This window comes from Dasypus novemcinctus, chromosome 18, assembly GCF_030445035.2.
Source record: "Dasypus novemcinctus isolate mDasNov1 chromosome 18, mDasNov1.1.hap2, whole genome shotgun sequence".
Taxonomy (NCBI): domain Eukaryota; kingdom Metazoa; phylum Chordata; class Mammalia; order Cingulata; family Dasypodidae; genus Dasypus; species Dasypus novemcinctus.
The window spans coordinates 66,042,528-66,114,616 of NC_080690.1; the positions used below are offsets into that span (position 1 = coordinate 66,042,528).

Sequence of the window (72,089 nt, forward strand, 5' to 3'; positions counted from 1 at the left end):
TCTGGCAGGGAAAAGGCTGAGGAGCCCTGCACTAGCCTATACAGATAACTGCAGAGAACTTTGGCTGGCATAGACTGAAAATCAGAATTCTCCCAGAAGTCTGCTCTCATCTCGGACCTGCACTGCATAGATTGCTGCCCATACCTGCAGCTCCATCCCCACCCCAGGTAGGGGAGAAAGGGATGTGAAGCTCCATCTGTCTTTCTGGGCAACTATAGTCTAGGCCTGCACATGGATTATTCCACATAGCTGTGACTTTGTCCCTACCCCTGGCAAAGGAGAAAGTTGGAAGAAGCATCGTTGGTCCCTGGTACAAGGAGAGCAGCTTGAGCCTCCACAGCTTACAGCACCAACTACATGCTTGGCTCCTACTGCACAACCAGCAAGAGAGAAACAATAGGAAGCCCTAAACTAAAGAGAAAAACTGCACCCAGAATAAATACTCTAGTAAGCCAGATGCCAAGACACCTACCAAAAATTACAATCCACACCAAGAAACAGGAAGCTATGACCAGTTAAAGGAACAAGATAAGCCTCCAGATGACATAAATGAGTTGAGGCAACTAATTCCAGATGTTCAAACAAATCTCCTTAATAAATTCAATAAGATGGTTAAAGAGATTAAGGATATTAAGAAGACATTGGATGAGCACAAAGAAGAATTTGAATGCATACATAGAAAAATAGCAGATCTTATGGGAATAAAAGGTGCAATCAATGAAATTAAGGAAACATTGGAATCATATAATAGTAGGTTTGAGAAGGCAGAAGAAAGGATTGGTGAGCCTGAAGAAATGGCCTCTGAAAGTGAACATACAAAAGAAGAGATGAAGAAAAGAATGGAAAAAATTGAACAAGGTCTCCGGGAACTAAATGACAGCAAAAGGCATGCTGGGACATGTCATGGGTGTCCCAGGAGGAGAAGATAGGGGAAAGGGAGCAGAAGGAATATATAAAGAAATAATAGAAAAATTCCCAAGTCTACTGAAGGACATAGATATCCCTGTCATAAAGCTCAATGTACACTCATCTGTAAAAATCCAAATAGACCAACTCCAAGACACATACTCATCAGAATGTCAACGGCAAGAGAAAAGCAATGCATAACATATAAGGGATACCCAATAAGATTAAGTGCTGAGCTCTCACCAGAAACCATGGAGGCAAGAAGACAGTGGTCTGATATATTTAAGATAATACAAGAGAAAAACTTCCAACCAAGAATCTCATATCCAGCATGACTGTCTTTCAAAAATGAGGGTGAAATTAGAATATTCACAGATAAAGAGAAACTGAGAGAATTTCTAAGCAATAGATCAGATTTTAAGGAAATACTAAAGGCTGTGCTAGAGCCTGAAAAGAAAAAACAGGAGATAGAGACCAGGAAGAGAGTCTAGAAATGAAGATTATATCAATAAAATTAACTAAAAGTGTCAAAAGAGTGGTGAAAATAAAATATGATAGGTAAAACTCAAATAGGAATGAACTTAACCAAAGATGTAAAGCACTTTTATACAGGAAACTGCAACTCAGTGTTAAAACAAATCAAAAAAGCCCTAAATAACTGGAAGAACATTCCATGCTGATGGTTTGGAAGACTAAATATCATTAAGATGTCAATTCTACTCAGATTGATGTACAGATTTAATGCAATCCCATTAAAAATTCCCACCAGGATTAAGGGGGAAAGTGGGAACACAATCATTAAATTTCTTTGGAAGGGTAAGGAGTCTTGAATAGCCAGAAACATCATAAAAAGGAAAAGTGAACCCTCATCTCCAGACTTTAAACCATAATACCTACCTATAGTGGTAAAAACAACACGGTACTGGCCTAAAGACAGACACAATAGACCAATGGAACCAAATGTATGGTTCAGAAACAGACCCTCACGGGTATGGTCAAGTGATTTTTCGCTAGTCTGTCAAACTCACACAGCTCAGGCAGAACAATCCATTCAACAAATGGTGTTGAAAGAATTGGACATGCATAGCTGAAAGGAGGAAAAAGAACCCCTATCTCACACCTTATCCAAAAATTAACTCAAAATGGATCAAAAAACTAAAAATAAAAGCAAGAACCATGAAACTTCTAGAAGAAATTATTGGAAAATATCTTCAAGACCTGGTGGTAGGTGGTGGATTCTTAAAGGAGATAAGAGGAGGACTGAGTGGACTACTGATGCTTAATGTATGTAGAAGTTTTAATTAGCTTTACTATAAAATTGTGGAAATGTATAGAGTGGATGGTGGCACATAGTGAGTGAGTAACAGTTTATAAATGGGAACGTGACTGAAAATGGGAGTCTAGTTATGTAAATGCCAACTGACAGAATGCTTGAGAATAATCTAGAAACTTGATAGCAAGTATACAAAGAGGTGGGTGAGAATTGTGGTTGATGGTACAGAGCAAGAGTGTCCGTTGTGAGTTACAACAAATGTATATCACTACTGCAGGGTGTTGGGAATGTGAAGAAGCATGGGAAAAATACAGCTGGGGTGACCTATGGATTGTGGTTAGTAGTAATAATATAACATTCTTGCATCTATGCAAAAGATGTACTGTGTTGATACTGAGGCAGTATGGAAAAAGTGAGCCAAATGTATGCTATGGGCATGGCAATAATCAGATATTATTTTATCTGTAGCAAATGACACACCCCATTGTGGTGTGTTGATGGAGGGGTATTGTTTGGGAATTCTGCACATGTGATAATTGTTTTATAAGTTTACAACTTCTGTCATAATAAATATATTTAAAAAATAATAATGGGGGGTGTGGGGAAAACACCAAGTGTAAGGTAAGAATATGACTAGTAGTAAGATTTTGACAGTGTTCTATCATAGTTTGCAACAAATGTCTCATGACAATACAAGGTGTTGGTGGAGGGTTGATGTATGAGACCCCTGTATGATGATATACATGTTTGCTTTGTAAGTTCACAACTTTAACTATACACTTAATTGTAAATGTATGTTCACATATAAATAATATAAAAGTAATAATAATTGGATTGGTTAGGGGAAAAATACTTTGTTTAGTAGTAATATTTTGACAATGTTCTTTAATCATTACCTAAAAAGTTTAAAACAATGCAAGTTATTGGTGGTAGGGTGCGATGTTATATATGTTTGTTTGATGTTATATGTTTGTTTTCTAAGTTCACAACTATTTTTTATTGATTTTGTAAAAATATTACATTAAAAAAATATGAGGTCCCATTCGACCCCACCACCCCCACCGCACCCCTCCCCCCCCCCCCAGCAACACTCACTCCCATCATCATGACACATCCATTGCATTTGGTAAGTACATCTCTGGGTATCTCTGCACCTCATGGTCATTGGTCCACATCATGGTCCACACTCTTCCCCATTCCATCCAGTGAGCCCTGGGAGGATTTACAATGTCCGGTGATTGCCCCTGAAGCACCATCCAGGGCAACTCCAAGTCCCAAAGGCGCCTCCACATCTCATCTCTTCCTGCCATTCCCCATACCCATCAGCCACCATGTCCACTTTTCCCACTCCATTGCCACCTTTTCTCTGAGGTCCTTGGAGTGGTTGTGTCCGTTGCACCTCTATGTCAAGAAGAGGCTCAGATTCCACATGGTTACTGGATGCAATCCTCCTGCTTTCAGTTGTAGGCACTCTAGGCTCCATGGCGTGGTGGTTGCCCTTCTTCAACTCCATCTTAGCTGAGTGAGGTGAGTCCAATAATTCAGATTGTAGGAGCTGGAGTCTGTTGAGGCTCAGGGCCTGGCTATCATATTGTCAGTAAAAAGATTCAATCCCCTAAATATATCTTAAACCCCAATACCAACTACAATTCCAGTAAAGTAGCATGATAGTCTTATGAAAAGAGATCCCCTCTGGGTTCAGTTTCATCACGCAGAAACACCAGCTCCATAGAAGGGCCATCTGACATGGCAGTGAACCCTATCTGCCATGACCGTAGAACCCGTGGATCCCTTTAGCCCTCAAAGGAACCAATACCTGGGGACTGTATCTACTTTATCTGTCTCTTAGACTCTGCTCAGTTGTGCATAAGGGAAATCCTTCTGACAGCCTCCAGACTCTTTTTTTTTTAGAGACTCATAGCCATATAAACTCATTTCTCCTTTCTATTTCCCCCTTACATTAGATCAAACAGCATTTTAAAGTCATATTATTCTATGTAGACAGGGATATTCTACTGATCCGCATCGAACCTTCAATTCAAGGTCATTTTCCAGTTGCATTATCAGTTGTTAGTTGATAGTGATCCCTCAGTGCCAGGGAGGCTCATCCCCAGGTGTCATGTCCCACGCTGGGGGGAAGGCATTGCATTTAGATGCTGAGTTAGGCTTCGAGACTGGCCACATTTGAGTAACATGAAGGCTGTCAGGAGGAAATTCCCAGGCACAGTGCTGCTCTAGGCCTTGTTCTTATTTCAGGCCTATAGGCTCACAAGCATAGTCATTAGTATCAGGGGCTTACTCTTGGACCTTCATTCCTTCTCGGACCTTGCCACTGCACTTGGGGGACTGCCGCTGCTCCCCTAGGGACCACGGCACAACACCCCCGGCCAGGGACCCAGTACCCCCCCAGCTTTAGTTTTTAATTGTTGCCCCTATGAGTATATCCAAACATTACCATGCACCCTGGACATATGCCCTGTATAGCTCCCTGTCAGCCATATATCCCCTGTCAATAGTATCCCATACCAGTATTTCTCTGCTGCCATTGTTGGACCACTCTGGGATCCAGAACTTCCTGAATATTGAAGCCCCAATATCATGTCAGGATCTCTTACTAGCAAAATGGAATATAGCGATGGGTTTAAAGGTTAGATATAGAATACGTGTTGACTTGGAAAAATTCTACATCCTATCTTTTTCTTTTCCTTTTTTTTTTCCCCTAATTATTGAACTTCTCTTCACAAGAGCCCTAGACCACAGCAATTCATGTATGCAATATACAGCACTCCCACACATCCACTACAAAACCTTTTCCCTTCCACAGCGATACTCTTACAACCTATTCACAACATATTTACTTAAAGTGATGTACATAGTCTGAGACAATAGCTTTCAAACCAGGTGACATCTGTGCTTACATTGTGGTGCATACTTTAGGACATGCAGTTTTCTAACATTTTTAGTTATCCTGTGTTTTACATTATGGTTTACATTGTCATTCTGTCGTCCCCTATATGTTTATGATGTAATATTACATATTTTATATCCATCCTTGCATATTCTCACGAAACTCCTCTCTTACCCCACATTTACGTTGGTTTCACACATTTAACATCCATTTTCCCATCCCCTTGGTGCCCACAGTGACAGCCAACCTCCGTTTCCCGAGGAGCCACGTCCAGAGATACTTGCAACAGTGTTCAGGTCCTAAATTGCTCAGCTGCCCCAATGCCCTGGGAGCCACCCTTTCTCTAGAGAGATACAGTTCCCTCTATTTGATGGCATTAGTCCTCCCCAGGATGTGAGTCCACCCCCACTCTCACTACTTGGGTCTCTACCCAATGGTATCACCCACTCTGGCAAAATGAGCATTCAGACATTCCCCAGGAGCCCGTCCCGCATCGGACCATCCCTTCCGAGCATCCTAAACAGGTAACCCTCTTAATTATATTTTGATACGATTTTTTCAGCATTTTACTCTCAACCAACACCTGACACTCTCCTGTGTTCGTATGCTACCCGTCCCTCCCCCCACTTTTTGGGCAATATTACTCATCTGCCCATCCCCAGCCCCCCTCAAACCCGCAACGCCCCCCCAAAGGCAGCCCCTTGCCCCCATTTTATCTCTTCTTTGTGTTCATACTTACCGCCAGCTCATCATAAATTCCACCCCTGCAGACGTCGGCTCACATCCTTCCTCCACCCCCTGATTTCCTGTAAGCCTATCGTTCAGTCTCTAGTTCTCTGAGGCAGCTTGTTTATTTCATATCATTGAGGTCATGTAGTATTTGTCCTTCAATGCTTGGGTTGCTTCACTCAACATAAGGTTCTCAAGATTCATCCATGTTATCACATGTGTTTGTAGTGTATTTGTTCTTACAGCCGCGTAGTATTCCTTTGTGTGTATATACCACATTTTATTGATCCACTCATCTGTTGATGGGCATTTGGGTTGATTCCAACTTTTGGCGATAGTGAACAATGCTGCTATGAACATTGGTGTACATATATCGGTTTGTGTCCTTGTTTTCAGTTCTGCTGGGTATATACCCAGCAGTGGTATTGCTGGATCATATGGCAAATCTATGGTTAGCTTTTTAAGAAACTGCCAAACTGTCCTCCAGAATGGTTGGATCCTTCTGCATTCCCACCAGCAGTGGATGAGTGTTCCCATTTCTTCACATCCTCTCCAGCATTTGTATTCTTCTGTTTTTTTTATAGCTGCCAGTCTTATGGGAGTAAGATGGTATCTCATTGTAGTTTTGATTTGCATTTCCCTGATAGCTAGAGATTTGGAGCATTTTTTCATGTGCTTTTTAGCCATTTGTATTTCTTGTTTGGAGAAGTGTCTGTTTAAATCTTTTTCCCATTTTTTAAATGGGTTGTTTATCTTTTTATTTTCAAGATATATGAGTTCTTTATATATGCAAGTTATAAGTTTCTTATCAGATATATGGTTGCCAAATATTTTCTCCCATTGTGTAGGCTCCCTTTTTACTTTCTTAACAAACTCCTTTGAGGTGCAGAAGGCTTTAATTTTGAGGAAGTCCCATTTATCTATTAGTTCTTTTGCTGCTCGTGCTTTTGGTGTGATATTCATGAAGCCATTTCCTATTACTAGGTCCTGTAGATGTTTCCCTACACTGCTTTCCAAGGTTTTTATGGTCTTGGCTCTTATATTTAGGTCTTTGATCCATCTTGAGTTGATCTTTGTATAAGGTGTGAGATGGTAATCCTCTTTCATTCTTCTACATATGGATATCCAGTTCTCCAGACACCATTTGTTGAATAGGCCACTCTCTCCCAGTTGAGAGGGTTTGGTGGCTTTATTGAATATTATATGGCTATATATGTGAGGTTCTATATCAGAGCTTTCAATTCGATTCCATTGGTCTGTGTGTCTCTCCTTGTGCCAATACCATGCTGTTTTAACTACTGTAGCTTTGTAGTATGTTTTGAAGTCAGGTAGTGTGATTCCTCCAATTTCATTTTTCTTTTTCAGTATGTCTTTGGCTATTCGGGGTCTCTTTCCTTTCCAAATAAATTTCATAGTTAGTTTTTCTAGTTCCTTAAAGAAGGCTGTGTTGATTTTTATTGGGATTGCATTGAATGTGTAGATCAGTTTTGGTAGGATAGACATCTTGGTAATATTCAGTCTCCTATCCATGAACAAGGAATATTCTTCCATTTATTTAGGCCTTCTTTAATTTCCTTGAACAGTCTTGTATAGTTCTCGGTGTATAAGTTTTTTACTTCTTTAGTTAAATTTATTCCTAAGTATTTGATTTTTTTATTTTCTATTGTGAATGGTATTTGTTTCTTGATTTCCTCCTGATCTTGCTCATTATTGGTGTACAGAAATGCTACTGATTTTTGCGCATTGATCTTATAACCTGAAACTTTACTAAACTCATTTATGAGTTCCAGAAGCTTTGTTGTAGATCTCTCAGGGTTTTCTATGTATAGGACCATGTCATCTGCAAATAATGAAATTTTGACTTCTTCCTTTCCAATTTGAATGCCTTTTATATCTGGTTCTTGCCTCAGTGCTCGAGCAAGTACTTCTAAGACAATGTTAAATAGGAGTGGAGACAATGGGCATCCTTGTCTTGTTCCTGAGTTTAGAGGAAAGGATTTTAGGCTTTCTCCATTATAAACAATGTTGGCTGTAGGTTTTTCATATATACTCTTTATCATGTTCAAATAATTTCCTTGTATTCCAATCTTTTGGAGTGTTTTTATTAAGAAAGGGTGCTGTATTTTGTCAAATGCTTTTTCTGCATCTATAGATATAATCATGTGATTTTTTTCCTTCAATCTGTTTATATGGTGTATTACATTGATTGATTTTCTTATGTTGAACCACCCTTGCATACCTGGAATAAATCCCACTTGGTCGTGGTGTATAATTCGTTTAATGTGTTGTTGAATACGATTAGCAAGTATTTTGTTGAGTATTTTTGCATCTAGGTTCATTAGAGAAATTGGTCTGTAATTTTCCTTTCTTGTGATGTCTTTGTTTGGCTTTGGTACTAGGGTAATGTTGGCGTCATAGAAGGAGTTCGGCAATGTTCCATCTGTTTCGATTTTTTGGAATAGTTTCAGCAGGATTGGTGTTAGTTCTTTCCGGAATGTTTTGTAGAATTCACCTGTGAAGCCGTCTGGCCCTGGGCTCCTCTTAGTTGGGAGATTTTTAATGACTGATTCTATCTCTCTGCTTGTGATTGGTTTGTTAAGATCATCAATTTCTTCTTTCATCAATAAGGGGTTGCTTACGTGTTTCTAGGAATTTGTCCGTTTCCTCTGAATTGTCATTTTTGTTGGAATATAGTTTTTCAAAGTATCCTCTTATGATAGTCTTTATTTCTGTGGGGTCAGTGGTGATATCGCCTTTCTCATTTCTTATTTTGTGTATTTGCATCTTCTCTCTTTTTTTCTTTGTTAGTCTCGCTAAAGGTTTGTCAATTTTGTTGATCTTCTCAAAAAACCAGCTCTTGGTCTTGTTTATCTTTTCAAGTGCTTTCTTATTTTCTATTTCATTTAGTTCTGCTCTTATCTTTGTTATTTCCTTCCTTCTTCTTCCTGTTGGGTCACTTTGTTGTTGTTTTTCTAATTCCTTCAAATGTGCAGTTAATTCTTCAATTTTTGCTCTTTCTTCTTTTTTGATATATGAATTTATGGCTATAAATTTCCCTCTCAGTACTGCTTTTGCTGTATCCCATAAATTTTGGTATGTTGTGTTATCGTTATCATTTGTTTCAAGGTAGTCATTGATTTCTTTTGAGATTTCCTCTTTGACCGACTGTTTTTCTAAGAGTGTGCTGTTTAATTTCCAAATCGTGGTGTGAAACCTGGGCCTCTGTCCCTTGCAAGTTTCCAGCTTGACTCCACTGTGGTCAGAGATATTGTTTTGTATGATTTCAATTTTTCTGAATTCATTCAGCCTTTCTTTGTGGCCTAGCATATGGTCTATCTTGGAGAATGATCCATGTGCACTTGAGAAGAATGTATATCCTGCTGTGTTTGGGTGTAATGATCTATATATGTCTATTAGTTCCAGCTCCTCTAATATACTGTTCAAATGTTTTGTTTCTTTAGTGATTCACTTTTGAGATGTTCTGTCCAAGGTAGATAGTGGTGTATTAAAATCCCCCATTATGATTGTAGATGCATCTATTGTTTCACTTAGTTTTTCCAGCGTTTGTCTCACGTACTTAGAGGCACCCTTGTTAGGAGCATAAATATTTATGATTGTTCAATCTTCTTGACAAATTTTCCCTTTCACTAAAATGTAGTATCCTTCTCGTCTCTCACAATTGTTTCACATTTAAAGTCTATTTTGTCTGATATTAATATAGCTACTCCTGCCTTTTTTTGGTTATTGTTTGCTTGTATGATTGTTTTCTAGCCATTCACTTTCAATCTCCATGCGTCTCTGGGTCTAAGATGTGTCTCTTGTAGACAGCATACAGATGGGTCATATTTCCTTATCCAATGTCCCAGTCTGAATCTTTTGATAGGTGAGTTTAATCTGTTGACATTCAGTGTTATTACTTTCAAGGAATTATTTGTGTTAGCCATATTTTGATTGGATTTGTGTTTGTCATATTTTGTTTGTATTTTTCCCCCCGTCTAGTTTGTCTTCTTTTGTTGCTCTTATACTCTCCTCCAACTCTGCCTGTCCTGTTTTTTCCTTTCTTCCTGCAGAACTCCCTTTAGAACTTCTTGAAGGGGAGGTTTCTTGTTGGTATACTCTTTCAGTTTCTGTTTGTCTGCGAATATTTTGAACTCTCCATCATGTTTGAATGTTAGTTTAGCTGGATATAGTATTCTTGGTTGGAAATATTTTTCCTTTAGTACCTTGACTATATCATACCACTGCCTCCTTGCCTCCATGGTTTCAGAAGAGAAATCAGCACTTAATCTTATGGAGCTTCCCTTGTATGTGATGGTTTTCTTTTCTCTTGCTGCTTTTAGGATTTTCTCTTTGTGTTGAGAATTGGATAATTTGACGAGTATATGTCTTGGGGTGGGCCTGTTGGGGTTTATGACTAGTGGAGTGCGCTGTGCTTCTTGGATATGTACGTCTGTCTCTTTCAGTAGATTTGGGAAGTTTTCAGCCATTATTTCCTGAAACACTCCTTCTGACCCCTTTCCCTTTTCTTCTCCTTCTGGAATACCTACAATACGTATATTTGAGCATTTTGCATTGTCATTCAGGTCCCTAAATCCTAGCTGGATTTTTTCTATCTTTTTATCGACCCCTTCTACTATCTGTTTGATTTCTGATGTACTGTCTTCCACATCACTAATTCTCTGCTCTGCCTCTTCTAGTCTGTTGATATTTGCTGCAAGTGTATTTTTGATTTCTTGAACTGTGGTGTTCATTCCCATCATGTCTGTTATTTTTTGTGTATGTCTGCAATTTCCCCTCCCAGTGTTGTCTTCATGTTGTTAACCTCTTTCATTACTTCATCAAATTTGTTAGTGATAAATGTTGTGAGATCTTTCATTGCTTGTATGAAGTTCTGCTCCCCTTCCTGAGTTTTAGTTTGTTGATTGGATTCAGCCATGGTTTCCTGATTACTGATTTGGCTTGTCGATTTTTGTTGCTTTCTGGTCATCCTTTTATCTTGACGGGTTTAATCAGTTCCTTAGCTTCTTTGTCTAGTCTTGGAGATTAATTAGCTGTTATTTTTGTGTAAGTGTTATATCTTCTTTTTGTCACTTTGTTCTTCTTATTCTACTTTCTTGTTGCTGGTTAAGTTCACTTTAAAGGAAAGTATTAGTACCAGGGAAAGGCAATTGTGTAAGCAAGGAAAAAGTGTAGAATAGTATTGGTGATATATGTTAATAAAGCAAGAATATGAGATCTGGGAGGATGGAGGTTAGATTCATGTAGATTGTGTAGAGTTATAGCTGTAGGTAGAGTACCTTTTATGAGGTAGATGACTGAATATGGGAGGAATATGGTATGAGCTACAAAACTATTGTTTTCATGAGAGAGGGAAAAAGAAAAGAAAGGTAATAGTTTCAAGAGTGGATACCAGACAGAAAACAGAACAAAGGTATTAGAAATTAAGAGTTAGACACTTTGTGGATCAAAGAATGGGAGGTGGGGGGTGGAATATAGGAGAGACAGTAGATGATAGTGGATATCAAGATGCAGGGGAAGGGGGATAGTGTAGGTAGCCTAAATCAGTTCACACAGAAATGAGGCAGTGGAGGATGGGCAAACCCAGCAAATGTGAGGTGTTCCCTGTAGCACCTATTGTATACTTGAATTATAATAAAATAAGTGGAAAATGAGGGAGAAGAGGGAGAGAGAAAACCGAAAAAGAAAAACTAATTATAATAAAGAAAAAAAGAAAGATGAGAAGAAAGGAAGAAAGAAAAAGAGGGTGGGCAAACAGTGGGGAACAGGTAGAGGGAAGAGAAATACAGGTCTACACGTGCCACAATTGCAACACTATCTAAACCAACAACGAAAAAAACCCCTAAATAACTGTATAAAAAAAGGACTTTGGGGGACACGCTAGGAGAAAAGACTAGGGGATAATGCAATATTAGCAATCAGGGCATCAAAAAGAGTAAAAAATAAGATAAAGTGAAAATAAAAACAAAACAATATGAACCAATAAAGATAAAACGCAAACGTTAAGGTCCAGGGCACTCAAGGACCCCAGGTAGACCCCAGGGCGTGATGGATTCAGGGGTGGAAAGTCTGAGACACTGAAGACTCAAGAGGTGTGAGTCTGGGGTGTGGACCACCAGAGTCCAGGGGACCCAGACCTGGCAACCTCAAATCTGGTCAACAGGAAGCTCAGGGATCCCCGTAGCTGGGTGCCAGCCCTGTGGGGGAAGCCAGGTCCGCAAACTCTATATTTAATGTCTGATCCCTGCAATTCACCTACTCCTCAGGGTTTCAGCCTTTGGACAGCTCCCTCCCTGTGCTCCCACACAACGGCCACTTGAGGGCGCCTCTACACCACAGCCAGTTTAATGACCCAGATCCTAAGCCCCACCCGGTGGGCTGGGCTTCAGCTGGAAACGCGGAAAACAGACTCCAAGACCGGAAGTCCCAAACTTCGCAAAATATTCCCCAATCGGCTTCCAGACGTGTCCCCCTCCCTCACTGCACCCTACAACAATCTCCCAATTGTGTCCCCTTATTGCCAAAAATCCAATTCCGTTGCAGATCGGCAGCCGGACCTGTGGGGATGGAGCTCCAGGCGGAAGCGCTACCCCCCCTGTCCGGGGACCAAAACGTCCTCCGCTTCACAACAAAACACCGTCTGTCTCCCCAAATCGATCTGCAAAGGAGTCCTGTCCCATCAACCCCCCACCAGCCAGCCCAGTACCCGTGAATTCCTCAGCACTGCAGAGCCTCCAAAATAAGGAAAAAAAAAAACCCTGGCCGCCGCGGCTCCCCGAGCTGCAGCAGCGCCCAACACCGCGGCTCCGCCCACCCAAGGAGAGAACTTTCCGTGCCCAGCTGGGACCTCCGTTTATATATTATAGACGTATCCTCTCTGTTACCTTCCCACCAAATCGTCGTCCAGACACCTTCCAACCAGCAAAAATCCCCGAAACAGCGCGGTCCCAAAGAGCCTTCAACACTGCCCAGCCGCCCCCTGCAGAGACATTACCAGGCAAGCTCACTCAGCCACCATCTTGCCCCCTCTCCTAAGTTCACAACTATTAAACATTTTTTGTTTATGTATGAGTGATACATTCCAAAAAAAAAAAAAGTCAAAAAAAATTTGTTTAAAGCATGAGAGTTGTGGCAGGACAGGGGAAGGGCGGCACTGACGGCTACTCTCCCCCCAGGAGCTGTTGGATATCGTGAACTGCAACGTGCTGTCTGTGGCACAGGTGAGCTGGGCTCGGAGGGACTGGGCTGGGGGGACATGGTGCCACCACTCCGGTGCTTCGGGACACCCAGCACTGAGTCTCGCATGACTGGTGCCCGGGGTTGTTCCCCGAAGGAAAGCATGGGTAGGAGAGACACGGAGGATGAGGGTGCGAGCATCTAGGGAGCAGGCAAGAGGATGGAAAGAGAGCCGCGGCCTCACCACTTCTCTCCAGATGACCCACTTCTGGAGAAGGATGGCTTTCTTCCCCCTTGATGCTCTCAGAATATTCTCTTTATCTTTGGCATTTGACATTCTGAGTAGTTTGTGTCTTGGAGTAGTCTATTCCATTTATTCTAATTGGAGTATGCTGAGCTTCTTGGATATGTAAAATTCATTTCTTTCATGAGAGTTGGGAAATTTTCAGCCATTACTTCCTCAAATACTCTTTTCTCCCCTTTTCCCTTAACTTCTCCTTCTGGAACTCCCATGACATATATATTCTTGCAAATCATGTTTGTATGAACTTCATTGATTAGTTGTCTCAAATCCTGTGTCTCATCTGGGGCTTTGACATATTCCTTTGCTTGGGCCATTTCTTCCATTTTCTTGGTATGGCTTGTAATTTTTCCCCCTGATGTCTAGGCATCTGATATGATAGTGAGTTTAGTCTAATGCTAAATTTCTCTCTCATGTAGTGATTTGGTGACAGGAGGCTGTGTGTTACAGCCATTCTTTGATTCTTGGTTTAACTTGTTCTAACTCTTTAGGATTACCCATATTTAGTTGCTCTATTCTGGGCCATGAACCCAGTAATGGTATGAGACCTGTTTCCAGGGGCCTGAGACACAAGGGAGGTTGTAAAAGCCAGAGAAAGTCTTTCTTATTTTTTTCTTTTAGTACCTTCACATGCAGTTCCTTGGCCTTTCAGCAGATGAAGGTCTTCAACCACCCTCTCAGTTCAAATGTTGCCTGCAATGTTTTCACTGCAACACTGACAACAACAAAGTGCAGAGGATCCTGCCTGGAGGCTACACAGAGCCTCCCAAATCAAGCTTTCTCAGAGGCTCTTCTCCAAACTTTGCTGGCAGCCCTCTCCCTTTTCCCAGGTAGAAAATAATTCCATTCTCTTCTGCATCCTCAACAACCAGTTCTTGTCAGTAGAGAGGGTGCTTGAGAGGGTTGGAGCTCTTTAGTCACCACTGTCTCCCAGGACAACAATGGCATGGCCACACCTGGCCGGGAAGGCTCCTGGAACCTAGCAGACCAAAGTTGTTGGCCAAAACCTGAAATCAGCCTTAGGCTCTGTCCCTCTCCCCCTTTTCTTGTGAGATAGATCCCTGCCAGATCTGGCCCCTGGCCAGAAGCCTGAGAATTCAAAGTTTGCTGCTCTGAGGGTGGGGGGAAGAGTACTGACAGCTGCAGCTGCTGCTGCAGCTTTTACTCAGACATTTCCTTTTGAGGTTCTATTCCTGTGCCCCTCTCACTTCTGGGTGGTGTTCAGCTTTCTCGTGGTGTCTCAACCATAGAACATTTTTTCCAGGTGGTTTCTGCCTGACCTTTTGTTGCATGAAAGACAGGAGTATTGAACCACAGAAGAAACCCATAACCAGCACTCCAGAGACATGGATGAACAATTTTATTATGCGTGGACCCAGAGGAGAATCGATCTCCATATTATGAGCCCCATTTTTCAGTTTTCATAGGTTTATATAGAATTTCAGATGAGATAAGAATAACTTTTGCTCATTGGCTAAGGCGTTGATAGGCAAAATTTTGCAAGTGGGGTTACAGAAGCAGAGTGCAGGTGCGAGGTTGAGGGCTGATTTACAAAGTGGGGAGGGGAGTCACTAATTTGATATCTTCCTACTAGATCATGTTTTCACAGGCTGATTTACAGAAACAGGGGGCAGGAGTTATTTATTTGATATTCCCCTGAAAGGCCATGCCCTCACAGGCCAATCCACTCCACAGAGCAGGGGCAGGAGTGACTTGTTAGATATTTTTGCAAGGTAATGCTTTTTATTTCTTAACAATTCCCCCCTTAATGCCCCTATAATTTTTATAGGGCATTACTCAAATTTAGTGGCAAAGCAACTTACGGTAGTAAAGCATTCTACAAGACACAAGTGCACTATTAATATTAGTGCCCTTTCAGTTACACTCCAGTCTCTGGGAGCTGTAGCTGCCAGTCCAGTCCCAATTAGCAAGCTGAGCAGCCCAAAGAGGAGTAGGAACCAAAGGGAACAGGAGCCCATCTAGTCAGGTGATGGCAATTCTTGGTGGCTCCGGGCAATTCGGATTTGCTGTCAATGGACAGTCAGGTATGGGGTGAGTTGTCCAGTTGTTTTCTTTCTCATTGGAGTGTGCCCATTTAACTCTAGTATGATGAATCCAAGGGCCAATACCTGAAACTTTGAGAGCAGTAGGGGTTACAAGGATAAAAGTATGTGAGACCATCCAGGTAGGTTGGAGGGTTTGTTTTTGTTTTGTTTTGTTTTTTCAGTTTTTTTCTCTCAAATTAAGTTTCCAGGCAAGTGTGGTATACTGAGTGGCCTAATAGGATGGGATTCCAAGACAGGGCAGTTTTGTGTATTTGGGCTAGGGTTTTTCCCAACTGCTGGAGTGTAGAATCCTGACCAGTTTTTCCTAGGAGCCTGAGATTTCCCTTGAAGGTTTGAATAATTGGGGGTGGTTGTTGAAACAGAACTTCAAAAGGTGAAAAGCCTGAGGGTCTGGGGGGTGCAGTCTGACTTCAAGGAGGGCTAATTGGAGTAGATTTACTCACAGGAGGCCAGTTTTTTAATTTTTTAAACAGACCTTGGCCTGGGTGGTTTTGAGGGCTTGATTCATGTGTTTTACTTTCCCTGAGCTTTGGGGCCTATATGCTGTGTGGAGCTTTTACTTAATTCCTAACATTTTGCTAGTCCTTGGATGATGGTTGACATGAGAGCTGGGCCATTGTTGCTGCTTAAGGATAAAGGTACCCCATGCCAAGGAACTATTATTCAGAGCAAAGTTTTAGTTGCTTTTTTGTTTTTCAGTGTGGATGGGAAAGGCCTTGACCCAGCCCAAGGAGGTGAACATTACTACTAAGTACTTATATTTTTTATTTGATTTTATTTCTGTAAATTTCATTGTAAAGTTTTTAAAAGGGCCAGATCCTATGTGTTGGATGCTGGCTGGGCCTGGGCACCTTGGGAGGGGTGGTTTTTAGAACAGGTTTGGCAGTGGCTGCTAACGGTGCTGCAGAGTGAGGTCATCTGGGCAACATAGTAATATTTTCAAGCAGGGCTCCTAAAGCAGTCTTTCCCAGGTGGGTGAACTGGTGGTATTGTTGAACCAGGGGGTAGGGAGCCCCCTTTTGGGGTGAGGACTTGGCTATCTGGGAGTAGCCAGTTTCCCTCTGGGGTCTAGTGCACTCCTTCTCTCTTTGCCCACTTCTGTTCCTCCTGGGTATGGTTTAGTTTTCAATGTGTTGTTTTAAAAGGGACAGGTGATGCACTGGCAGCAGGGCTTGCAGTTTGAGGACTTTTTTTTTTTGGCTACATGTCAAGCCATTTTATCACCTAGTGTATTATTTATTTTCCTTTTTTTTTTTTTTTAAGATTTATTTATTTATTTAATTTCCCCCCCTCCCCTGGTTGTCTGTTCTTGGTGTCTATTCGTTGCATCTTGTTTCTTCGTCTGCTTTTGTTTCTTTGTCCGCTTCTGTTGTCGTCAGCGGCACAGGAAGTGTGGGCGGCACCATTCCTGGGCAGGCTGCTCTTTCTTTTCACACTGGGCGGCTTTCCTCATGGGCGCACTCCTTGCGTGTGGGGCTCCCCCACACGGGGGACACCCTTGCGTGGCACAGCACTCCTTGCGCGCATCAGCACTGCGCATGGCCAGCTCCACACGGGTCGAGGAGGCCCGGGGTTTGAACCGCGGACCTCTTGACAATGGATGACATCAACCCAGCTTGACTTCCAGACTGCCTCCAATAGTTGACTGATTTCTTTTTTCTCTCTCTCTCTCCTTCCCAACCCCCCCCCAGTTGTCTGCTCTCTGTGTCCATTCACTGTGTGTTCTTCTGTGTCCACTTTGTATTCATGTCAGTGGCACCCAGAATCTGAGTCTCATTTTATTGTGTCATCTTGCTGTGTCAGCTCTCCATGTGTGGGGCGCCATTCCTAGTCAGGCTGCACTTTTTTCACACTGGGCAGCTCTCCTTATAGGGTGCACTCCTTGTGTGTGGTGCTACCCTATGCAGGGGAACCCCCTGCATGGCACAGCACTCCTTGCATGCATCAACACTATGTGTGGGCCAGCTCATCACACTAGTCAGGAGGCCCTGAGTTTGAACCTTGAACCTCCCTTGTGGTAGGCAGACTCCCTATCCGTTTGGACCAAATCCACTTCCCAGAATTTATTTTTTATTTTTTATTTCTTTTCCCCCTGCATTAGGAGTCCCCTCTCCTTATAAATTGCCCCATGGATATGTACAGTAGTGAATGCATACTTAGAGACAGTATAAATGTTTACTGTTTCCTCAGTGGCCAATTGTAGGGTCTGAAGTAGTGCCCAAATTTTTGCATGCTGTGCAGAGTACCTTTTAAGTAGGGGAGCTGCTTTATTACTTATTTAGCTGTGGTGGCTGCATATTTAGTAAGCCTCCTTTCATTTCTGATAAAACTGCTGCTGTTTGTGAATAGGGTTTGATCTGGGCAAGGAAGTGGCCCATCCTGGAGGCTGGGATGGCTGGTATATACTTTTTTTGTCATTTCTGCACAGTTGTGTTCAGTAGTTCCTCTTTCAGTTGGCATGAAAGTGGCAGGATTTAGGAAAAGAGATGGGAGAGTTTTGAAGCTCTTCAGGAGCTGAGTTCAAGTTAATCAGGTCCTGTTTTTTTCTTTTGAGTCTTGGGATTCTTCCGTCAGAGTCTTAGTCAGTGACCTGAGGATATCGGGAATGAAAGACAAAGAAAGATTGGGTTCAGGGGATCTGAGAGCATTGATTTCTCAAGCTCATTAGACAACTTTATTGAGTTGAGGGTCTTGTATATATACCCTAACTTATGTGACATTCATCAGGAAATCAAGTTACCTATTACCCTTACCTCATTCTATATTAATTAGTGATTGATGAACACCAACAAACTTTACTGGAACTATTATTATAAAAATCAGTAACTATAATCATAAATCTTGTTACTCAGGTCGTTCTGTTCTATATGTTATTATTCTGCCTGCAGGTGTGTTTTCCCTGCCAAGATTGTGATTCGCACCAATAATCACAAGGGACAGTTTGACTCAGCGGTCAAGGAAGTAACTTGCTTCCATGGAAACAACATACCTTTGTTTCCCACATTTCCCCCTTTTTGTTTTAGTCAGGGTGATTGTGCCTGTCTTAGGTTGCCCCCCAGGGGGTCTTACCCATCATTGACTACCAGCCAAGCTCACTGACTACAGGGTACTATTGTAGTGTTTTAGCAAGTACTAAGTTATTAGCCTGTCCCATTGTGTCCACATGGTGCAATCTCTGGCAAACACCTTTACCCAGGCAAGCGACAACCATGAGCAACAGGATTAATACACATATCCCTATTCCTAAGGTAGATAAGAAATGCTGAGACTTCCACCAATCAACAGGATTAAACTTATTTAAATGTGAAATCAAATCTTTAAAGATGTCCTTATCATTATCTACGTATATCTATTATGAGACATTTCTAAAATCTTTTTCTGCAATTCTTCAATTTCTAATGACATATTTTCTTTCTGTCCTAACAAATGATTTCTGATCTTATTCCATTGAAACATAGAAATGTTATAATCCAGAGGAGTTGCGGCGGCTTGCTCGGTCGGTAGAGGTGGGGTCTGGCTGCGGACGAGGGGTCGGTCCAGCTCTGGACGAGGGGTCGGTCCCGCTTGGGACGAGGGGTCGGTCCCACTTGGGACGAGGGGTCGGTCCGGCAGCAGACGAGGGATCGGTCTCACAAGGGGTTGCGCGGTTCGGCTGACGGGGTCGCCCGGCGAAGCCGGCGACGAAGGGGCCGCCCGGAGAAGCAGGCGACGAAGGGGTCGCCCAGAGAAGCAGGCGATGAACTGGGGACAAGGGAGGCCAGGCCCTTGTCGGGGGCTCTCAGGACTGGAGGGCGCACGGCAGAAGAACTACCGCGGAGACAAGGTAAACACGCAAGTCCACTTTATTGAGGGAAAGGCAACAGTTTTATAGGGGCTGGGGAAGGCTGATTGGTCGAAGCCACGCCCTGTTCTGATTGGTTGCTGGCGAAAGGTCAGTGGGCGGTACTGGACGGGGGAGGGGTGGTGGTTAGGGATTGGCTGTCGCTGTTGCTGGGGGAAGGGGCAGGATTTAGGGATTGGTGGCTGCTGTTGCTGGGGTGGAGGGCAGACTGGATTTTTCCGCCCACGCCTGGCTGTTGCTGCTGTCGGGGGAGGGGAAAAGGGCGGGCTGGATTTTTCCGCCCACGCCTGGCTGTTGCTGCTGTCGGGGGAGGGGAAAAGGGCGGGCTGGATTTTTCCGCCCACACCTGGCTGTTGTTGCTGTCGGGGGAGGGGAAAAGGGCAGACTGGAATTTTCTGCCCTGCGCCTGCGCAGGGAGAAGGAAGGCATCGTGTGGCGCCATCCGGGAGGAGGGGCGGCCGCGGAAGCATGGCTGCCGAGAAGGGGAGACCCGAGGGCACTCTGCGCCCATGCCGAGCTTCCTTCAGGGGTGGCGGTGAGTTCGACCAGCCACCCTATTATGGGGGCAGCGGCTTGGCCTACCGCGGCCGCTCCCCCGCCAGGCCAGCAAACCACGCTTCAGCCCGAGTGGTGACCGCATTTCCCCCTTCTTTTCAAATAAGGACCAGGATGGCAGCAGCAACAAGTAGCTGAGGCCCAAGAGGCAGTAAGCAATGAGGGAAGCGGGGCTGAAGAGGGAGGTGAGTATGATGGGGATACAAATGTACAATTTGGGGGGCGGTATCTTGCCGTTGCAAGCAAGGGTGGCCAATGTCCAATTCCCGTTGATCTCGGTGGCTATAAGGTCTATCTGTTGTTAAAAGTCCAGGATGATAGCGCATTACAGGTGGTTGATCTCTTCTTGGTGGCGAAGAGCGGCAGAGGCAGACTGTGTGATGGTCTGGAGGATCACAGTGGTGAGGACAAGTTGCGTCAGGGCACCAGCGACGGTGGTGGCGGCAGCGTCGGGAGTGGTGGAGACGTAGGCGAGGACAAGAAGGCCAAGGTCTTCACGGGTGCGAGAGAGGCCGATGTTAATGGGGCGGGCCGACATGGGGCGGCCCAATCTGCAACGCAATGGGGGTTCAAGCAAAAAAAGGAGGGGGGCGGGGGACGAGAAAGGACGCTTTGGAGGCTGAGAAGAGGAGTGAGGTCGAGACAGGAGGAAGCTCCGCAGAAGTATGGGGAGGCAAAAGCAGAAACGTTATTAGATGCTAGAAAGCAGGCCGCAGGCCGGGGAAAGCGGGTTGCGGGCCGTTTTGCGGGCCTGGTGCTGCTTGAGAGCGATGGCGGCATGGGGGGCCGCGGTTACAGAAGACTTGGGGCTGTTTTAGAGAGATCTTACACCGGTGAGTGTCTAGGAGACCGGCGAGAGCCCGAACTTGTGGGGCTTGCTTAGCAGATAGGATGTTACCCATTGCTAATGGCCTTTTGGAGCCGATAAGAAAAGGGGCCCTTACCTTGAGAGCGCGGCGATGGGAGCCGAGGTGCGCGGTGAGACGAGGGGTCGGAGCCGGTGGGGCTCCGACGGTGGTCGCGGGCCAAGAGAAGGCCCCGACGAGGGGAGGGCGGGACGACGAGCAGTGGAGCAAGGCAAAGGGGAGCAAGCGTGAAGGGGAGGAGGCAGAGGTGAAGGCAGGGGTGGAGGTGCTCAGGCACGTGCTCCTGAGAGTTTTATTGGCGCCTCTTAATCATAGCGGGTCGGTATAAGCCCCCGACATGGAAGGAGAAAGCCATCCAGCGATTCTCCCAGACCGCCGTGGATCATATGAGGTCGCCAAGGTTCAGGAGCAGCAATGCAGAGCGAAAAGATAGGGGTGAGAAGAGAGGAGAGCGTAGGGCTATGGTAGGGTTACTTCAGACGTGCAAGCGCGCGCTCCCGAGAAATCCAAGGCTCCTCTTAATCATAGCGGGTCGGTATAAGCCCCCGACATGGAAGGAGAAAGCCATCCAGCGATTCTCCCAGACCGCCGTGGATCATATGAGGTAGCCAAGGCTCAGGTAGCAGCAATGTTGCACGAGAGAAGTCCCAAGGTGAGAAGAGAGGAGGGGGTAGGGCTGTGGTAGGATTACTTCAGATGTGCAAGCGCACGCTCCCAAGAAATCCAAGGCTCCTCTTAATCATAGCGGGTCGGTATAAGCCCCCGACATGGAAGGAGAAAGCCATCCAGCAATTCTCCCAGACCGCCGTGGATCATATGAGGTAGCCAAGGCTCAGGTAGCAGCAATGTTGCACGAGAGAAGTCCCAAGGTGAGAAGAGAGGAGGGGGGGGCGCCAGGTTATGGAGTGAGGCTGTGGTGGGGTTGCCTTGCCCCACGTTGGGCGCCAACTGCGGCGGCTTGCTCGGTCGGTAGAGGTGGGGTCTGGCTGCGGACGAGGGGTCGGTCCAGCTCTGGACGAGGGGTCGGTCCCGCTTGGGACGAGGGGTCGGTCCCACTTGGGACGAGGGGTCGGTCCGGCAGCAGACGAGGGATCGGTCTCACAAGGGGTTGCGCGGTTCGGCTGACGGGGTCGCCCGGCGAAGCCGGCGACGAAGGGGCCGCCCGGAGAAGCAGGCGACGAAGGGGTCGCCCAGAGAAGCAGGCGATGAACTGGGGACAAGGGAGGCCAGGCCCTTGTCGGGGGCTCTCAGGACTGGAGGGCGCACGGCAGAAGAACTACCGCGGAGACAAGGTAAACACGCAAGTCCACTTTATTGAGGGAAAGGCAACAGTTTTATAGGGGCTGGGGAAGGCTGATTGGTCGAAGCCACGCCCTGTTCTGATTGGTTGCTGGCGAAAGGTCAGTGGGCGGTACTGGACGGGGGAGGGGTGGTGGTTAGGGATTGGCTGTCGCTGTTGCTGGGGGAAGGGGCAGGATTTAGGGATTGGTGGCTGCTGTTGCTGGGGTGGAGGGCAGACTGGATTTTTCCGCCCACGCCTGGCTGTTGCTGCTGTCGGGGGAGGGGAAAAGGGCGGGCTGGATTTTTCCGCCCACGCCTGGCTGTTGCTGCTGTCGGGGGAGGGGAAAAGGGCGGGCTGGATTTTTCCGCCCACACCTGGCTGTTGTTGCTGTCGGGGGAGGGGAAAAGGGCAGACTGGAATTTTCTGCCCTGCGCCTGCGCAGGGAGAAGGAAGGCATCGTGTGGCGCCATCCGGGAGGAGGGGCGGCCGCGGAAGCATGGCTGCCGAGAAGGGGAGACCCGAGGGCACTCTGCGCCCATGCCGAGCTTCCTTCAGGGGTGGCGGTGAGTTCGACCAGCCACCCTATTATGGGGGCAGCGGCTTGGCCTACCGCGGCCGCTCCCCCGCCAGGCCAGCAAACCACGCTTCAGCCCGAGTGGTGACCGCAAGGAGTAATACAAAAATTACTTTCATTCCAATCACATTTCAATCCTCTTAACAAATTCAAATTATAAACTTGGTCTCCTAAGTGTAAAACAGCAGATTCCAAATCACTAACTCTGTCATTAAGTCCTTCATCAATGTGCTCCTGACTATGCCATAAGTCACTTGCATTCTTGTGCCAATCATGCACATATTGCTGTGTTTGCACCATCTCATGCAATGCAACAGCAGCAGTGGTGGCAGCAGTGATGACACCAATGAGGCCAAGAATGCCAGCTATGAGAAGTCCCAAAAATCTCTTAGATCACTTCAACTGTCCTTGAGCCAGGTGGAAAAGAAGATGACTTTCAGGAGATGACTGCCACATCCAATTCATTTTCACCGGGATCCACACTCCTCGTCTTCGGCGAGCCATGGTGATAATATCTCCATTCTGTAAAATATTCTCAGACAAGCAAGTATACAAAGCCCCATCCTTATAAAATAAAGCATTTTCAGTAATGGTAGCCTTCCCTACCACAAACACATATGGATCTCTGACACATGATTGAAAATGATGAATTTGATCTAATTGTAAATATTGTCCATCCACACTTTTGTTACCTTTCCATTCAGAAGTAGATGCCACTCCTAAGAAGACTTTCCATATTTGTTTTTGATCATGGACTCCAGTGCTATTGCACCATGGAAAAGGAACCCATTTCCCTATATTTTTCCAATCATTATTATTTTTGGTAAAAATTATTTTCTCATCCAAATCAAGGGATTCATGAAAGGGATACTGCATATTACTAATTTGTTGTCCCATGCTATTTATACCATACCAAATAAATCTGCCCTTATATTTGTTGGGATTCCCCATAGGGGCACTTTCCCAAACTATTCCATAGGAATCATTAAAAATGACAGATCCTCTTCCCATATGGCATTCATACCATCTTTGCATATCACCAGCATTCCTCTTAGGACAACTATAACTTGGATACTTATATTCTTGGTACTGATAGGATGGGAATAAAGTTACCAAAGATTTAGTATTATTATGGCTAAAATTGATCATATTTCTATTTTTCACAGCCATACATGGTGGGCGATTGCCAATGCAAAGAGGTCAGAAATCAAATGGAAGAAGGAGATTATAAATCCTTTGTCCTTCTTCTTGTGACTTAAGTGGTAGTCTATCATCCACGGGTCCAGGAAATATATGAGTTTTATTCAAATAAACAGGAAAGGAAGGATCTTTCCAGGTTAACACTTGAAGTAATGGGGGATTAGGGATATAAGCCCAATATGTGTAATTAGCATTACCATTGCCAGTTTCACTCACTATCAGTAGGATCCATATGTGTAGAAGACTCCACTTCTTCAGTCCTAGGTTTAATCCTTTTTGCCGGAAGCCAGATTTCTTCTCCATTTTCTGAAATGATAAGAGCATAACCTCACCCCCATACTTTAACCCTGCCTTTTTTTTTTTTTTTCCATTCATTACTTAAAACATCTTTCCAAAATACTGGTTGATTCTCAGATTCTGCAATTTCTGTGGATGTTTGAGAATGTTCAAAATGACATTCAGCTGGTGTCATAGAATCATAAACGTTAAGAAAATTTAAGGTAAGTAAAGCTTTAGCCAATTGATCTTTAGACGATATCATACCATCATCTCCCCCTTTTTGTTTTAAAAGCATAGTCTTCAGAGTGTGATGGCATCTTTCAACAATAGTTTGACCTGTAGGATTATAGGGAATGCCAGTAACATGTTCAATAGCATATTTCCCACAAAAGGAAGCAAAGGATTTACTAATGTAAGAGGGTCCATTATCAGTTTTAATTTTTAGAGGGCATCCCATCACAGCAAAAGCAGACCAGAGATGTAAGTGAAATGATGAAACCATTCCCCACTTTGAGCAGTAGCCCACATGAAATGAGAACAAGTGTCAAAACAAACATGAACATATTGTAGCTTACCAAAGGATGAAATGTGAGTAACATCCATCTGCCATAATTGATTAGGAGTCAGGCCTCTGGGATTAGTTCCAGCCTGAAAAGGCACCGGCTGTTAGTGGTCCACAGGTAGGACAAGTATGAATAATTTCCTGCGCTTGTAGTCTTGTTAGCTTTTGATATTTATTTCACAGGCCTTTAGCATTGATGTGAGTTAAAGCATGGTAATCATGAGCACTTTGTAAACACCCCACTAATAAATCAGCTTGAGCATTACTTGCTGTCATAGGACCAGGCAAAGATGTATGAGAACGTATATGTGTAATGTAAATAGGATGCTGTCTTAATCTAATGAGATGTTGCAAATCAGCAAAAAGTTGAGATAATTCATCAGTAACAAAGATATGAGCCGTTTCAATATGCTTAACAGTAAGGCATACATATTCAGAATCAGAGACAATATTCAAAGATTCCTTAAATATTATTAACACCTTAATGATGGCAGCAAGTTCAGTACACTGAGCAGACGTGCATGGAGTTTGCCAAGCCAGTTCTTTTCGAGAAGTAACGTATGCTGCTTTTTTAATTACTCTTACTATCAGTAAATACTGTACAAGATAGTTGGGCTATCCACATAGCCCTGAAAAGCACTGCAAAAGTTTATTGTTGGGTTTTTTACAGATAGAGAAATGTAGCTGGCTTGATTTTTCTAACAAGACACTAAAGAAAGTCTTAACAAGTTTTAAAACAAAGTGATAGCAACACAGCTGGACATTAACTTTTTGCAACAAACTAGCAGTGTTTGGGATTGCTGCATACTACAGTGCTGTTACTTTAATCTATGATAAGAAGTTGTTTCTGTGACACACACTCTTATAATAATTAAAACCATAATTAACTACATTGTACTTTTCTTTTTAATATTATGCTGAAATATTGGTAACTTTATACACTTTTAAGCACTTATAGAAACCTTTTACTCATACAACCTTAATTAACAGAGGGTTAAAGGAAAGAAAAAACTTGTTAATTTTATAACACCTTAAAACACCTTTTATTTAACTTATAATTTTTCTTTCAAGGTAAAAGTACGTATTTTTTATAATTAGTTTGGAATGAAAGGCTACTTTTCAGGATTTGATTTTGAGAAAGCAGTTTTGAACATTATGTTCCTTTAAAAGAGATAAAACTTTTCCTTTTTGGAACACCGAGGAAATGATGAGGTTAAAGCACAAGAAGCTATTTTGATAAAGCAGACTTTTTTTGTATACTGATTATTGAGGATAAAAACTTTTACCAAAACAGATTAATGATTTGAGAGGCTTTGAGAAAGAACAAAATTTTAACTTTGCATTAGTATACTACTTGATATTAAAGCTTTTAAAATTTTATAGATAGACCCATTAAATTTTATTTAACTTTAATTATAAAAATTTCTTTTCTACAAACCTTCTGAACTTTTAGTATTCACTCAGGTTTTGTTCCATATTTTACTCTTTCTTAATAACCAATCATTTTATCTTAGGACAAAATCATTTCCTGTTTCCTTAATAATAAAATACATTTCATATAGCCCATATACGAAGTTATCAAGCAAATTTCTTATAACATAATACCGTTAACACTTAGCAAGCTTGTTAAAATAATAAACTTTTCTTTACTTTAAATACTTAGTAGCATGCAATATCAGAAACAGTTTCCTAGAAGCAAGTTGTCAAAGGAGGCTGGCTGCAGCCAAGCTTTTCTGTTATAAAATTACCTTTTATTATTATTAATTCAGGTTTGTTTAATAATGACCTTTTGGAATTAGCCACTTAAGCACTTTAATTTAAACAATGCTTCATAAGACTTTTCATAATTATTTATAACCATATAGACTATAATTATATTATTTTAAGACAAATTTTACTTTTACAGAACACTTTTTTTTTTACTTAAAGTTACCACAATACTTTCTTTTTTTTTTTTATTTAAATTTTTTTATTTTTTATTGACTTTGTAATAATATTACATTAAAAATATATATGTGAGGTCCCATTCAACCCCACCCCCCCACCCCCCCTCTCCCCCCCCCCAACAACACTCATTCCCATCATCATGACATATCCATTGGATTTGGTAAGTACATCTTTGGGCACCTCTGCACCTCATATACATTGGTTCACATCATGGCCCATACTCTCCTCTATTCCATCAAGTAGGCCCTGTGAGGATTTACAATGTCCGGTGATTACCTCTGAAGCACCATCCAGGGCAGCTCCATGTCCCGAAGACGCCTCCACCTCTCATCTCTTCCTGCCTTTCCCCATACCCTTTGTCCATTATGTCCCCTTTTCCCAATCCAATGCCACCTCTTCTATGTGGACACTGGATTGGTTGTGTCCATTGCACCTTTATGTCAAGAGGAGGCTCAGATTCCACCTGGATGCTGGATGCAATCCTCCCATTTTCAGTTGTAATCACTCTAGGCTCCATGGTGTGGTGGTTGTCCTTCTTCACCTCCATCTTAGCTGAGTGTGGTAAGTCCAATAAATCATATTGTAGGTGCAGGAGTCTGTTGAGGCTCAGGACCTGGCTATCACATTGTCAGTCCAGAGATTCAAATCCCCTAAATATATCTTAAACCCCAACATTAACTGCACCTCCAGCACATTAGCATGGAAGTCTTATGAAGGGAGATCCCATCTGAGTCCAGATTCATCACACATAAACACCATTTCCAAATAGGGGCCATCTGCCCTGGTAGTTAACCCCATCGGCCATGACCATAACTCCCATGGGTCTCTTTAGCCCTCAAAGGAACCAATATCTGGGGGTTGTATCTGCTTTATCTGTCTCTCTGACTCTGCTCAGTTGTGCATGAGGGCAAACCTTCTGCCAGCCTCCAGACTCTTTTTTAGAAACTCGTACTTTCTTTAACTTGCCACATGCATTTAAGTTCCAAGAGTTTATGAAAATTAGCCATCCTACTTTAGGGTGAAACACACTTTCTTGCAAAAACTTATTAAATTTCAGTTAGCATTCTCACTAACTTTTAACCTTTTTAATATTCATTTAACTTTTACATCCTTCCTATTATCCTGTGAAGAAAAATAAGCTATTCATTTCAATCTAGGCAAGAACAACTTTTTATAAAAAGAATAATAGTAATTTTGTTATTCAAGACTCACAATTTTTATCATTGTAGAGATCTTATTAACATTTAAACTTATGTATTAATATAAGCACTTATTTAATTTTTGGCCATTTGAATAGAGCTCTTTTAGAAATTTTTATTAATTTATATTACCATCTGGAGGTATCAAAATACACACTGACATTGAATGAACAAACACAGAACAATCACAACACAGTAACAGAAACATACAGTTTACAATTAACTCATAATTCTTATTTTCTTGGTATAGCTGCTTTTAAGCTCTCCATTATACCACATTTTAAATATCACTTATTAAGATTTCTTCTGGAACCCATGTTGCCTGTAACATGCAAGCTTGTGCTTGGAAACATTTTTATTAGTTATCAGCAATCAGTTAAGATAACTTGAGCAGCATAAATGTAGTTAAAACTCTAATATAGCAGTTTAGACAGACCGTTAACACACGTTTTTGGATTATTACTCTGTAAGACTATACTGAGACTTGAAGTTCAGGAGTAAATTATTGATTTAAAACTGAAAATTCCATTTTAAACCTTGATAAAAATTTTGTACTAATTTTATTATCTTGGTTAAATAAACCCAACTAGAATTAGCATGGAAATAAAACAGAACACCAATGACCACTCTCAGTACGAAGCTGTATTAGGAAGGGTTCTCTAGAGAAAGAGAATCAACAAGGGATATCTGTCAATAGTATGCAATTCTATAAGAGTCTCTCACACAGCCATGGGATGTACAAGTCCAGGTTCCACAGGCAGGCTGCAACCAGGGGCTGTATTGAAAGTCCAGTGAAGGTTCTTCACAAGTTCTGGGAGATGTTGGCTGTCCAAAGATGAGCTGGGAAATTCTCTCTCAATGCTGGAATCACTTCCCCTTTTAAGGGGTTCAACTGATTGGGTTAAGCATCACTCATTGCTAATGGCAATGTTCCTGACTGATGTAATTATATCCAGTTATCTATGATTTATCACTGAAGTAAAGTCAACGGGGACTGAAGTCCACAAATGCCCTAATATTACAGTTAGCCCAGTGCTTGCTTGACCAAATAACTGGGTACAAGTACGTGGCTGAGTTGACACAAGAGCCTAACCATCACACAACCCATTCAAAAAATGGGCCAGAGACTTACAGAGATGCTTCTCCAAAGCAGAAATACAAATGGCTAAAAATCAAATGAAAAGATGCTCAGCATCACTAGCTATTAGGGAAATGCAAATCAAAACTATGATGGGATACCATCTTACACCCATTAGACTGGTGGCTATTCAAAAAACAGGACTAAAGTGTTGGAAAGGATGTGGAGGAATGGGAATACTCATCCACTGCTGGTGGGAATTTTTAAATTTCTTTTAGCATCGTTTCATAGTTTTCTGAATTTATGTCCTGTACTTCTTTGGTTAAATTGATTCCTAAGTATTTAAATCTTTTTGTCATTATTGTAAATTGAATTTCCCCCCAGATTTCCTCCTCAAATTGTTCAATACTAGTGTTCAGAAACTTTACTGATTTTTTTATCCTGACACTTTGGTGAACTTGTTTATTACTTCAAATAGCTTTGTCATAGACATTTCAGAATTTTCTAAACATAGGATCATGTCATCTATGAATGGTGATAGTTGTACTTCATCTTTTCCTATTTGATGTGTTTTTTCCCCCTTTCTAATTTCCCCTATCTTGGATGATGTGAAAGTTTCTTCTTGCAAGAATTCGTGTATTTTTGCCAGAACTTATAACACAATATTAAATAACAGTGGTGACTATGGGCATCCTTGTCTTGTTCCCAGTCTTAGAGGGAAAGCTTTCAATCTTTCTGCTTTGAGTACAGGATCGGCTGTGGGTTTTTCATATTGGCCCTTTGCTGTATTGAGGAATATTTCTTATGTTCCTGACTTCTGAAGTGTTTTTATCAAAAAAGATGCTTGATTTTGTCAAATGTGTCTTCTGCATCAATCTAGATGATCAGTGTTTTTTTTTTTTCCTTGCTTCAATTTCTTAATATGATGTATTACATTAATTGACCTTTTTGTGTGGAACCACCCTTGCATACCGGGAATAAATCCCACTTGATTGGGCTGTATAATCTTTTAATTTTCCATTTGTATATGTCACTCAAATGGGTGCTTATGCAAAAATACCAGTAATATGCTGTCTGTTATGAAGGGTGTTTATTTGGGGTAGGAGCTTACAGATACCAGGCCATAAAGCATAAGCTACTTCCCTCACCAAAGTCTATTTTCATGTGTTGGAGCAAGATGGCTGCTGACATCTGGGAGGGGTCAGGCTTAGGGGTCCTTCTCTTCCAGGGTCTTGCTTCTCTCTGGGTTCAGGGTTCCTCTCTTCCCAGGGCTTGCTTCTTCCTGGGCTCAGGGTTCCTCTCTTCCTGGGGCTTGCTTCTCTTTCTTCTGTGTGCCTACTTCCCAGGGCTCCCATTAAGGCTTCAGCATCAAACTGCAACATCAAAACTTCAACATCAAAAAACCCTCAACTCTCTCCTTTGCCATGCCTTTTATCTGTGAGTCCCCACCCACCAAGGGATGGAGATACAATGCCCTAATGATGAGGCCCAATTAAAGCCCTGATCATAACTTCATCATGCCCAGGTATGGACCAGATTACAAATATAATCCAATATCTATTTTTGGAATCCATACCCATACCAAACTGTATATAGTTGAATTAGATTTGGGAGTATTTTGTTGGGAATTTTTGCATCTATGTTTATTAGAGATATTTGTCTGCAATTTTCTTTTCTCGTGGTTTCTATTGTGTTTTGATATTAGGATGAAACTGGCTTCATAAAATGTGTTGTGTAATTTTCCTTCCTCTTCAATTTTTTGGAAGAGTTTATACAAAATTGGTGTTAATTCTTCTCTAAATGCTTGGCAGGATTTACCTGTGAGGTCATCTGGTCCTAGAAATTTCTTTGTTGGGAGATTTTTGATGACTGATACAATCTCTTTCCATGAGATTGGTTTGTTTAATTCATATATTTCTTATAGAGTCAATGTTGGTTGTTCGTGCTATTCCAGGAATTTATCCATTTCATCTAGGTTGTCTAGGGTGTTGGTATATATTTTCTCATGATATCCTCTTATGATCATTTTTATTTCTGTGGGGTCAGTCTTAACTTCCTCCCTTTCATTTCCAAGTTTATTTATTTGCTTCTTTTCTCTTTTATTCTTTGTTAGTCTAGCTAAGTTTTGGGGAATTTTATTGATCTTCTCATGGAAACAGCATTTGCATTGTTGATATTCTTTATCTTGTTGTTCTCAATTAATTCTATTTATTTTTAAATTTTATTTTAAAAGAGGCTTTAGATTACATATTACATAAAAAATATAGGGTGAAAGTGGCTGTGGCTCAATCAGTTGGGCTCCTGCCTACCATATGGGAGGTCATGCATTCAAATCCTAGGGCCTCCTTGTGGAGAGCCACCTGGCCCACAAATGCTGTGGAATGCCACCCATCCTGCCAGCGCCATGGACAGTCAACTCAACAAGGTGAACCAAATAAAAAACATGGGGTGAGACAAGCAAAAAACACAGAAGAGCATGCAGGGAATGGACACCAAGAGCAGACAGCAAGCAAACCACAAGGAGGGAGGGGAAATAAAAATAAATTAATACAGACACAGAAGAACACACAGCGAATGGACACAGAGAGCAGACAGCAAGCAAAGGAAGCCACAACTGGGGGGGAATAAAAATTAAAAAAATATATATAGGGGATTACCCTATTCCCACACCCTCCCTATCCCACATGTTCCCTCATTGACAATATCGATCATTAGTGTGGTACATTTGTTACAATCAATGAACACCTCTTGAAGCATTGCTACTAAACATGGTCTATAGTTTATGTGTAGTTTACACTTTGCAATGCACAATTTGATAGGTTTTGACAAAATGTATAATAGCCTGTATCCATCACTACAATGTCATGTGGGACAATTTCAATGTCCCCAATATGCTCCATGTTACACCTCTTCAAATCCCTCTCCTTCCCCTCAGAACCTCTGGTGGCCACTGTCTTTATATCAATGATACAAGTCATTTCATTGCTATCAATTTCATTTATTTTTACTATAGCTTTATTATTTCTTTCTTTTAGCTTGTTTTGGGATTGGTGTGCTGTTCTTTTCCTAGTCCCTCTAGGTGTTCAGTTAGGTCTTTGAATTTAGCTCTTTTTTCTTTTTTAATATAGGCATTCAGGGCTATAAAATTCCCTCTCAGCACTGCCTGCACGCCATTCCATAAGTTGGATAAATTGTATTCTCATTTTCACTTGTCTCAATATATTTACTAATTCCCCTTAAAATTTCTTCTTTGACAAACTGATTGTTTGGGCATATGTTGTTCAGCCTCCATACATTTACGAATCTTCCCCTTTCCCTTCTATTATTGATTTGCTGTTTCATTCCATTACATTCTGAGAAGGAGCTTTCAGTCTTTTTATATTTCTTGAGACCTGCTTTGTGACACAACATGTGGTCTATCCTGGAGAAGGATCCACAAAACACTTAAGAAGAACGTATAATCCTGTGATTTGTGATGCAAAAGTTCTGTATATGCCTGTTAGGTCTAGCTCATTTATCCTATTATTCAAGTGCTCTGTTTCCTTGTTGATCTTCTGTCTTGTTGTTCTCTCTAATGACGTGAGTGGGGTGTTGAAGTCTGCAATGATTATTTTAGAGATGTCTATTTCTCCCTTCAGTTTTGCCAGAGTTTGCCTCATGTATTTTTGGGTACCCTGCTTAGGTGCATAGGTATTTATGACTGTTATTTCTTGCTGGTGGACTGTCCCTTTTAATATATAATGGCCATCTGTATCTCTTATAACTTGTTTATATTTAAAGTCTGTGTATTTGTCAGTCAAAAGGGGTGCTGATACTGATATGCGCTGTGGGGGTGGGGCTGTGTGTTTCTTCATAAATAACCTGGGTTGTGTGTATAAGTCAAATGTATTAATTCAAGCTTACCTGGAATGTAGAAGATATGTGTGAGGAGTATGTGTTAATTCAAGCTTATCTAGAGAGTATGTGCTAATTCAAGACCTGTCTGATACTCAAATAAAAACACTTGAAACTCTAAGAAACTAACAAAAAGTACTTTTCCATATAACACCACTGTTTGACTCTTCACTCCTACATTCTCTGCGTAAAAGAAACCCAAAAATCCTATTCAGAGTGCAGGTTTTTGAGCAAGAGTTCCCGAGCCCAGCTGGTCATTAATAAATTTTTCCTTTCCAAGAATATTATTGGCCTTCCATATGTGATCATTGAATCTCTATGCTTCCACATTTCCTGGGGGCTCATCTGGGATTGCAATGAAGGCCAGAGATGGCAGCACTTCACTACCCTTTTCAGATATCTCTGAGAAAGCTGGAAGGGCTCAGGTGAATCCCAATTCTGGGTAACCAAGGCTCTTTTCAGTCCAGAAAAAGGGTGTGGGCTCTGCTGGAGTCCTCCTGGGGACAATCAGATGCACTGGAAGGTCTAAAAGGAAATTCTGGGAATGGAAAACCTCCACACACCAAACAGGTAAGACCCCCCCGGGGGGACATAGTGTCAGGAAAACCGAACTTTAAACATTAGAAGGGGAGCCTGATCAGCTTTCAAAAAGAAGAGCCCAGTACCTCCAAAAATTTGGGGGGAAGCCATCTTCTCCAGGTCTGAAAGAAAAGAGAAAAAGCCTGATATTTAGGTTTAACTAACTCTGCATTAGCATCTGGTTCTGGTTCTGCCTCCACTAAGATAGTGAAGATTTGATTATAGTGAAAAAGGACCTTGATGGGTTTAAGTCCTAATGCATCCTGAAAAATTGGTCTGGATTTGGAAAATCTTGGTTACAGAAAAGTGGATTTGTTTTTGTAATAACCTTGGTCTGAATATGAGTAAAACAGTGGATAAGTTTAGTCAGAAATAAGTCTTTCCTTTGGTGCTGGATTGTAAATGAGCTTGTTTTGTAAACAACAAGGGTAGGCAAAAAGCCCTGTTAAAAGTTGGTGTTAAAAGATCCCCCTTCCTAAGTTTGCAATAATTAACAAGTGTATCTTAAAAATGGCCATAGTGGGAAAATGGAAATTATAAGTCAAATTGTTGGGCTTTATGTTTCTGTCTGTACACTGTGGCTCTTTTAGTGTTTGTCCATTTATTTGATGCCAGTGTAAGTTTTCATGCCTCTGGATAGTGGTATTGAATTGTGTGAAATAGTGAACTTTGGTTAAGCAGGACCCCCTCCCTTGCACTTGGCAAAGGAGTGGAATAATTAATAGTTTATAAAGCAAACTGCAAAGCCTGAATGTGTACATGCTCAGTTTTCTTGCTCTAAAACCGTACCTGCCCTTTGTAGGCCATTTGCTGGGGCTCAGGAATTCTCCACATCCATGTCCACACCATGCACCCAGACTTATTAAATCTGGCCCCAGTTGGGATGGCTGGGTCAGAGAACAGTGGGTTAAATCATGGCCCTGCCAAGACAGAGGTACCCCCGGGAGAGCGCCAGGCCCTGAAAATCTTCTTCAAGCCATTTAGCAGCCATTGTCCTGGGACTTGCCTGCCATTGCCTTCTCATCCTCCTCCCCTGTGGGATGTATGGCAATGGCAGAAAGCTGAGGACTTACCCCTCCCAGTGGGTCCACACCTTTGCAAGCTGCATTCCTATCCGACCACACCCCGCTACATGAGAAAATGAAGTAGGAAGGTGTTGGACAGAGCCAAAATGAATGCAGTGGAAATTTCTTTCCCTAGGGCAGTCACAGGCCAGAATACCTTTGCATAACTAACCTTTACCCTTGTTTTACCATTCTACTTCCCAGCTATCGAATCTGTTTTTGCAGGTTTGTGTTAAAATGCTTTGGTATGTTTTAAAAACTATAAAACTGGTCAAATGCCTTTATCTAGCCAGAAAACTATTGCCTCAAATACCCAAAGCATATTAGCTAGAATGGTGAACCTCTAATCGCCTAATGGCCTTTTAATGGTTGTTTTAACAGGAAAACTATCAGACAATAAAGTCATAAAACTGAGACTGCAAAGAGAAAAAAAATGCAATGCAACTTGGCAACTTCAAGTTAAAATTTAGTCAGCCTGTCTCCCAGGTCTTAAGGAATAAAATTATTTTGTTTTAATCAGTGCATTATTTTGCATTCAACTTTGAAATCTATTTAACTTTGTTTCTTTGCTTGTGCCTAGAAAATCAGATTTCGAGTTCACCTGTTACTAGTTGGATGACAGTAAAAGATAACCTGGAAATAAATCTTTGTATGCCAATATTGTCTTGCTGGTAAATTTAATGCATAACTCATAAGTGAAATTTATTTAATTGCTGGAAAATGTGGAAAACCTGCACAGAATTGTTACAAATAAAATTATTTAAATTGCATGATTAATAAATAAATGTATCCAAATTAATTTTAAGTAAAACATTCTAGAAACCAAGAATTAAAATCATTGTATAATTACCTTTATATTTATAAAAAGCTAATAACTGAAAATTATTACAACAGAGTAAGTGTAGCTTAAATCTCAGCTATTGCAATAGTAATCTTAAACTAATTTACTTTTATTTATAACTACTTCAAGTTTATTTAGTGCTTGCTACAATAATAGTAATTATAACTTTGTTAGAGTTTTGCAATATTTAACAAGCGCTACATCAGTTTCCCCTAATATGCACTGGGAAAAAGGTAAACCCCCTCCCCCTTTGTCTGAAGGCATGGCACTTTCCCACAGGTTAAACAAAAGAACCCTATAGGGACAGGAGCAAAGGGAGATAGAGATCTTCACACCTGCATATCAGCGAGAGATGGAGATCTTTATTACCTATAACTGCATATCAGAGGGAGACAGAGACAGAAACCTTCACTATTTACAAACCCTTTAAACCCTACAGATCAAAAGAAACATTTGCTCCTGCAGCACTTTGAGAAGCCATAGACTTCCTTCACCCCCTCCCACTACCTCTACCTCACTCAGACCCTCAAACCCCCTCCTGTGGGGAGCCACCCGCTGTGAGGTCTGTTTACAACCTCTCACAACATGGCGGAGTTCACAAATCTGCCCTGTCATTTCCTTATTCTTCTCCTCCCTGCTTCTTTGTTCTCCCCCTCCCACCACTACTCAGGTGACCACAGCAATACGCATGCGCAAGGCGCAAAACTCTGCAGACCCTGTGCGAACTGTCGGTCAATCCCCTCCTTGGACGTCTGCCACCCACAAGACCAGCCTATCACCTATGTACACGTTCCCTTCCCTCTCTATATATCCCTGTGTTTTACCCCCAATAAACGAGACTTGATCAGAATCCTGTCTTACCTCCATTCTTCTCTCAACTCCTGCCCCACCCTGCTTCTTCCCACAGGTCCCTGGACTCGCCCCCACCGGCTTGGGCACCCTCCCACTAACTATCCATTTCCCCACCTAGGAAAGTTCTGTATAAATTCAAGTCCTGCCCTTCCAGGAGTGGGCTAAAGTCTCTCTTCAGACCCCCCTGTGCTGGTGGGTGGACTGATATCTGTTCTTCAGACCCCTCCATTAGGAGAGCTTCTCAATAAATAAATTCTTTGCTTATAGTCAATCAGTCTCCGTGTCCCAGTAAGTGCCATATTTCTCCAACAAACTTATATTTACTTTTAATTATAGTTATTTTATAACTGATTTCACCTACCCCTAGACTTCAACTATTGTGGTGGAAATTAAACTCAGTTTGCCTTTGCTTCCATTTACTGTAAGTATAAAACAAAAAAAAATTGTATGGAAACATTTTTATTATAAGCCATTAATTAAAAAGCCACAGAGTGGGGGAAACTGCAAACCCCTCATTGGAAAAAGCCTGCAAAAGAGAGCCTTCAGGGAAATCTTTCTTTGGTTTGTAAAATACCAGGTTAATAAGTTAACATTATATGTATTAGATCTTTAAAATTTAAAAAAAACCTGTAAGTTCATGCTTAATAAAATTAAGTTTAAAAAAATGTAAATCTACCATCTCCTAAATGCATAAAGTAAAATCCATCAGTTGTCAATTATAATTTAAGGTAAATTAACCAGTCTATGTAATTTATGTTTAAGTATAAAAAATTTGTGAGAGCATCTTCCAAATTAAAGCATTTAAATGGTTAGTTCTAAAAAGCCATTATTAATTAAAAATCTAAATTGGTATTAATGAAAAAAATAACTTTGTAACAATAAAACCTGTCTGAAAATCACCTCAATATGCACATTCAAATGGTGGCAGTAAAAAGTTACCTTGATTCCATTGGGAATCTTCAGTTTTCACTTGAAAAATAAAAAGGTGGGGGATGGGACAAGATGGTGGTTGAGTGAGCGCACCTGAGATTCTCTCCTGCAAAGAAGCGGCTGGGCAGCGTTGGAAATTCTTTGGGACCAGGCTGTTTCAGGATTTTGCAGGGCAGGAGGTGTCTGGACATCGATTTGGTGGGAAGGTAACAGAGAAAATTCGTGTATAAGATATAATTGAGACTCTATTACACGGAGATGGGAGCTGCGTGCGGGAAGCTCCCTCCTGGGGTGGGTGGAGCTGCCACACCTGCGCTGTGGTGGCGATTTCTGGAGGCTCTGTGGTACTGGGGAATTCATAAACCCTGAGTGGGCTACTGGGGGTTTAACAGGACAGTAGGCCTTTGCAGACCAATTTGAGGAGACAAATGGGAGTTTTTTTGCAAAGCGGGGAATTTTTGATTGCGGACACAAATAATAGCACTTCCACCTAGAGCCCCGCCCCCCCGAAGACCGGCTGCCGATCTGAAGCAGCGTTAAATTTTTAACAATAAAGAGACATCACCAGGAGACTGTTTCAGGGCCTGCAGGGTGGGAGACATCTGGAAGCCGATTAGGGGAATATTTTGCAAAGCGTGGGAATTTTGGATTTGGACTCTGTTATAGGCATTTCTGGCTGGAGCCCCACCCCCGGGCCTGGCTACTGATCTGCGTCATTAAATTGGCTGCAGTGTAGAGGCGCCCCCAGGTGGCCGTTCCGGGGGCTTACAGAGTGGGAGGTGTCCTGAAGTCAAATTGGTGATACAGCCACAGAATAGACCCAGTAAGTGAGTGAATTGAGTGGTTCAGACATGTAGGTTAGAGTTTGCAGATGTAACCTCTCCCATAGGGCTGGCACCCAGCTGCGGGGATCCCTGAAGGCCATGTTGCACTGCGGTGCTCCCAGGCTCCCTGTTAAACAGATTTGAGTTTGCCAGGTCTGAGTCCCCTAAACCCTGGTGGCCCACACCCCGGAGACTCACACCTCTTGAGTCTTCAAAATCTCAGACTTTCCATCCCTGAATCCATCACGCCCTGAGGTCCATCTGAGGTCCTTCAAAGTCCTAGCCCTCAATGTTTGCATTTTTTCTTTTTTGTTTTGTTTTGTTTTATTTTTATTTTATTTTTTTATATTTTAATATCCTGATTGCTAACATTGCATTATCTCCTAGTCTTTTCTCCCAGCGTATCCCCCAAAGTCTTTTTTTTTTCCTTCAGTTATTTAGGGTTTTTTGTTGTTGTTGCTGTTGTGGTTGTTCTATATCTTTTTTTCCTTTTCCCTACTTGCTCCCCTCCCTTTACGCACCCCCTTTTTCTTTCTTTCTTCTCTTTTTTTTTTCCTCTCTCTCTTGTCCCTCACTTTCTTCTTATTTTATTTTATCTTAATTATACAATAGGTGCTGCAGGGAACACCCCACATTTGCGGGGTTTCCTCATCCTCTGCTGCCTCATTTCTGTGTGAATTGATTTTGGCTACTTACACTATCCCCTTTCCCCTACATCTTGATATCCTCCATCATCTACTGTCTCTCCTATATTCCACCTCCCTTTCTTTGAACCCCAAAGTGTGTAATTCTTAATTTCTAATACCTTTGTTTTGTTTTCTGTCTTTTATCCACTCTTGAAACTATTGCCTTTCTTTTCTCTTTCCCTCTCTCATGAAAACACTAGCTTTTTAATTCATACCATATTCCCCCCATATTCAGTTGACTATCTCATTATAAGTACTCTGCCTACTGCTATAACTCTACACAACTTACATGAATCTAATATCCATCCTCCCAGATCTCATATTGTTGCTCTGTTAACATTTATCACCAATACTACTTTACACTTTTTCCTTGCTTACACAATTGCCTTTACCTGGCCCTAATACTTTCCTTTAAAGTGAAGTCAGGGAAACGGACTTTGGCCCAGTGGTTAGGGAGTCCGTCTACCACATGGGAGGCCCGCAGTTCAAGCCCCAGGCCTCCTTGACCCATGTGGAGCTGGCCCATGAGCAGTGCTGATATGAGCAAGGAGTGCCGTGCCACACAGGGGTGTCCCCCGCATAAGGGAGCCCCATGTGCAAGGAGTGCACCCATAAGGAGAGCCACCCAGCACAAAGGAGGGAGCAGCCTGCCAAGGAATGGCACTGCCCACACTTCCCGTGCCACTGACGACAACAGAAGCAGACAAAGAAACAAGACGCAGCAAAAAGACACAGAAAACAGACAACAGGGGAGGGGAGGGGAATTAAATAAATAAAAATAACTCTTTAAAAAAATAAAAAATAAAAAAATAAAGTGAAGTCAACCTGCAATAAGAAATTAGAATAAGAACAAAGTGAAAAAGAGAAGATATAACACTTATGCAAAGACAACAGCTAATTATTCCCCAAGACTAGACAAAGAAGCTGAGGAACTGATTAAACCTGTCATGATAAAATGATGACCAGACAGCAATAAAAATCTACAAACCAAACCAGTAATCAGGAAAACATGGCTGAATCCAATGAACAAACTAAAAACCAGGAAGGGGAGCAGAACTTCACACAACTAATGAAAGATCTCAGAACATTTATCACCGACAAATTTAATGAAGTAAAGGAAAAGGTTAGCAACATGAAGACAACACTTGGAGGGGAAATTGCAGACATACGCAAAAAGATAACAGATATGATGGGAATGAACACCACAGTTCAAGAAATGAAAAATACACTTGCAGCAAATATCAGCAGACTAGATGAGGCAGATCAGAGAATTAGTGATGTGGAAGACAGGACATCAGAAATCAAACAGATAGTAGAATTGATTGATAAAAAGATAGAAAAAATCCAAATAGGACTTAGGGACCTGAATGACAATGCAAAACGCTCAAACATATGTATTATAGGCATCCCAGAAGGAGAAGAGAAGGGAAAGAGGTCAGAATGAGTGTTGCAGGAAATACTGGCTGAAAACTTCCCAAATCTACTGAGAGACAGATGTACATATCCAAGATGCACAGCGCACCCCAATCATCATAAACCCCAACAGACCCACCCCAAAACATATACTTGTCAAATTATCCAACACTAAAGACAAAGAGAAAATTCTAAAAGCAGCAAGAGAAAAGAAAACCATCATATACAAGGGAAGCTCCATAAGATTAAGTGCTGATTTCTCATCTGAAACCATGGAGGCAAGAAGGCAATGGTATGATATAGTCAAGGTACTAAAAGAAAAAAATTTCCAACCAAGAATACTCTATCCAGCTAAACTAGCATTCAAAAATGATGGAGAGTTCAAAATATTCACAGATAAACAGAAACTGAGAGTATGCCAACTAGAAACCTCCCCTTCAAGAAATTCTAAAGGGAGTTCTTCAGGAAGAAAGGAAAAAAGAGGACAGGGAGAGTTGGAGGAGAGTGTAAGAGCAACAAAAAAGACAAAAAGAGAAGGGAAAAAATAAACAAAATATGACAAACACAAGTCCAATCAAAATATGGCTAACACAACTAATTCCTTGAAAGTAATAACACTGAATGTCAATGGATTAAACACACCTATCAAAAGATTCAGACTGGGACATTGAATAAGGAAATATGACCCATCTATATGCTGTCTACAAGAGACACATCTCAGACCCAGAGACTCACGGAGGCTGAAAGTGAATGGTTGAGAAATAATCATACAAGTAAACAATAACCAAGAAAAGGCAGGAGTAGCTATATTAATATCAGACAAAATAGACTTTAAATGTAAAAAAATTGTGAGAGACAAAGAAGGATACTACATATTAGTGAAAGGGACAACAAACAATAATATTTATACTCCTAACAAGGGCACCTCTAAATGCATGAGGCAAATGCTTGAAAAACTAAGTGAAAGAATAGATGCGTCTACAATTATAGTGGGGGATTTTAATACACCACTATCCTCTGGACAGAACATCTCAAAAGAGAATCACTAAAGAAACAAAATATTTGAACAGTATATTAGAGGAGCTGGATCTAATAGACATATACAGATCATTACATGTGAATACAGCAGGATATACAATTTTCTCAAGTGCACATGGACCATTCTCCATATAGACCATATGCTAGGCCACAAAGAAAGGCTTAATGAATTCAGAAAGATCGAAATCATACAAAATAATATCTCTGGCCACAGTGGAGTGAACCTGGAAATTTGCAAGGGTCAGAAGCCCAGATTTCACACCATGATTTGGAAATTAAACAGCACACTCTTAGAAAAACAGTGGGTCAAAGAGGAAATCTCAAAAAAATCAATGACTACATTGAAAAAAATGATAATGATAACACAACATACCAAAATTTATGGGATGCAGCAAAAGCAGTACTGAGAGGGAAATTTATAGCCAAAAATTCATACATCAAAAAAGAAGAAAGAGCAAAAATTGAAGAACTAACAGCACATTTGGAGGAATTAGAAAAAAAACAACAAAGTAATCCCACAGGAAGAAGAAGGAAGGAAATAACAAAGATAAGAGCGGAACTAAATGAAATAGAAAATAAGAAAGCACTTGAAAAGATAAACAAGACCAAGAGCTGGTTTTTTGAGAAGATCAATAAAATTGACAAACCTTTAGCGAGACTAACAAAGAAAAAAAGAGAGAAGATGCAAATACACAAAATAAGAAATGAGAAAGGAGATATCACCACTGACCCCACAGAAATAGACTATCATAAGAGGATACTTTGAAAAACTATATTCCAGCAAAAATGACAATTCAGAGGAAAAGGACAAATTCCTAGAAACACATAAGGAGCCTATATTGATGAAAGAAAAAATTGATGATCTCAACAAACCAATCACAAGTAAAGAGATAGAATCAGTCATTAAAAACCTCCCAACTAAGAAAAGCCCAGGGCCAGACAGCTTCACAGGTGAATTCTACAAAACATTCCGGAGAGAACTAACACCAATCCTGCTGAAACTCTTCCAAAAAATCAAAACACAAGGAACATTGCCTAACTCCTTCTATGATGCCAACATTACCTTAGTACCAAAGCCAAAAAAAGACACCACAAGAAAGGAAAATTACAGACCAATTTCTCTAATGAACCTAGATGCAAAAATACTTAACAAAATACTTGCTAATCGTATTCAACAACACATTAAATGAATTATACACCACGACCAAGTGGGATTCATTCCAGGTATGCAACGATGGTTCAACATAAGAAAATCAATCAATGTAATACACCATATAAACAGATTGAAGAGAAAAAATCACATAATTATATCTATAGATGCAGAAAAAGCATTTGACAAAATACAGCACCCTTTCTTGATAAAAACACTCCAAAAGATCAGAATGCAAGGAAATTTTTTGAACATGATAAAGAGTATATATGAAAAACCTACAGCCAACATTGTTTACAATGGAGAAATCCTAAAATCCTTTCCTCTAAAATCAGGAACAAGACAAGGATGCCCATTGTCTCCCCTTCTATTTAACATTGACTTAGAAATACTTGCTCGAGCACTGAGGCAAGAACCAGATTTAAAAGGCATTCAAATAGGAAAGGAAGAAGTCAAAATTTCATTATTTGCAGATGACATGATCCTATACATATAAAACCCTGAGAGAGCTACAACAAAGCTTGTAGAACTCATAAATGAGTTTAGTAAAGTCACAGGTTATAAGATCAATGCACAAAAATCAGTAGCATTTCCGTACACCAATAATGAGCAAGATCAGGAGGAAATCAAGAAACAAATACCATTCACAATAGTAAATAAAAAAATCAAGTATTTAGCAATAAATTTAACTAAAGATGTAAAAAACGTATACACTGAGAACTATACAAGACTGTTCAAGGAAATCAAAGAAGACCTAAATAAATGGAAGAATATTCTCTGTTCATGGATAGGAAGACTTAACTATTATTAAGATGTCTGTCCTACCAAAACTGATCTACACATTCATTGCAATCCCAAAAAAATCAACACAGCCTTCTTTAAGGAACTAGAAAAAGTAACTGTGAAATTTATTTGGAAAGGAAAGAGACCCCGAGTAGACAAAGGCATATTGAAAAAGAAAAATGAAATTGGAGGAATCATACTACCTGACTTCAAAACATACTACAAAGCTACAGTAGTGAAAACAGCATGGTATTGGCATAAGGAGAGACACACAGACCAATGGAATGGAATTGAAAGTTCTGATATAGAACCTCATATATATATACCCATATAATATTCGATAAAGCCACCAAACCCTCTCAACTGGGAGAGAATGGTGCCTGGAGAACAGGATATCCATATGTAGAAGAATGAAAGAGGATTACCATCTTACACCTTATACAGAGATCAGCTCAAGATGGATCAAAGACCCAAATATAAGAGCCAAGACCATAAAGACCTTGGAAAGCAGTGTAGGGAAACATCTAGAAGACCTTGTAATAGGAAATGGCTTCATGAACATCACACCAAAAGCACGAGCAGCAAAAGAACAAATAGATAAATGGGACTTCCTCAAAATTAAAGCCTTCTGCACCTCAAAGGAGTTTGTCAAGAAAGTAAAAAGGGAACCTACACAATGGGAGAAAATATTTGGCAACCATATATCTGATAAGAGACTTAAAACTTGCATATATAAAGAACTCCTATATCTTGAAAATAAAAAGATAAACAACCCATTTAAAAAATGGGAAAAAGATTTAAACAGACACTTCTCCAAAGAAGAAATACAAATGGCTAAAAACCACATGAAAAAATGCTCCAATCTCTAGCTATCATGGAAATGCAAATCAAAACTACAATGAGATACCATCTTACTCCCATAAGATTGGCAGCTATGAAAAAAACAGAAGAATACAAATGGTGGAGAGGATGTGAAGAAAGAGGTACACTCATCCACTGCTGGTGGGAATGCAGAAGGATCCAACCATTCTGGAGGACAGTTTGGCAGTTTCTCAAAAAATTAGCCATAGATTTGCCATATGAACCAGCAATACCACTGCTGGATATATACCCAGCAGAACTGAAAACAAGGCACAAACCAATATATGTACACCAATGTTCATAGCAGCATTGTTCACTATCACCAAAAGTTGGAATCACCCCAAACGTACAACAACAGATGAGTGGATAAATAAAATATGGTATATACATACAATGGAATACTACTCGGCTTTAAGAACAAATACACTACAAACACACGTGATAACATGGATGAATCTTGAGAACCTTATGCTGAGTGAAGCAATCCAGGCATTGAAGGACAAATACTACATGACCTCAATGATATGAAATAAGCAAGCTGGCTCAGAGAGCTAGAGACTGGAAGATAGGTTTACAGGAAATCGGGGGGTGGAGGAAGGATGTGAGCCGACGTCTGCAGGGGTGGAATCTATGATGAGCTAGTGGTAAGTATGAGCACAAAGAAGAGATAAAATGGGGACAAGGGGTTGCCTTTGGGTGGGGCTTTGCGGGTTTGAGGGGGCTGGGGCTGGGCGGATGGGTAATATTGCCCAAAAAATTGGGGGGATGGAGGGGCAACATATGAACATAGGAGATTGTCAGGTGTTGGTTGAGAATAAAATGCTGAGAAAACCCTATCAAAATATACTTAGGAGGGTTACCTGTTTAGGATGCTCAGAGGGGATGGTCTGATGCAGGACAGACTCCTGGGGAATGTCTGAATGCTCATTTTGCCAGGGTGGGTTGTACCATTGGGTAGAGACCCAAGTAGTGAGAGTGGGGATGGACCCATATCCTGGGGAGGACTAATGCCATCAAATAGAGGGAACTGTATCTCTCGAGAGAAAGGGTGGCTCCCAGAGCATTAGGGCAGTTGAGCAAGTCAGGCCCTGAAGACTGTTGCAAGTACCTCTGAATGTGACTCCTTGGGAAATGGAGATTGGCTGTCACTGTGGGCCCCAAGGGGAGGGGAAAATGGATGTTGAATGGATGGAACCAAGGTAAATGTGGGGGCAAGAGAGGAGTTTCGTGAGAGTACGCAAGGATGGATATAAAACATGTAATATTACACCAAAAACATATAGGGGACGACAGACTAATAATGTAAACCATAATGTAAAATATAGGATAACTAAAAAATTTAGAAAACTTCATATCCTAAAGTGTGGACCACAATGTAAGCACAGATGTCACCTTGTTTGAAAGCTATTGTCTCGGAGTCTGTATATCAGTTTCAGTAAATATGATATGAATAAGTTGAAAGATTATCGCTGTGGGAGGGAAAAGGTTTTATGGTGGATGTGTGGGAGTACTGCATATTGCATATATGAATTACTGTGATCTAGGGCTCTTGTGAAGAGAAGCTCAATAATTAGGAAAAAAGAAAAGGAGAAGATAGGATGTTGAATTTTTCTAAATCAATATGTATTCTTTATCTAACCTTTAAACTCATCGCTATATTCCATTTTACTAGTAAGGGAACCTGACATTATATTGGGCTTCACTTTTCAGGAAGTTTTGGATCACAGAGTGGTTCAACAATGGCAGTGGAGGAATACTGGTATGGGATGTTATTGACAGGCGATATATGGTTGACAGGGAGTTATACAGGGCATGTGTCCAGGGTGCATGGAAATGTTTGGATATACTCATAGTGGAAAAAATTAAAAACAACAGCGAAGGGGGTACTGGGTTACTGGCCCAGGGGTCTTTGTCATGTTCCCTAGGGGAGCAGCGGCAGTCCCCCAGATGCAACGGTAAGGACCAGGAAGGAATGAGAGTCCAACAGTGAGCCCCTGATACTAATGATTATGCTTGTGAGCCTATACACCTGAAATAAGAACAAGGCCTAGAGCAGCACTGTGCCTAAGAATTCCCTCCTGACAGCCTCCGTGTTACTCAAATGTGGCCAGTCTCGAAGCCAAACTCAGCATGTAAATGCAATGACTTCCCCCCAGCATGGGACATGACACCCGAGGATTAGCCTCCCTGGCACCAAGGGATCACTACCAAATACCAGCTCATAACGTAACTAGAAAATGACCTTAAATTAAAGGTTCAACGCGGACCAGCAGAATATCCCTGCCTACATATAAAACAGGAGTTAAAAATGCTGTTTGACCTAAAGTAAGAGGGAAATGGAAAAGACAAATGAGTTCATATGGTTATGAGTTTCTAAAAAAAGAGTCTGGAGGTTGTCAGAAGGATTGCCCTTATGCACACCTGAGCAGAGTCTCAGAGACAGATAAAGTAGATACAACCCCAGTTGTTGGTCCTTTTGAGGGCTAAAGAGACCCACAGGTTCTATGGTCATGTCAGAAGGGGTTCACTGCCATGCTAGTTGGCCCTTCTTTGGAGCTGGTGTTTCTGCATGATGTAGCTGGACTCAGCTGGGATCTCTTTTCACAAGACTTTCATGCTACTTTTCTGGAATTGTTGTTGGTGCTGGGGCTTAAGATATATCTAGGGGATTTGAATCTCTGGACTGACAATATGATAGCCAGGCCCTGAGCCTCAACAGACTTCAGCTCCTACACTCTGATTTATTGGACTTACTCCACTCAGCTAACATGGAGTTGAAGAATGTCAGCCACCACACCATGGAGCCTAGAGTGCCTACAACTGAAAGCAGGAGGATTGCATCCAATATCCATGTGGAATCTAAACCCCCTCTTGACATAGATGTGGAATGGACACAACCAGGCCAAGGTCCACAGGAAGGAGGAATACAGTAAGGATCAGAGTGGACTTAATGATATTCTATTCATGAACTATTGTGGTTAATAATCGAGAAAATGTGGCATTGATGTGGAAAAAGTGGCCATGGTGGCTGCTGGGTACAGGGAATGGGAGGAAGAGAAGAGATGTGGAGGCATTCTTGGGACTTGGAGTTGTCCTGGGTGGTGCCCCAGGGACAATTGCCGGATGTTGTATGTCTTCCCATGGCCCACTGAATGGAACGTGGGGAAGTGTGGGCTATGGTGTGGAACACGGGACATGGGGTGCAGTGATGCCCGGAGATGTACTCACCAGATGCAATGGATATGACATGATGATGGGGGAAAGTGTTACTGTGGGGGGAGTGATGGGGTGGGGGGGGTGGGGGCGAATGGGGACCTCATTTTTTTAATGTAATATCTCTTTAAAAAATGAATAAATTGTGTAGAATTTGGAAAAGAAAAAAGAAAGAAAATGTTATTTTTTCCTCTATTACTTAAACAAAATACCTGTGTAATTAATGTCTTCATGGTAGAAGTGTAAAGGAAAAAACAAAGTACAGAAGTTTCATTTAATATATAGCATATTACATTAAAAGTGTTTAAAAGACATATAAAAATCAGGAGATAAACTTCAGCATTGTCAAAATCTCTTGTGCATTCAAACCAAGTGTCCAATACATGCAGGGTACTTCTCCATGTGACTTAGTGGCTAGTTTGGTCACTGACCCCCAAAACAGTAAAAGTATCTACTACACTCTGGTCATGCTTCTGAAGTGGATGAAAACTACTTTGCAATTTTGAGCTCCTGCAGCAGCCAGCAGTGGCTAAGTACAGCCAAATGTACAATAGATATCCTCTCCAAACTGGCACTGTTTCAAAATGCCAGAGAGCACTATGCACCAGGCTGGTAAAATCTACTCCTTAGTTTCTCTCTAGGGTCAATGGTGCTGCAGCTTCTGTGAAGAACATATGAAATGGAGCAGTAAATACCAGAATACTGTAAGTAGAACTTAAACACAATCAGCACTATAGCTAGTTCCAATGGAAAAATAACCTGTATGGTATTGCAAACCTGAAACTTAAAGCTATTAATTGCAGCTCAAGAAAAACTTATGCATTAAGTAACACATTAGTTAGTATTGAGTACTGTACCTATATCCTATTCTAGATATATGTCTGATAACTATGATAATACCTCTAATACATCATTTACAGGAAAACATTGAACATTTAAAGGTCCTGGTCAACTTCATTTTCTGAGTAGTTAATATTCATGTCTATAAAATAAAAAAGGTGGCCACCTTGCCTAAGAGCAATGGGGCCAACAACCCTTTTAATTAAAAAGCCACCATATTAACTTAGGGGCAACTTCTCACATCCTTCTCCCCACACAAGGTGAAGGATGTGCTTGAGCCCAGGGCCACCAGGGGCTTACAGGGAGTTGGTCAATTAATACCAAGCTCCATTACTAAAAACCCCTGAGGTAAAAATATAAGAGAGTATCAAACTCTCAAACCAGGTTTCCCTCCTACCCCTTATTCCAGCACCTGTACTAGTACTTAAAGCTCCAAGTACCACAAGTATCCAGGGTAAACAAACCAGGGCAGCTAGCTTAAGGTTCACCCTGGAAACTAATGGGTAGCTTGCTAAAAATGCTCAGATATACCTGCCAAGAGCAGTGCAATAAAAAGTCCTTCCTCAGCTTCACCAATGCATTCATCTGGGAAAAAATGCCCTAACCAGCTTGGCCAATTGGGTTTCCAAAAAAAATAAAAGCCTGATAAAAGCAGTCAAAAAAATTATCAAAAGTTCCTCAATTAAATCCAAAATATAAAACCTTTACTCTATAGTTCTGATCACTCCCACAGCTATTAAAGCTAAAGAAATATCCAGATTGATTTACTAATCCTGAATAAAGTCAGCTACCCAAGAGTACCAATTCATAGAAGCACCTGATGAAACACACGAGTGCCAGTCATTGAACAGCCTGGGATATGTCTTCAAAAAAACAAAGCTAAGTGCCTAATTCCATTGTCTATTACAAGTTCTCTCTGGGGCTAACCAAGAACACAAAATAACTTAATATACACATGTACATATATACTGTTCCCCACCAGCTTAAGAAAAATGCCATCTTTTTTTGCAGGCAGCTAAACTTTTATACTTCTGTAATCCAGTGTCCTCCTAAAGAAACCATGTATTCCCAAAGTTCTAATTAAGTTTGTTTCTTTCAGAATGAACATCTTATTAGCCATGTGAAAACTTCATCCAGCTTCATACAAAATGCCAGATTCTTCTTCCTCCAGTCAAAATAAAATAACAGAATTTTTACACCTTGTCCAGTAGGGACTACAGCCCATGGCCAGCAGGAAATAGCTACAGAAAACAATCATCTCCCTTCAGCACCCCTTTAAGATTAAAGGTGTAAACTCTCTAAACTTAAAATAAAGCAAGCTTATAAAATTAAAAAATTAATGGACGGCTCTGAATCCTGGCAGAAAATCTATGTAAACATCAGTAACCCCCAAAGTGGCTGCTGGAAAAACCCCACCCCCAAGATTCTGCTATCCAGAAAAAAAGCTTCTTCTGGGAACAAGAAAAAGTCCTGGATATTACCCAAAACCTTTAGGCTCTCACTGGGAAATTAATAGGTGGGGTAATCAATCAAAACAACAAACAGCTGCCAACCTCACAACTCCAACAATAGTGATGCAAAAACTTAACAGGTTAAGCTGGCACCAAAGTGGGGAATGATATGGCCTGTGTGTGGGGAGGCTGTGTGTTTCTAGGCTGTGTGTGAGCTAAATGTGTTAATTCAAGCTTACCTGGAATGTAGAAAATATGTGTGGGGGGTATGTGTTCATTCAACCTTACCTACAGAGTATGTGTTAATTCAAGACCTATCTGATACTCAGATAAAACACTTGAAACTCTGAGAAACTAACAAAAAGTCCTTTTGCATATAAACACCACCGTTTGACTCCGCACTCCTACATCTTCTATATAAAATCAACCCAAAGATCCTATTCAGGACTCAGGTTTTTGAACAAGAGTGTCCAAGCCTGGCCTGTTATTAATAAATTTTTCCTTCCCAAGAATATTATTGAGTACTGGCCTTCCATACATGATCATTGAATCTCTCTGCTTCCACAGGAATACCAAGTACCAGAAATCTGTTGGCTTCTATAAAGGGTATTTATTTGGGATAGAAACTGACACTTACAAGGCCCTACAGAGTCCAACTCAAGGTACCATAAGAGGCACTTCCTCACCCAATGTCTGATGCCGTGTGTTGAGGCAAGATGGTGGGTGATGCTTTGCAGGGTTCAGCCTTCCTCCTTCCTTTTAAGGCTCTGTAGTCCCAGCTTCTTCTGATCTCAGCTGTAGGCTGGCATAAGCCTCATCTCTCTTATTGGGGCTATTTTCTTCTGGGCTCAGCTTTTCTGGTCTCTTCACAAGGTCAGCTGTAGACTCTCAGGCTCATCTCTCTTCCCGGGGCCTCTGCCGTGTCTAATGAGCTGTGTCTCTTCATCTGTGTTCTTCTTCTCTGTGTGTCTACTTCCATGGAGAGCCTGTGTCATCAGCCTAGGGGACCTGGGACTCGACACTGAATCATACTCTAATGATGTGATTGGATCAGAGCCTTAATCTTAACATAATTTAATCAGACGTCTCAACTGATTCTATTACAATCAAAAGGTATTATCCCTAGAGAAACAGGCCAGTTTACAAATAAGATCAATATCTCCTTTTGGAATTCATAAATAATATCAAATGGCAACAATCTGTTCTAATATTAGTATACCTACCCCTGCTTTTTTTTAGATAATATTTGCACAGAGTATCTTTTTCCAGCTTTTCACTTTCTGCTGATTTGTATGCCTGGGTCTACCATGTGTCTCTTGTAAGTGGCATATAGATAGCTCATGCATTTTTATCCATTCTGGCAACATATATCTTTTGACTGGGAGTTAAAATCCAGTCACATCCAATGATATTATTGTAAGGGCATTATTTACTTCCACCATTTTAGTCTTTGGTTTTCATTTGTCATATCTTATTATCATCTATCTTTTTAGTCTTTTGGTTATCCTTTCTTCTAGTCATCTGCACTTCCTTCCAGTCTCTTCTGTCCTTTACTTTTGGACTGTAAGCCTCCCTTTAATGCTTCCTGCAAAGGTCGATTCTTGTTTTGTTTTGTAATATAATTTTTTAAAAAATTTATTGTAGTATATCACTCATACATAAACATAAACAAACAGTACGTATATAATAATAGTTGGGAACTTACAAAACAAACATATAACATCATACAGTACTCTCATAACTCACCCTACCACCAATAACTTACATTGTTCTTAAATGTTTTTAACTAATGATTAAACAGCATTGTCAAAATATTACTACAAACCAAAGTATTTTCTTCCAACCAATCCTATTATATTATCTTTATATCATTTGTATATGAACATACATAAACAATTAAGTGTACAGTAAAAGTTGTGAACTTACAAAGCAAACATGCATAACATCATATGCATATGGGGTCCCATACCTCAACCCTCCACCAACACCTTGCATTGTCATGAGACATTTGTCACAAATTATGAAAGAATATTGTAAAAATCTTACTAGTAATCATAGTCCTTATCTTACATTTAGTGTGTTTTTCCCCCAACCCACCCCATTATTATTTTTTAAATATATATTTTTATGACAGAAGTTGTAAACTTATAAAAAAATCATGCACAGTTGCAGAATTCCCCAAGAGCACCCCTCCATCAATGCACCACAATATGTTGGGTCATTTGATACAGATAAAATAATATCATCTGATTGTTACCAAGTCCATAGTGTACATTTGGCTCACATTTTCCATACTGCCTCAGTATCAATACAGTACATCTTTTGCATGGATACAAGAATATTATATTATTACCACTAACCATAGTCTATAGGTCACTCCGGCTGTATTTTTCCCCATGCTTCTCCACATTCCCAACACCCTGTAGTAGTGATATACATTTGCTCTAGCTAAAAAAGAACACTCTTGCATCTGTACCATCAACCACAATTCTCATCCACCTCTTAGTTTACTGTGCTACCCAGTTCCTAGATTATTCTCTAGCATTCTGTCATCTGTATTTACATAACTAGACAACCATTTTCAGTCACATCCCCATTTATAAACTAGTTGTTACACACTGTGTGTTACCATTCACCCTGTACATTTCCACACTTTTACAGTAAAGCTAATTAAAACTTCTACATACACTAAACATCAGTAGTCCACTCAGACCTCCTCTTATCTTCTTTAAGCATCCATCACCTACCACCCGGTCTTGAAGATATTTTCCGATAATTTCTTCTAGAAGTTTTATGGTTCTTCCTTTTATTTTTATTTTTAGTTTTTTTATTCATTTTGAGTTAATTTTTGGATAAAGTGTGAGATAGGGGTCCTCTTTCCTTCTTTCAGCTATGGATATCCAATTCTTTCAGCACCATTTGTTGAATGGATTGTTCTGCCTGGGCTGTGTGACTTTGACAGGCTAGTAAAAAATCACCTGACCATTTCTGTGAGGATCTGTTTCTCAACCATCAATTTGGTTCCATTGGTCTATTGTGTGTGTCTTTAGGTCGGTACCATGCTGTTTTTACCACTACAGGTAGGTATTATGATTTACAGTCTGGAGATGAGAGTTCACTTTTCTTTTTTAAGATGTTTCTGGCTATTCAGGACTGCTTACCCTTCCAAATAAATTTAATGATCTTGTTTTCAATTTTTTCTTTCATGCTGGTGGAATTTTTATCTGGATTGTATTAAATCTGTATATCAGTTTGAGTCAAATTGACATCTCAATGATATTTAGTCCTCCAATCCATGAGCATGGAATGTTCTTCCAGTTATTTAGGGCTTTTTAAAATTTGTTTTAACATTGAGTTGCAATTTTCTGGATACAAGTGCTTTACATCACTGGTTAAGTTCATTCCTATTTGAGTTTTATCTATCGTATTTTATTTTCAGCACTCTTTTGACACTTTTTGTTACTTTTATTGATATAATCTTCATTTCCAGACTCTCTTCCAGGCTCCTGTCTTTTCTTTTTGCCTCTAGCACACCCTTTAGCATTTCCTGAAAATCTGGCCAATTGTTTAGAAATTGTCTCATTTTCTGTTTTACTGTGAATATTTTAATTTTACCCTCATTTTTGAAGGACAGTCTTGCTGGATATAAAATTCTTGGCTGGAAGTTTTTCTCTTGTAGTATCTTAAATATATCAGACTGCTCTTTTCTTGCCTCCATGATTTCTGGTGAGAAATTGGCACTTAATCTTATTGGATAGCCCTTATATATTATGCATTGTTTTTTTCTTGCTCCTCTCAGAATTCTCTGTCTTTGGCATTTGACATTGTGATGAATATATGTCTTGGAGTTTATCCATTTGGATTTTTTCAGAAGGGAGTACATTGTGCTTCTATTTCCTTCAATAGGGTTGGGGAATTTTCTACCATTATTTCTTCAAATATTCTTTCTGCACCTTTTCCCTTCTCTTCATAACACATATGTTTCCATGGATTTTGCTGTCATTTATTTCCCTGAGACTTGGTTCCAATTTTTCATTCTTTTCTCCATCTATTCTTTTGTATGTTCACTTTCAGAGGCCATTGCTTCAAGCTCACCAATCCTTTCTTCTACCTCCTCAAATCTGCTATTATATGATTCCAGTGTTTTTAAATTTTCATTTATTGCATATGTCATTCCCATAAGATCTGCTATTTTTCTATGTATGCTTTCAAATTCTTCTTTGTGCTCATCCAGTGTCTTCTTAAAATCCTTAATCTCTTTAGCCATCTCATTGAATTTATTAAGGAGATTTGTTTAAACATCTATGATTAGTTGTCTCAACTCCTTTATGTCATCTGGAGGCTTATATTATTCCTTTAACTGGGCCATAGCTTCCAGTTTCTTGGTGTGGATTGTAATTTTTGGTTGGTGTCTTTGCATCTGGCTTACTAGAGTATTTATTCTGGGTGTAGTTTTTCTCTTTAGTTAAGGGCTTCCTGCCCTTTCTCCATTGCTGGTTGTGCAGTGAGAGCCAAGCATATAGTTGGTGCTGTAAGCTGTGGAGGCTCAAGCTGTCCTCATTGCACCAGGGACCAATGAAGCTTCTTCCAACTTTCTCCTTTGCCAGGGGTAGGGACAGAGTCACAGCCGTTTGGAATAATCCAAGTGCAGGCCTAGACTGTAGTTGCCCATAGAGACTGATGAAGCTTCACATTCCTTTCTCCCCTGCCTGGGGTGGGGATAGAGCTGCAGATGTGGGCAGCAGTCTATGCAATACACATCCAAGATGACTGCAGTTGCCTGGTAGACTTCTGATTTTCAGTCCATGCCAGCCAAAGTTACCTGCAGTTACCTGTATAGGCTGGTGCAGGGGTTCTCAGCCTCTTCCCTGTCAGAGGCAGGGCTGAGCCTAGGTTAGGGCTGCAGGCTGATCATGTGTGAAAGTAACTGGTTCCTGACAACACTGAGAGTTTCAGTCAGCCCGGCTTCCCCTCAGGCTGGGGGCAGAATCAAAATGGTGGCTCCTGGCCTCTTTTTGACTTGGGCCTGTTCACACCCTAGCTGTTCCCAGGGTTGTATCTTATCTAGTCATGTTGACCAATCAGTAGCCAAAATCAGCAGCCAGCTGTCTCCTCCTCCCCTGTTTTTGGGAAATGGAGCTTCCAATTCCAGCCACAGAATAGCTCCTTGGGTGGCTCATGCCACCAGAGTAGGATAATCACTGACCTCAGCAGCTTGGTCAGTAATTTCCCAGAGGGGTGACACAGGTCCCTGCAGTAGCATCCTTGTTGGAGGTGGCACTGAGGCCTAGGATAGAGCTGCAGTCTGGCCTGGGTGAAAAGAAGCCGGTCCCCACCAGCACTGTGATTTTCAGTCCATCCCACTTCCCCTCGGGCCAGGTGCAGAGTTAAGATGGTGGCTTCTGGTTTCTTTCTGATTTGGACAGGCTCAAACTTTAGCTGTTCTCAGGATTACACTTTAGCCCGCTGAATTTACTCATCAGTAGCTAAAATTGGTGCCCAACCCTCTCTTTCTCCTCCATTTTTGAGAAGTGGAGCTTTCTATTCCAGCAGCAAAACAGCTCCTGAGGTGGCTTGTGCCTCCAGTGGAGGATGGGCCCCAGCCTCCTTGTCATGGAGCACTCTACTTATGAGTTTTCTCTGCAGATGGGCAGTCTCCTCCTTCCATCCCTTCAAGATTGTTGCAGGATGCTCTTCTGGTCTCCTGGAGCCTCCAAACAACTGCTTCAACTAGCTCCAGAGAGCTCTGGGTGTTTTCTAGCTGCCCTGTAGCAGGAACTGACTCCAGGAGCTCCTTACTCTGCCACCATCTTGCTGGTTCTCAGGTGGATTCCTTTTTATGAACTCTCTTAGTTTCTCTTTATTTGTGAATATTTTAAACTCACCTTCATTTTGGAAGGACAATTTTGCTGGATGGAGAATTTCTGCTGTATTTTTTTCCTTTCCAGTATTCTAATTATTTCCTGCCACTGTCTTCTCCCCTCCATGGTTTCTGATGGGAATGCTGCAATAACTCTTACTGGCTGTCCCTTGAATGTGATAGTTTGCTTCCCCCTTGTTGCTCTCAGAATTTTCTCTTTATCTTTGGCACTTGACATTCTGAGTAGTTTGTTTCTTGGAATAGTCTATTTGATTTATTCTGATTGGGGTACACTGGGCTTCTTGGACATGTAAATTCACTTCTTCCATGAGACTTGGGAAATTTTCAGCCATTACTTCCTCAAACACCCTTTCTTCCCCTTTTCCCTGATCTTCTCCTGCCACATGTATATTGTTGCATTTCATGTTTGTATGAACTTCATGTATTAGTTGTCTCAAACCCTGTGTCTCATATAGGACTTTGAGGTATTTCTTTGCTTGGGCCATTTCTTCCATGTTCTCAGTAGAGTGTGTAATTTTTTTGCTGATGTATAGGCATCTGATTGTGATAGTGATTTTGGTCTAATGCTCAATTTCTCTCTCTTGTGTAAGGATTTGGTGGTGGGGGGTGTGTTACAGCCATTCTTTGATTCTTGGTTCAACTTGTTTTAGCTCTTTAGGATAACCCATATTTAGTTGCTCAGATCTGGGCTATGGATCCAGTAATGGTATGCAAACACACTTCCAAGAGCCTTGGGGCTCAAGAGAGGCTGTAAAGTCCAGAAAAAATTTAACAATGTGCAGAGGATCCTGCCTGGAGTCTACATAGAGCCTCCTAAATCAAACTTTCTCAGAGGCACTTCTCTAATCTTTTCTGGCAGTCCCCTCCTTTTTCCTAGGTAGGAAATAATTCCAGTCATCTGCATCATCAACAACCAGTCCTTGTCACTAGAAAGGTTTCTTGAGAGGGTCACATCTCTTAGTACCCACTGTCTCCCAGGACATCAATGGCGCACCGCCACCTGGTCTGGAAGGACTTATGGGACACAGCAGACCAAATTTGTTGACTAAAAGCTGAATCAGCCTTAGGCTGTGTCCCTCTCTCTCTTCTTTCCTGGTGTGTTGGATCCCTGCAGGACCTTCTGATAGCCACTGGCCAGAGCCCTGACAATCCAATGTTTGCTGCTCTGAGGGTGGTAGGAAGGACACTGGCAGCTGCAGCTACAGCTTTTACTCAGACTTCTCCTTTTGAGATTCTTTTCCTGTTCTCAACTCTCTTCTGGGTGGTGTTCAGCCTTCTCCTGGTGTTCTCAACCTTAGAACATTTTTTCCAGGTAGTTTCTGCATGTTCTTTAGCTGATTTTCTGCTAGAGAAATGAGTCCTGTGCCTCTCCAATCCACTATATTCTCCAAAGTCCCCATATTTGATTTCTGAGTCAAATAAACAAACACTAAAAAGACAACTTTCAGAACCTTGCAGATTTTTGATTACCGATTATGTGTTAGATAATATTAAAGAATTCCAGTTAATTCTGCAAAGTGTCAAATTAACATGGTGGTCATGTAAGCAATATATACATTTTTATTAGACAGTGTTCTCCAGAATAACAAAGTCAATAAGCATATATTTATACGTGTGTGTAAATATTGCTCATTTATTATTATAAGAATGGGCTCATATGGTCATGGGGATTGGCACATTTGAATTACATAGGGCCAACAGCAAGTTGGAAACTCGATCAAGGTGACTTTTGATTCCCTAGGTGAAGCCACTAGTTGGCAATTCCCATGAAGGTGACAATGAATTATCTAAGAGGACCTGGTTTTCTGTATTAGAGACAGAAATTCCTTCTGACTCTTGAAATCATTTCCTCTTTTAGGCCTCCAACTGATAGGATGAGGAGACTCCTCTCATTACTGAAGATAGTCCTCTTTGTTGATTGTAGATGTAACCAACCAAAGACGGGATCAAATTGTTGTAGAGAAATCGGGTATGTGCGGTATCGAAGGCCAGGACACGAGCGTACCGAGAAGGAAGTTGGTTTATTTCGAACGGCCGGGCTCAGCGGACTCTTGTCCTAATAAAAACCGAGCCCTGAATAGAATTTTCCAGACCCTTTTATACAGAGGATATAGGATTAGGGAGACTAACAGTGATGGTAAACAGACCTTTGGTTAGGTTCTTCAGTGTTTGATCTTAGTATCAGATAGGTTATTTCCTCCAGGTGAGTTACATATTCTCCACATCCAAGCCAGTTTGGATTAGCATATCTTCCACATCTCATCTGGAGGCAACCCTGAATACACATTCAGTCTCACATCCTATCTGAACATTCAAAGACTGTAGGGCCTATATTACTTATTTGGCTATTTTGGGGGCTAGGTACACTGGGAAACAATTTTGAATTTATGCACAGGCTATATCAAAATGACTAATTATATACATCCATAATTAACACTCAGTCCAGTGCTCATTTGACTAAATAGCTGGACACTCTAATCTAGCCAAGTTGATACATGAAATGAACCATCACAGTCCACCTCATGTCAGCTTGGCAGATGTACACATCTCCTTAAAAGATCCTTAATCTTTAACTAAGGGCAGTAACACAGTCATAGTTGAGCTGACATAATTCAAGAGTCCTGCATACAACAGGAAATGCATAACTTACAATAAAGGAATAAGGGAAGAACACAAAGACATTTGTTTAACATGTATATACAAACACATTCCTAACAAAGCAAGGAAGAAATATTCATAATCATTGCAGTCCTTATTTCTACAACGTCACAAGGTCGTGTTTGTACTTCTAACTACCTTTTTCTACTACGCATTCCATATTTCTGTAAGGGTAAGGCCACACTGGGAAAATAGGAATAAAACTACATTGGGAGGTGGGAATTGCAAGTGCCTTCAAATAGATAAATGACTTAAGACGGTCTGTAAACAGAGCGCCAATAAATAACTTAGGACAGTCTGTAAGGAGAATGCCAATAAATAACAGGACGGCCTATAAGGAGAGTGCCAATAAATAATATGGGACTGCTTACAAGAAGAAGCCTTTCAAAAAGAAAAAAACATAGATATGTTATCTTCAGCTAACCGCAGTTCTCCACTTCTGTGCCTGCTTGCTTGCTCGCTTATTAGTAGATGCCCCTCCTTCCTAAAAAACTATAAAACCACCCCTTCCCTGAGACTCGGGGCTGCTCTCTCCTCTGCAGAGGAATGAGACAGTCACCGCGTGGCTAATAAAGCTCTCAATTGGAACTATATTCAAAGTCTGAGTCTGGTCAATATCGCTGGTCTATAACATTTCCTTTACCCTCAGTAAGCATCTCAGTTGGTTGTGGTTCTTTGCCTGGTGGAGTAACCCAAAACTTTAATCATGAAAATTCAGAGCCCTTAGTAGTTCTGCCTGGATTGGGTAGCTGCTGTTTTCCTTGACTTTAACCTCAGGGCATGGTAGGCCCTAAGGGAGGGCCTGTATCCTAGGCAAACTCTACCTCCATTGTGAAGTTGATGTCCTATTTCCCTTGATAATTAGGATAAACCACTTCAGCCAGTATAGTAATTCCTTTCTTAATCTGCTGATTCAGAGGCAAGAGGAGCCCAAAGTGGAAGGATGATTGTCTTAACTTCCAGTTCTATATTATCATTCTTATTCTAGTAATTTACATACAACCTAAAATTTCCCCTTTTAAGCACACTTAAATAAATCAATAAATAATTCCCTTTTTGTGCCTGGCTTATTTCACTAACATGATATAATATGCTGACATATTATCCATTTTGACAAACACATAATATCATGTCTCTCCCATCCAAGGAATTTAAAAAAAATAAAACAGGATGGAATTAAAATGTACAGTGTAATAACATATAATCTAGGTAACAAGCATATAGAGCTAAAGTGACCTCAGATTTTTGAACTGAGGATAAAGGTATTAATTAGGTTTAGACTTTAGTAAATAAAATATGAATATTACAATTTTTAGATGAACCACTAAAGAATAGAAACAGAATGTATAGCTTCTACATTAACAGATGTAAAAGATGGAAAGATAAATAATACAGAAGAAGGAGGAAACAAAATATAAGATAGACAAGACAAAAAGGAACCTCTAAATTAGGTAGTAGAATTTAAACCCAAATATATCAGTCATCATGTTAAATATAAATGAACCATATGCTTCATGTAAAGACAAAGATTTTCAGACCATAGTGGGAACCACAGAATTAAATATGCTTTGTTTTCAAGAGACATCTAAAATAAATAAATGGCATTAAAAAAATAGGAGTGAAGCAGATATGGCTCAAGTGGTTGAGTGCCTGCTTCCCACATGGGAGGTCCCAAGTTCAGTTCCCAGTGCCTCCTGGAGACAAAAATTGAACAGCAGGAAAACAGGTGAGGGAACAAACTTAAGGGAGCTGATGTGGTTCATTGAGCACAGGTTTCTCACTTATAAAGTCCCAGTATCAATCCTCAGCAATGGAATGGAATGGAGAGGAGTGGAGTGGAATGCAATGAAATGCAAAGGAATGGGTTGGAATGGAGAGTACTCTTCCAGAATAAAAGTGATTTCAGAGACATAACAACTAAAAGCAAATTGGAACGTATTTGAATTCTCAGTCAAACAAACCAACTCTAAAAAGACAACTTTGAGAATTTGGGGGACATTTGATTATGTATTGTGTTAAGAGATAATAAAAGGAATTCCTGTTAATTCTGCAAGGTGTCAAAGAAGCATGGTGGTCATATAAACAATATATTTTTTTGTCAGTGTTTTCCAGAAAGACAAAACAAGATATATATTTACATATCTATTTAAATATTAGGATATTATAATTATATGAATTGGCTCATGTCCCCAGGAGGATTGGCAAGTCTGAATTCTGTTGGGCAGGCTGCAAGTTAGGAAATCAAAGAAGGTGACTTTGAATTCCCCAGAAGGAGCCACAAGTTGGAAACTGTGATGAAAATTATCATGAATTTTACCAGAGAAGCTTGGTGTCTGGGGTAGAGATAGAAATTCTTTCTGACTACTGAAAATCATCAGTTTTCTCTTTAAGGCCTTCTTTTTGGCTTGTTTTGTTTGCTTGTTTTTTCTATCTGGTTACATCATTGTGTTTTTGGTGTATTGTTTCGCTGCTCGGGGCCTGCACTTCTCTACACTGTGCAGATCTGGCATGACATTTTTCTTTTTCTCTTTTTTACCAGGATGTCCTGGGGATAAAACCTGGGCCCTCAATATGGCAAAAGGGAGCTCAGTTGCTTGATCCACAGCCATTTCCCCTCTTAAGGCTTTGAACTGATGGGATGAAGAGAGTCTTCTCATTGATGAAGGCAGGCATCTTTGTTGATTGTAAATGTAACCAGTCATATATGCAATCAACAGACTATTTACATCCATCAGTAACAATCCAGTGCTCATTTGACCAAACGACTGGATACCAAAATCTAGCCAAGTTGACACATGGAATGAACCATCAGAGTCTACCCATCTTTTTTTTGTTTTTAATATATTTTTATTTATTTTTAAAAGATTATATGAAATGTTACATAAAAAAATACATGGGATTCCTATATGCCCCACTTCCCACACCCCCCACTTTTCCCCACATTAACAACTTCTTTCATTAGTGTGGTACATTCATTACAATTGATGAACACATTTTGGAGTATTGCCATAGAGCATGGGTTATAGTTCACACTCTCTCCCACTCTCTTCTGTGTGGTATGGCAGGATATATAATGGCTTATATCTGTCTTTGCAATGTCATTCATGACAGTTTTACATCCTGAAAATGCCCCCATATTACACCTCTTCTTTCATCTTCCTGACTTCAGCACCTCCAGTGGCCACTGTCTCCATATCAATGATATAATTTCTTCCATTGCTAGAATCACAGTATGTCTGTAGTAGAATACCAGTATGCAAGTCCACCCTAGTCCATATTTTATTCACCAATCTTAAGGATTCTGGGATGCTGATGCCTCCTTCACCTCTAATTGAGAAGGGACTTCGATTCCATGTGGCTGATGGATGTGAAATCCTTGCTTGCAATTGTAGACCCCCTCAATTCCTTGGTGTGGTGGTTATCCATCCTCACCCCCTTGTTAGTTATCCTGGGTGAGTCCAAAGAACTGGATAGTAGGTGTTGCAACTCCACTGAAGCTCAGGGCCCAACTGGCAGAGATTCAAGCTTATTGGACATAGACCTAAACCTCCAGTGATAACTATAAGTTCAAATAAAATTGACAGAAGTGGCATGTGTAGAGAAGTCACATCTGAGTCCAACATTGCACACTCGGGAGCACAAACTCCAAAGTAGGGCCCACTGGCAAGGTACCAAACTCCAGGGCTATCTGCCATGACCACAGCACCTGGATGTCTCTGGAGCCCTCAAGAGCCCCACTATTTGGGGTGATATTTATTTTGGCTGTCTATGAGATCCTGCTGAGACATCCATAAGCGTTACCTCTCTGATGACCTCCCAACTCACTTTAAGTCTCTCAGCCATACAAACTCACTTGTCTTTACTTTTTCCCCCTTTTGTTCAAGGTCTTTTTCCAGTTGCATCACCAGCTGGTGCTTGGTATTAATCTCTTGGTGCCAGTGACGCTCTTCCCCAGGTGTCATGTCCCTCACTGGAGGGAAGGGAATGCATTTATATGTTGAGTTTGACTTAGAGAGTGGCCACATTTGAGCAACATGGAGACTTTCAGGAGGTGACTCCTAGGTACCCTACAACACTAAGCTAAGTTGCAATTTCAAGACCAAAAGCCTCATAAGTATAGTCTTCAATTTCAAGGACCATCCTTCTTCACTCGTCATTGCCCCTGCACTTGAGGAATTGTTGCTGTTCCATTAGAGAATGGCAGAGCTCCCCAAGTTGGGAATTCAGCATTCTTTCCATTCTTGTGTAAATCTCTACCCACTGTGGCAATGCCCCATGAACATCTGAACATATTTATATACCTTATATGTACACCCAGGTGAACTTCCTCCCACAAATCCCCCATCACTGACACTATACACATTTCTTTAAAGCATCCTTAATCTCTAACCAAGAACAATAACACAGTCATAGTTAAGCTGACATAATTCAAGTGTCCCACATGCAACAGGAAATGCACCAACCCTTTCCCAGAAGAGGAGGTTAGTCCTCGGCTGATATGCACTCTTATCCTTAATATACTCTAACTTAAATAACATGACATGAAGTTAACACAAGTTATAACAAGGGGATAAGATAGAGAAGAAAATGAAAATATTTGCTTTATGTATATATACAAACATATAACAAAACAAGGAAGAAATACTCATGACCAGTATAGTCCTCAATGCTGCCATAGGTCATGTGGTTGCAGCTTGTGTTTTTTACTACTTTCTTCCACTACTCATTCCATGTACCATTTACAAACTTCAGCAAGAACTTCAGCTGGCCTTGGTTCTTTGCCTTGTGGCATGACCCAAACCTTCATTCCTAGAACTTCTAGGCCCTTCTTAGTTATTCTGCCTGGACTGGGTATTTGCAGTTTTCCTTTGACTCTAATCCCAGGGCATGGTAGTACTAAGAAATGTCCTAAAGGGATATCCTGTACTCTAGGCAAACTCTTCCTTACCTCCTTTGTGAAGGTGCAGTCCTTTTTCCCTTTGTTCTTCAGGCTCAGTTGCCCCAGCCATTCCTTTTTTGCCAGGTGGTCTTAACTCCCAGTTCTATACATCTTATCATTGTTGTGTCTCCTCAGGAATCACTCCTCCATTGGATCCGCAGAGCATAAGGTCACAGGGACAGGAAGGACAACTTTTTCAGGTGGGTTACTTGGGGTAATAGCAAGTGCTGCCCCTTCCATTCCCATTCCTTCATTCCTGGACTCATGAATCCTGGCTCTGGGAGAATCAGCCACACAGAGTGGATGCTGATTTAGAGCTTACATAGCCTCCTAGAGACACTGCCCCTGCCCTGCAAGGTATTGCCATCTAACTGGCACCATAATTGAGTGTTCAAAAGGCCATTCCATGTCCATGGACATCACCATCCCAGGGTCCACAGGATGGAGGAATAAAATATGGATTCGAATGGACTTACTGGTATTCGGCTATAGAACTATTGTGACTAGTAATGAAGGAAATTGTAGCATTGATGTGGAGAATGTGGCCATGGTAGTTGTTGAGGGCAGGGAGAGGGAAGAGGAAATGTGATGTGGGTGCATCTTCAGGACTTGGTGTTGTCTTAAATGATATTTCAGGGACAGATGCTGGACATTATATATCCTGCCATAAACCACTAAATGTACTTGGGAGAGTGTGTAAATTACAGTGTAAACTATAATGCATGCAGTGCAGCAGCGCTCCAAAATGTATTCACCAAATGCAATGAATAAGGGAAGCGGACTTGCCCAGTGGTTAGGGCATCCGTCTACCACACGGGAGTTCCATGGTTCAAACCCTGGGCCTCCTTGACCCATGTGGAGCTGGCCCACGTGCAGTGCTGATGTGTGGAAGGAGTGCCCTGCCATGCAGGAGTGTTCCTGTGTCAGGGAGCCCCATGCGCAAGGAGTGTGCCCCATAAGGAGAGCCGCCCAGTGTGAAAGAGAGTTCACCCCGCCCAGGAATGGCACCGCACGCACAGAGAGCTGACAAAGCAAGATGATGCAACAAAAAGAAACACAGATTCCCATGCCGCTGACCACAACAGAAGCAGACAAAGAACATACAGCAAATAGACACAGAGAACAGGTAACTGGGGCTGGGCGGAGGGGGAAAGGGGAAAGAAATTTTAAAAAAATAAACAAATGCAATGAATGTACCACAGTGACGGAAGTTGTTGATGTGGGAAGAGTGGAGGGTGGGGGGTGGGGTATATGGGAACCTCGTATTTTTTAATGTAACATTTTTTGTGATCTATGATCTTCACAAAAAAAAAAACAATAAAAAATAAAAATAAAAAAGGCCATTCCACACTTCTAAAATTCCAGGTTCTTTAGGTTGATGGGTGTATTAGTTAGCCAAAGGGGTGATGATGCAAAATACCAGAAATCTGGGCATTATAAAAGGTATTTATTTAGGACCTTACAGTTACCAGGTCATAAAGCATAAGTTACTTCTCTCACCAAAGTCTATTTAGAGCAAGATGGCTGTTGAGTTCTGAGATTGTCTGGGCTCTCTGGGTTCCTCTGGGCTCAGCTCCTCTCGTTCCTCCACAAGGTCAACTGTAGACTATCAGGTGAATGGCTCTGTCTCTTTCCCTAGGGCTCCATCTTAAGACTTCAGCATCAAACTCCAACATCAGAAACCTTCAGCTCTGTCCTTTGCCATGCCTTTTATCTGTGAGTCCTCACCCACCAAGGGGTGGGAACTCAACGCCTTAATCATAACTCAATCATGCCCAGGTACAGATCAGATTACAAGCATAATCCAATATTTCTTTTTGGAATACATCAATATTAAACTGCTACAATGGCAAACTTGGAAAGGCCAGTGAATTCCATGAGCATGTGCCTACCCTCTTTGAAAGAAAGCTGCACCTGTCAGAGAATAAAAGCTCACCTGTTTGAGGAGGAGAAAAGAATTTTATTAACAATCTTGCAAGAACGGGTGCTCGACCTGGATAAAATGGCCAGTGCACCAAACAACAAAAAACAGTGATATTTCTGATCCAAACCTAACATGCAGGTCCCTCCCCTGCTCCCCATTGATTGGGTACTTCATGGGTTACATCCGAGACATCTAACTAACTTTCCTGGTTCTGTTCTGAATACCCCCTTCCCTGTTTCCCAGACTCTGGTGGGGCTGGGAGAGCTCAGGGCTGCTTTCATCCCTGAGGGGCTTTGCAAATTGGGCTACATTTCCACTACTGGCCCTGCCCCCAGCATTCACCATTGGCCCCACTCATTTCAGCACCACTTTTCAAATTCTTGGCGTGCCAAAGCCCCTAGAACCCTTTTCCCTCCCTCCTTCAGTGGCAGAGCAGACTCCTTTTGCCCTTTGTGAAAATTAGACGTAACTCTTTCCTACAAATCCCCCCTTTCTTCTAGACTCTTTTAGTTTTCACAATTTAGTTTCTCAAATCTGCTAAGAGCCTTCTCACATTCTTTGTCATAGAGATCTTCCTCTTTAAGGGGGCACAAGCTGTTTTGCTTGTACTGTATGGGCACCAGTTTGGTTCGGGCCACTTCAATGAATTTCTGAGCTAACCCTTGGGCACAAGGGATGAAGCAACATCCAACTGCTGTAGGTACCCCAGCCACGATGATAAGGGAAGTCAGGACAGACAGTGCCACTCCTTTCCATTTTCCAATGAGCTCTCTAACCACCCCATGAGTGGGTTGTCAATGCCAGAATTTTCTGCTAACTCTTCAGATAAGGCTGATAAGCCTTGCGAGTCCTCAGTGATGGCCTTGTCTGGGGTCATACTATTGGGAATGAAGATATAGCATCATCATACAGATACCTCCTTTTTCTGCTAGCATCTTGTCTAGGGCTATCCTATTTTCCCAGGCCATTCAGCTAGTAGCATGCAACTGTTCTGCTATTCCCTTAACTGCATCCCTAGTGTAATTCATAAATCTTTGTTGATTATAATATATATAGTTAATCCAATCCACATTTTTGTTAACAGTGACCCACCAGAACAAAAATTACTCAAATCTTGCAGCTACCTTATTTCTAGCTTTAAATTCTTAGGTACTCCCCGGGGAACTCCTATACTATCTAGATAAAGTTGGTCATCAAGGGAACCAAGTAAACTCCTTTTCTTTCTCTTTCTCTGGTTTTGTGTTTCTTCCTCTTTTTCAAATGTCAAGGTAAATGGGATGGCCAAGTGAACCAGAGCACAGGTTTCTCCCCACTTCTCAGGTAACACCAGTTAGAGGATGCCCCTTTCCAGAGTACCACCAAAGGGCTTTGCGGGATATGGGCAAACTGGAGAAATTGCCAGTACTATCCTCACTCACGTTCCATACTCGTGTATGCAAGGCCATGGTCCCAAGGTCCTGAGGCCACTTCCCCAACTAGAGAGACAAACTGAGTGACTTCCTGGACCCAGGTGGGAAGCCAGTACAGCTTTGAATCTGAGGAAAGGAGGTTTCCAGTCCTCCTAGGAAAAGACAAGCCAAAAAGCATTTCATAAGGATGGATTCCTAATTCTTTCCTAGGGGCGGTTCTAATCCTCAATAGGGCTATGGGTAAGCACTTAATCCAGGGTAACTTTGTTTCTAAGACCAACTTAGAAAGATGCTTCTTTAGAGTCTGATTCATTCTCTCCACTCTCTCTGAAGTTGGCGGGTACCAAGGTGTATGGCAGTTCCATGTAACACCCAGGCTTCAGATTTTCTGGAGTACATGGGAGGCAAAGGGCTACCACTGTCTGACTCTATATTTTCCACTAATCCATAATGAGGAATGACTTGTCCAAGGATAATTTTAGAAGTTGCTGATGCTGTAGCTGAGGCCAGAGGATATGCCTCCACCCATCCTGTCAGATGATCTGCAATAACCAAAACATACTTTAGCCAGCCCATCGGAGGCATTTCAGTGTAATTAACCTGAATACTCTGGAATGGCCTGAGGCCTGGCTCCAGACCCCATTGTTCTGTTTTTTTTTTTCTTTTAAAGATTTATTATTTATTTATTTCTCTCCCCGTCCCTCCCCCCCCCCCCCCCCCCCCCAGTTATCTGCGTTCTGTGTCCATTCGCTGTGTGTGTTCCTCTGCATCTGCTTGTATTCTTGTCAGTGGCACCGGGAATCTGTGTCTCTCTTGGTTGTGTCATCTTGCTGACTGGGCAGGCTGTTCTTTTTTCATGCTGGGTGGCTCTCCTTATGGGTGTGCACTCCTTGCATGTGGGGCTACCCTGTGTGTGGGACACCCCTGCCTGGCACAACACTCCTTGTGCACATCAGCACTTTGCATGGACCAGCTCATCACACAGGTCAGTAGGGCCTGGGTTTGAACCCTGGACCTCCCATGTGGTAGGTGGATGCTCTATCTGTTCAGCCAAATCCCCTTCCCCCCTCCTTGTTCTTGCTTCCTTAAACTTTCTTATTAACCTTTTGACAAATTATACATCATTCACTTATTTGTTTATCTACAGTATAAAGGTCCATGCATCCAGAATACTTAAGAACCAGATCAAACATGGCCTGTACCCTCAATGGCCCCCTTGGTGTAAGACTGCTAATACCTCTGTCATCACTTGTTTATTCAACATTTGCCTGCCATCTGGGAGGGGCCACATCCCTTGATCATCTAGGGTAACTTCCAACTGCTCCAGCTCTTCCACTTCCTTTTCAGAGAATGTAGGGAGCCCCAACTCTTCAGGAATGGAGGGTATCAGGATCATTAACTTCAAAAGGCAACTAAGGGAGGCTTCCCTAGCCTCTACATCTGCTAACCTATTACCCTTTGCTTCAAAAGTATGACCTTTCTGCTGTCTCTTTATATGCACCACTGATATTTCCCTGGGGAAGAGTAGATTGGCCAATACTTGTTTTATTAATTACCCTGGACTAACCCCTTTCCTTTGCTTTTAATCAATCCCCTTTCTTCCCAAACTTTTCCAAAGGTGTGACCTACCACACCAGTGTACTTGGAGTCAGTGTGGACTGTACCATCCTTTTCCTCTAATAATTTGAGGACTTGATTTAATGCATATGGGTTTGAGCTGACCAGTCTTTGGGCAATTGGCTGCTTCTTTCACCTCATAAGTTAGTCCATCCACAATTGCATAGCCATTGTGCCTCCTTCCTTTTAGGACCCTTGCGGCGGCTTGTTCGGTCGGTAGAGGTGGGGTCTGGCTGCGGACGAGGGGTCGGTTCAGCTCTGGACAAGGGGTTGGTCCCGCTTGGGACGAGGGGTCGGTCCCACCTGGGACGAGGGGTCGGTCCGGCAGCAGATGAGGGATCGGTCTCACAAGGGGTTGCGCGGTTCGGCTGACGGGGTCGCCCGGCGAAGCCGGCGACGAAGGGGTCGCCCGGAGAAGCAGGCGACGAACTGGGGACAAGGGAGGCCAGGCCCTTGTCGGGGGCTCTCAGGACTGGAGGGCGCACGGCAGAAGAACTACCGCGGAGACAAGGTAAACACGCAAGTCCACTTTATTGAGGGAGAGCCAACAGTTTTATAGGGGCTGGGGAAGGCTGATTGGTCGAAGCCACGCCCTGTTCTGATTGGTTGCCGGCGAAAGGTCAGTGCGCGGTACCGGACGGGGGAGGGGTGGTGGTTAGGGATTGGCTGTCGCTGTTGCTGGGGGAAGGGGCAGGGTTTAGGGATTGGTGGCTGCTGTTGCTGGGGTGGAGGGCAGACTTGAGTTTCCCACCCATGCCTGCCTGTTGCTGCTGTCGGGGGAGGGAAAAGGGCGGGCTGGATTTTTCCGCCCACGCCTGGCTGTTGCTGCTGTCGGGGGAGGGGAAAAGGGCACACTGGAATTTTCCGCCCTGTGCCTGCGCAGGGAGAAGGAAGAAGAAGGGTGCCGCCCCACAGGCATCGTGTGGCGCCATCCGGGAGGAGGGCCGCGGAAGCATGGCTGCCGAGAAGGGGAGACCCGAGGGCACTCTGCGCCCATACCGAGCTTCCTTCAGGGGTGGCGGTGAGTCCGACCAGCCACCCTATTATGGGGGCAGCGGCTTGGCCTGACGCGGCTGCTCCCCCGCCAGGCCAGCAAACCACACTTCAGCCCGAGGGGTGACCGCAGACCCTGAAGGACCTGTCTATGAATAACTTTTCTCCTGAGTGCAGGGGTAATCCCCGAGGTCAGATTGGACTCGAGTCTGACACCCAATTAGGACTAAACAATCATGCTCTGGAGCCTCCATTTGGCCAGATCCCTTCCAAAGGAAGGAGGCTGGTTTAGGCTATGGTCTGTTGTCAATACCAAGTCATTTTTCCCCCCTAGGATAGCTGCATACTTCCAAATTTGGGAATCAGTCAACCACCTTCCTGCTTTCTGAGATAGAATAGTTCTGACCTGATGAAGGGTGCTAACGACTAAGCCTTCCCAAAAGTCAGTTTCTTGCTCTCTTCTACCAGGAGAGGGGTTGCTGCCACAGCTTGAACACAGCCTGGCCATGCCCTGGAGACAGGATCCAGGATTGTGGAAAGGAAGGCTACAGTTGTCTTTTGACTTCCCCAGATTTGGGTCAGAACCCCTAAGACTGTCCCTTTATCTACTGTAACAAATGGGTGGAAAGGATTCTCAAGGGAAGGGAGGACTGGAACAGGGGCCTGCACCAGTGACCATTTGAGCCCCTACTAAGGCCCCTATTTCCCATTCTTTCCATTCTAATTTCTAACTTTCCATTCTAACTTCTTCCAACAGTTTTTTTTTATTCATTTTTAAAAAATATTACATTCAAAAAATATGAGGTCCCCATTCACCCCCACCACTCCCCCCACAGCAACCCTCTCCCCCATCATCATGACACATCCATTGCATTTGGTGAGTACATCTCTGGGCATCGCTGCACCTCATGGTCAATGGTCCACATCATAGCCCACACTCTCCCACGTTCCATCCAGTGGGCCATGGGAGGATCTACAATATCTGATAACTGTCCCTGCAGCATCACCCAGGACAACTCCAAGTCCCGAAAACACCTCCACATCTCATCTTTTCCTCCCATTCCCCACCCCCAGCAGCCACCATGGCCACTTTCTCCACACCAATGCCACATTTTCTTTGATTACTAATCACAATAGTTCATGAATAGAATATCAGTAAGTCCACTCTAATCCCTACTCTATTCCTCCATCCTGTGGGCCTTGGAATGGCTGTGTCCACTCCACATCTATATCAAGAGGGGGCTTAGATTCCACATGGATGCTGGATGTAATCCTCCTGCTTAGAGAAAAGTTGTAAAAGTTGTACAGAGACACACATTATAAACTTTCACCCAGCCTTCCCTAAGATTAGGGTCCTACTGGATATATATATATATATATATATATATATATATATATATATATATATATATATATATATATATATATATATTTTTAGCATTATTCCCCAGGGCTTTTTTATTGTTATTCTCCACCATCCCACCCCTTGTTGTTTGCACTTGCTGTCTGCTCTCTGTGTCCATTTGCTGTGTGTTCTTTCGTGTCTGTTTCTCTTTTCTTTTTGTCTTTCTCTTCATGAGGCACTGGGATGGAAACCTGGGAAGACTGGCGTGGGAGAGAGATGCTTGATTGAGCCACTTCAGCACCCTGGTCTGCTGCATCTCTCATTGTCTCTCCTCTGCAGCTCACTTTGTTGTGTCATCTTGTTGCACAAGCTCTCCACAGCGTGGGCCAGCAGGCCTTGACCAGGAGGCCCCGGGATTTGAACCCTCCTGGGAGATGGGAGCCCAATCACTTGAGCCAAATCCTCTTCCCCCTGCAGGATATGATCATCAGCTCCATATCACAAACCACAGACCTTCGTTTGGATCTCATTAGTTTCCTCACGATTGTCCATTTTCTGATCCAGGATCCAATCTAGGACACTGCCTAGAATTTAACTGTTCTCAATCGTTAGTCCCCCCCAACCTGTGACAGTTCTGAGACTTACCTTGTCTTCTATGATATTGACGCTTTTCAAGAATATTGATCAGTTATTTTATAAATGTTCCTCAATTTGAGTTTGTCTGAATTTTTCTCACCATTAAATAGAAGTTAGGCCTTCTGGTAAACAATACCCTGGAAGTGGTGGTGAACTCTTCTCAAGACATCCTATAGGGGTACAAGACGTCAATAGGTCTCATTATTGACAAAGTTAACTTGGCTCGCTTAGCTAAGGTGGGTGTACCAGGATTTTTTCAGTCAGAAGTTACTATTTTCCCCTTTCTGTTGAATAAATTTCCCCAGAGAGATACTTTGAAACGGTGCAAATAATCCATTTCAGCTTTGTGGACTGATTTTAGGATCCCCAGTAGATCTTGCCTGCAATGGCCATCACTGAAGTGTGTTCTTACAGCCTTTTAATTTTTTGTTTCTGTGGTGACCAATGACGCTGTAGTCAGGTGCCCTGATCACGTCTGCCGTCCCCCACTACGTAGAAACTAAGCTTGTCTGACTATGTGGACAAACAACTTGGTCTGCAGGAAAAGAAAACAAAATAACTTCAGAGCCTGCTGTTCAAGTCGCAAAGTCGCCCCTGCCCTCCCCTCTCGTGGCCACCAGATGGCGCTGTGGTGCTTTCCCACTGTCCTTGGTCCTGACTACACTTCCCACCCCCCTGCAGACGGATTTGCTCCCTATTCTCTCTTCTCTTACAGCGGCCCTGAATAAAGTCGTCCTTGCCTGTTTAATGTTGTCTGGTGCAGATTTTTCTTGGAACAGTGACATAAACCATGTTGGAGCCTGGGTCTGGACGATCCCCCCACCATCCATACAAGAAGAGAAATAGATGATACTTACAGGGAAAGATCTGATACATTTCTCTCAATAATGACAGAACAAGCAGATGAAATAGTAACTAAATTAGTCAGAGTTCTCTAGGGAAACAGAATCAACAAGAGATACCTGAGGGCTCGGGGCTCAGGCCCTCACAGGAGCTGGGGCCTGGTGCACTGCGTGGGGCAGGATCTCCCGTCCTCTCCCTGGTCCTGGAACTGCCTTGAATTCACCTGAACCGTCACTAACCTCTACTGCAGGCAGGGTAGAGTTCAAGTTCCCCCACGACCCACGCACTGACAAATCGCGCTACTGCCAGGTGGGGTTAAATCAAGCCCCAAACAACAGGTCGCCCAGGTCAGCTTCCAAACCGAGGGCATGTGCGGGTGCCTGGGCCCAGCCCCGGGGAGGGCGGCAGGGGAAATAGGCAGGGGCTCCAGGGGGACGGGACCTCACGGGCGGGGTTCAGGCGGGGCCGCGGGAAGGTCGCCTGTGATTGACTGGGGTCTAAGCGCCCTGGACCTCCGGGGTGGATACTCAGGTCCCAGGCACCGCCTGGCCTCGACCCTGGGGCGGTGACCAGCAGGCCAGGGCTGCGATGGAGGCGGGTGGGATGCGCTGCGCGCGCTGGGGGCCGTGACCGCCGCGTGGCTGCCGTTGCGCGCGACGTGGGAG

General features: G+C 42.1%; 1 long non-coding RNA gene across 1 annotated transcript; it reads right to left on the minus strand.

Moving 5' to 3' along the window:
• Positions 1–22,593: 22,593 nt before the first annotated feature.
• Positions 22,594–24,269, minus strand: LOC139436881 (uncharacterized). The gene is made up of 2 exons (XR_011646373.1): positions 23,912–24,269; positions 22,594–23,017 (listed from the first exon to the last, which is right to left on the minus strand). It is a non-coding gene; the product is annotated as an uncharacterized lncRNA (long non-coding RNA).
• Between the last annotated feature and the right edge of the window lie 47,820 nt (positions 24,270–72,089).